Source organism: Hyla sarda, chromosome 4 (assembly GCF_029499605.1).
Source record: "Hyla sarda isolate aHylSar1 chromosome 4, aHylSar1.hap1, whole genome shotgun sequence".
NCBI lineage: Eukaryota > Metazoa > Chordata > Amphibia > Anura > Hylidae > Hyla > Hyla sarda.
In genome coordinates, this window is record NC_079192.1 from 145,638,098 (window position 1) to 145,709,950 (window position 71,853).

Sequence of the window (71,853 nt, forward strand, 5' to 3'; positions counted from 1 at the left end):
TCTTTCTTACCTTCTGGGGCATGTCCAGACTTCTGCTCCACTGCCCACGCTCCGCAGTTCTCCCCTCTGTAGGAAGCTCTTTCTTACCTTCTGGGGCATGTCCAGATTGGAAGATTTCTTCTCACCTGGTATAGCTGCTCTGGCCTGAATACTCTCCTTCTTACCTTCTGTGGCCTGTTCAGGCTGGGCAGATGCCCATATTTCCTCTCACCTTTCCGCTTGGTCTTGTTCATTTCCACGGCGACATCCACGTATCCTTTCAGTGCCTCGACATCGAGCACGGGAATCGAACCCACGACCCTTGCATTGCAAGGTGGCGACTCTAACCACTGGGCTATATGAGGAACTGTATGCAGGGCAGTGAAACCATGGCCATGTGCTGTCCTTGCACTAGGCCTGCAAGGCATTCGCTCTTGTGGTCAGTTACGATGCCATAATACAAAATGATACAAAATAAAAACGGTCAAGAGGCGCCACGGCCAAACCAGCTCCACGCCGGAAAACCCAACGTTTTAGGTTTTCTTACCATTTAGGCCCAAGTGACAAAGAAATAAATAAATAAAAATATTTAAATAACAAACTTCCAAAAGGGCAAGGGCTAGAACTCACGACCACAAGGTTGAAAGACGGCACGGCTAAGGCAGCGCCACATGTGAGCTAGGTAAAGGTACTCCTCCAGACAGGTGTGTGGGGTTTTCTCCTTGTTTAGGCCCAAGTGAAAGGATAAAAACACCAAAAAAAAAAATGGTCGAGAAGCGGCGGAAAACCCAGCGTTTTAGGTTTTCTTACCATTTAGGCCCAAGTGACAAAAAAATAAATAAATAAATCTAAATATTTAAATAACAAACTTCCAAAATGGAAAGGGCTAGAACTCGCGACCACAAGGTTGGAAGACGGCACGGCTGAGGCAGCGCCACGTGTGAGCTCGGTAAAGGCTTGCTTCCAGACAGGTGTGTGGGGTTTTCTCCTTGTTTAGGCCCAAGTGAAAGGATAAAAACACCAAAAAATAAAAAATAAATGGTCGAGAAGTGGCAGAAAACCCAGCGTTTTAGGTTTTCTTACCATTTAGGCCCAAGTGACAAAAAAATAAATAAATAAATAAATCAAAATATTTAAATAACAAACTTCCAAAATGGAAAGGGCTAGAACTCGCGACCACAAGGTTGGAAGACGGCACGGCTGAGGCAGCGCCACGTGTGAGCTCGGTAAAGGGCTCCTCCAGACAGGTGTGTGGGGTTTTCTCCTCGTTTAGGCCCAAGTGAAAGGATAAAAACACCAAAAAAAAATTAATAAATGCTCGAGAAGCCGCATAAGAATCTTCCAAAGCAACCAAGGATAGAACTCAGGACCACGTGATTGGGAAGCGGCAGGAAAGAGGCAGGGCAACGGGGGAGCTGGGAAAACATCTGCCTCCGGAGAGGTGTGTGGGGTTTTCTCATCATTTAGGACAACGTGAAAGGAAAAAAACAACAAAAAACGGTCGAGAGGCGCCACAGCGGAAAACCCAGGCTTTTTTTTGGGTTGAGGCAGCATTTAGGCCCAAGTGACAAAAAAATAAATAAATCAAAATATTTAAATAACAAACTTCCAAAAGGGAAAGGGCTAGAACTCGCGACCACAAGGTTGGAAGACGGCACGGCTGAGGCAGCGCCACGCGTGAGCTCGGTAAAGGTGCTCCTCCAGACAGGTGTGTGGGGTATTCTCCTTGTTTAGGCCCAAGTGAAAGGATAAAAACACCCAAAAATAAAAAATAAATGGTCGAGAAGCGGCGGAAAACCCAGCGTTTTAGGTTTTCTTACCATTTAGGCCCAAGTGACAAAAAAATAAATAAATAAATCCAAATATTTAAATAACAAACTTCCAAAATGGAAAAGGCTAGAACTCGCGACCACAAGGTTGGAAGACGGCACGGCTGAGGCAGCGCCACGTGTGAGATCGGTAAAGGGCTCATCCAGACAGGTGTGTGGGGTTTTCTCCTCGTTTAGGCCCAAGTGAAAGGATAAAAACACCAAAAAAAATAATAAAAATGCTCGAGAAGCCGCATAAGAATCCTCCAAAGGAACCAAGGCTAGAACTCATGACCACGTGATTGGGAAGCGGCAGGAAAGAGGCAGGGCAACGGGGGAGCTGGGAAAACATCTGCCTCCGGAGAGGTGTGTGGGGTTTTCTCATCATTTAGGACAACGTGAAAGGAAAAAAACAACAAAAAACGGTCGAGAGGCGCCACGGCGGAAAACCCAGTCTTTTTTTGGGTTGAGGCAGCATCACGGGGGAATTGGGAAGAGTAGGGGGAAGCTGTCACCAAATGCTCAGATAGCCCAGTGGTTAGCATTGCCACCTTGGAATGCTCAGGTCATGGGTTCGATTCCCCTGATGGCACTGAGGCAAAAGCTGGATGTGGAGATTGCTTCCGGAGTTAAAGGACCCAAGGAGTTTGGCAGCGGAGGACCTATGAAGATTGGTGACTGAGTTCGGCAGTGGAGGAGCTGGGAAGATTGGACAGAGGACCTGAAGAGTTGGGCAGTGGAGGACGTGTGGAGATCGGTGACTGAGCTGACAGGTGACCTGGTATGAGCGTTAATGGAGACGGCAAGGCTGGTGATTGAGGGAGAGGCTGTAGAGGCTGTAGAGGCTGTGGAGGCTGTGGAGGCTGTGAAGGACCTGGGGAGATTGGGAAAGCCATGGGAGCTAAAGTGGGGAAGGAATCCTGAGTACAATGGCAGTGATGGTGGAGAGCATGTTGCTGCTTTTTCATAATAAAATAATATATATATTTTTACCATCAGCCACTACCACGACGACCAACCTACTTCTAGCCCAGTTGCAGCACCCCGCCCATTGTCTCCAGTTAAGCTGCTGGCCACAACACATCAACCTCCTCTTCCTAACTTCAGCTCCACTTCCCACGCCCTGCAGTTCTCCCCTCTGTAGGAAGCTGCTCCGACTGCTCTTTCTTACCTTCTGGGGCATGTCCAGACTTCTGCTCCACTGCCCACGCTCCGCAGTTCTCCCCTCTGTAGGAAGCTCTTTCTTACCTTCTGGGGCATGTCCAGATTGGAAGATTTCTTCTCACCTGGTATAGCTGCTCTGGCCTGAATACTCTCCTTCTTACCTTCTGTGGCCTGTTCAGGCTGGGCAGATGCCCATATTTCCTCTCACCTTTCCGCTTGGTCTTGTTCATTTCCACGGCGACATCCACGTATCCTTTCAGTGCCTCGACATCGAGCACGGGAATCGAACCCACGACCCTTGCATTGCAAGGTGGCGACTCTAACCACTGGGCTATATGAGGAACTGTATGCAAGGCAGTGAAACCATGGCCATGTGCTGTCCTTGCACTAGGCCTGCAAGGCATTCGCTCTTGTGGTCAGTTACGATGCCATAATACAAAATGATACAAAATAAAAACGGTCAAGAGGCGCCACGGCCAAACCAGCTCCACGCCGGAAAACCCAACGTTTTAGGTTTTCTTACCATTTAGGCCCAAGTGACAAAGAAATAAATAAATAAAAATATTTAAATAACAAACTTCCAAAAGGGCAAGGGCTAGAACTCACGACCACAAGGTTGGAAGACGGCACGGCTAAGGCAGCGCCACATGTGAGCTAGGTAAAGGTACTCCTCCAGACAGGTGTGTGGGGTTTTCTCCTTGTTTAGGCCCAAGTGAAAGGATAAAAACACCAAAAAAAAAAAATGGTAGAGAAGCGGCGGAAAACCCAGCGTTTTAGGTTTTCTTACCATTTAGGCCCAAGTGACAAAAAAATAAATAAATAAATCTAAATATTTAAATAACAAACTTCCAAAATGGAAAGGGCTAGAACTCGCGACCACAAGGTTGGAAGACGGCACGGCTGAGGCAGCGCCACGTGTGAGCTCGGTAAAGGCTTGCTTCCAGACAGGTGTGTGGGGTTTTCTCCTTGTTTAGGCCCAAGTGAAAGGATAAAAACACCAAAAAATAAAAAATAAATGGTCGAGAAGTGGCAGAAAACCCAGCGTTTTAGGTTTTCTTACCATTTAGGCCCAAGTGACAAAAAAATAAATAAATAAATAAATCAAAATATTTAAATAACAAACTTCCAAAATGGAAAGGGCTAGAACTCGCGACCACAAGGTTGGAAGACGGCACGGCTGAGGCAGCGCCACGTGTGAGCTCGGTAAAGGGCTCCTCCAGACAGGTGTGTGGGGTTTTCTCCTCGTTTAGGCCCAAGTGAAAGGATAAAAACACCAAAAAAAAATTAATAAATGCTCGAGAAGCCGCATAAGAATCTTCCAAAGCAACCAAGGCTAGAACTCAGGACCACGTGATTGGGAAGCGGCAGGAAAGAGGCAGGGCAACGGGGGAGCTGGGAAAACATCTGCCTCTGGAGAGGTGTGTGGGGTTTTCTCATCATTTAGGACAACGTGAAAGGAAAAAAACAACAAAAAACGGTCGAGAGGCGCCACAGCGGAAAACCCAGGCTTTTTTTTTGGGTTGAGGCAGCATTTAGGCCCAAGTGACAAAAAAATAAATAAATCAAAATATTTAAATAACAAACTTCCAAAAGGGAAAGGGCTAGAACTCGCGACCACAAGGTTGGAAGACGGCACGGCTGAGGCAGCGCCACGCGTGAGCTCGGTAAAGGTGCTCCTCCAGACAGGTGTGTGGGGTATTCTCCTTGTTTAGGCCCAAGTGAAAGGATAAAAACACCAAAAAATAAAAAATAAATGGTCGAGAAGTGGCAGAAAACCCAGCGTTTTAGGTTTTCTTACCATTTAGGCCCAAGTGACAAAAAAATAAATAAATAAATAAATCAAAATATTTAAATAACAAACTTCCAAAATGGAAAGGGCTAGAACTCGCGACCACAAGGTTGGAAGACGGCACGGCTGAGGCAGCGCCACGTGTGAGCTCGGTAAAGGGCTCCTCCAGACAGGTGTGTGGGGTTTTCTCCTCGTTTAGGCCCAAGTGAAAGGATAAAAACACCAAAAAAAATAATAAAAATGCTCGAGAAGCCGCATAAGAATCTTCCAAAGCAACCAAGGCTAGAACTCAGGACCACGTGATTGGGAAGCGGCAGGAAAGAGGCAGGGCAACGGGGGAGCTGGGAAAACATCTGCCTCTGGAGAGGTGTGTGGGGTTTTCTCATCATTTAGGACAACGTGAAAGGAAAAAAACAACAAAAAACGGTCGAGAGGCGCCACAGCGGAAAACCCAGGCTTTTTTTTTGGGTTGAGGCAGCATTTAGGCCCAAGTGACAAAAAAATAAATAAATCAAAATATTTAAATAACAAACTTCCAAAAGGGAAAGGGCTAGAACTCGCGACCACAAGGTTGGAAGACGGCACGGCTGAGGCAGCGCCACGCGTGAGCTCGGTAAAGGTGCTCCTCCAGACAGGTGTGTGGGGTATTCTCCTTGTTTAGGCCCAAGTGAAAGGATAAAAACACCCAAAAATAAAAAATAAATGGTCGAGAAGCGGCGGAAAACCCAGCGTTTTAGGTTTTCTTACCATTTAGGCCCAAGTGACAAAAAAATAAATAAATAAATCCAAATATTTAAATAACAAACTTCCAAAATGGAAAAGGCTAGAACTCGCGACCACAAGGTTGGAAGACGGCACGGCTGAGGCAGCGCCACGTGTGAGATCGGTAAAGGGCTCCTCCAGACAGGTGTGTGGGGTTTTCTCCTCGTTTAGGCCCAAGTGAAAGGATAAAAACACCAAAAAAAATAATAAAAATGCTCGAGAAGCCGCATAAGAATCCTCCAAAGGAACCAAGGCTAGAACTCATGACCACGTGATTGGGAAGCGGCATGAAAGAGGCAGGGCAACGGGGGAGCTGGGAAAACATCTGCCTCCGGAGAGGTGTGTGGGGTTTTCTCATCATTTAGGACAACGTGAAAGGAAAAAAACAACAAAAAACGGTCGAGAGGCGCCACGGCGGAAAACCCAGTCTTTTTTTGGGTTGAGGCAGCATCACGGGGGAATTGGGAAGAGTAGGGGGAAGCTGTCACCAAATGCTCAGATAGCCCAGTGGTTAGCATTGCCACCTTGGAATGCTCAGGTCATGGGTTCGATTCCCCTGATGGCACTGAGGCAAAAGCTGGATGTGGAGATTGCTTCTGGAGTTAAAGGACCCAAGGAGTTTGGCAGCGGAGGACCTATGAAGATTGGTGACTGAGTTCGGCAGTGGAGGAGCTGGGAAGATTGGACAGAGGACCTGAAGAGTTGGGCAGTGGAGGACGTGTGGAGATCGGTGACTGAGCTGACAGGTGACCTGGTATGAGCGTTAATGGAGACGGCAAGGCTGGTGATTGAGGGAGAGGCTGTGGAGGCTGTGAAGGACCTGGGGAGATTGGGAAAGCCATGGGAGCTAAAGTGGGGAAGGAATCCTGAGTACAATGGCAGTGATGGTGGAGAGCATGTTGCTGCTTTTTCATAATAAAATAATATATATATTTTTACCATCAGCCACTACCACGACGACCAACCTACTTCTAGCCCAGTTGCAGCACCCCGCCCATTGTCTCCAGTTAAGCTGCTGGCCACAACACATCAACCTCCTCTTCCTAACTTCAGCTCCACTTCCCACGCCCTGCAGTTCTCCCCTCTGTAGGAAGCTGCTCCGACTGCTTTTTCTTACCTTCTGGAGCATGTCCAGACTTCTGCTCCACTGCCCACGCTCCGCAGTTCTCCCCTCTGTAGGAAGCTCTTTCTTACCTTCTGGGGCATGTCCAGATTGGAAGATTTCTTCTCACCTGGTATAGCTGCTCTGGCCTGAATACTCTCCTTCTTACCTTCTGTGGCCTGTTCAGGCTGGGCAGATGCCCATATTTCCTCTCACCTTTCCGCTTGGTCTTGTTCATTTCCACGGCGACATCCACGTATCCTTTCAGTGCCTCGACATCGAGCACGGGAATCGAACCCACGACCCTTGCATTGCAAGGTGGCGACTCTAACCACTGGGCTATATGAGGAACTGTATGCAAGGCAGTGAAACCATGGCCATGTGCTGTCCTTGCACTAGGCCTGCAAGGCATTCGCTCTTGTGGTCAGTTACGATGCCATAATACAAAATGATACAAAATAAAAACGGTCAAGAGGCGCCACGGCCAAACCAGCTCCACGCCGGAAAACCCAACGTTTTAGGTTTTCTTACCATTTAGGCCCAAGTGACAAAGAAATAAATAAATAAAAATATTTAAATAACAAACTTCCAAAAGGGCAAGGGCTAGAACTCACGACCACAAGGTTGAAAGACGGCACGGCTAAGGCAGCGCCACATGTGAGCTAGGTAAAGGTACTCCTCCAGACAGGTGTGTGGGGTTTTCTCCTTGTTTAGGCCCAAGTGAAAGGATAAAAACACCAAAAAAAAAAAATGGTCGAGAAGCGGCGGAAAACCCAGCGTTTTAGGTTTTCTTACCATTTAGGCCCAAGTGACAAAAAAATAAATAAATAAATCTAAATATTTAAATAACAAACTTCCAAAATGGAAAGGGCTAGAACTCGCGACCACAAGGTTGGAAGACGGCACGGCTGAGGCAGCGCCACGTGTGAGCTCGGTAAAGGCTTGCTTCCAGACAGGTGTGTGGGGTTTTCTCCTTGTTTAGGCCCAAGTGAAAGGATAAAAACACCAAAAAATAAAAAATAAATGGTCGAGAAGTGGCAGAAAACCCAGCGTTTTAGGTTTTCTTACCATTTAGGCCCAAGTGACAAAAAAATAAATAAATAAATAAATCAAAATATTTAAATAACAAACTTCCAAAATGGAAAGGGCTAGAACTCGCGACCACAAGGTTGGAAGACGGCACGGCTGAGGCAGCGCCACGTGTGAGCTCGGTAAAGGGCTCCTCCAGACAGGTGTGTGGGGTTTTCTCCTCGTTTAGGCCCAAGTGAAAGGATAAAAACACCAAAAAAAAATTAATAAATGCTCGAGAAGCCGCATAAGAATCTTCCAAAGCAACCAAGGATAGAACTCAGGACCACGTGATTGGGAAGCGGCAGGAAAGAGGCAGGGCAACGGGGGAGCTGGGAAAACATCTGCCTCCGGAGAGGTGTGTGGGGTTTTCTCATCATTTAGGACAACGTGAAAGGAAAAAAACAACAAAAAACGGTCGAGAGGCGCCACAGCGGAAAACCCAGGCTTTTTTTTGGGTTGAGGCAGCATTTAGGCCCAAGTGACAAAAAAATAAATAAATCAAAATATTTAAATAACAAACTTCCAAAAGGGAAAGGGCTAGAACTCGCGACCACAAGGTTGGAAGACGGCACGGCTGAGGCAGCGCCACGCGTGAGCTCGGTAAAGGTGCTCCTCCAGACAGGTGTGTGGGGTATTCTCCTTGTTTAGGCCCAAGTGAAAGGATAAAAACACCCAAAAATAAAAAATAAATGGTCGAGAAGCGGCGGAAAACCCAGCGTTTTAGGTTTTCTTACCATTTAGGCCCAAGTGACAAAAAAATAAATAAATAAATCCAAATATTTAAATAACAAACTTCCAAAATGGAAAAGGCTAGAACTCGCGACCACAAGGTTGGAAGACGGCACGGCTGAGGCAGCGCCACGTGTGAGATCGGTAAAGGGCTCCTCCAGACAGGTGTGTGGGGTTTTCTCCTCGTTTAGGCCCAAGTGAAAGGATAAAAACACCAAAAAAAATAATAAAAATGCTCGAGAAGCCGCATAAGAATCCTCCAAAGGAACCAAGGCTAGAACTCATGACCACGTGATTGGGAAGCGGCAGGAAAGAGGCAGGGCAACGGGGGAGCTGGGAAAACATCTGCCTCCGGAGAGGTGTGTGGGGTTTTCTCATCATTTAGGACAACGTGAAAGGAAAAAAACAACAAAAAACGGTCGAGAGGCGCCACGGCGGAAAACCCAGTCTTTTTTTGGGTTGAGGCAGCATCACGGGGGAATTGGGAAGAGTAGGGGGAAGCTGTCACCAAATGCTCAGATAGCCCAGTGGTTAGCATTGCCACCTTGGAATGCTCAGGTCATGGGTTCGATTCTCCTGATGGCACTGAGGCAAAAGCTGGATGTGGAGATTGCTTCCGGAGTTAAAGGACCCAAGGAGTTTGGCAGCGGAGGACCTATGAAGATTGGTGACTGAGTTCGGCAGTGGAGGAGCTGGGAAGATTGGACAGAGGACCTGAAGAGTTGGGCAGTGGAGGACGTGTGGAGATCGGTGACTGAGCTGACAGGTGACCTGGTATGAGCGTTAATGGAGACGGCAAGGCTGGTGATTGAGGGAGAGGCTGTGGAGGCTGTGAAGGACCTGGGGAGATTGGGAAAGCCATGGGAGCTAAAGTGGGGAAGGAATCCTGAGTACAATGGCAGTGATGGTGGAGAGCATGTTGCTGCTTTTTCATAATAAAATAATATATATATTTTTACCATCAGCCACTACCACGACGACCAACCTACTTCTAGCCCAGTTGCAGCACCCCGCCCATTGTCTCCAGTTAAGCTGCTGGCCACAACACATCAACCTCCTCTTCCTAACTTCAGCTCCACTTCCCACGCCCTGCAGTTCTCCCCTCTGTAGGAAGCTGCTCCGACTGCTCTTTCTTACCTTCTGGGGCATGTCCAGATTGGAAGATTTCTTCTCACCTGGTATAGCTGCTCTGGCCTGAATACTCTCCTTCTTACCTTCTGTGGCCTGTTCAGGCTGGGCAGATGCCCATATTTCCTCTCACCTTTCCGCTTGGTCTTGTTCATTTCCACGGCGACATCCACGTATCCTTTCAGTGCCTCGACATCGAGCACGGGAATCGAACCCACGACCCTTGCATTGCAAGGTGGCGACTCTAACCACTGGGCTATATGAGGAACTGTATGCAAGGCAGTGAAACCATGGCCATGTGCTGTCCTTGCACTAGGCCTGCAAGGCATTCGCTCTTGTGGTCAGTTACGATGCCATAATACAAAATGATACAAAATAAAAACGGTCAAGAGGCGCCACGGCCAAACCAGCTCCACGCCGGAAAACCCAACGTTTTAGGTTTTCTTACCATTTAGGCCCAAGTGACAAAGAAATAAATAAATAAAAATATTTAAATAACAAACTTCCAAAAGGGCAAGGGCTAGAACTCACGACCACAAGGTTGAAAGACGGCACGGCTAAGGCAGCGCCACATGTGAGCTAGGTAAAGGTACTCCTCCAGACAGGTGTGTGGGGTTTTCTCCTTGTTTAGGCCCAAGTGAAAGGATAAAAACACCAAAAAAAAAAAAATGGTAGAGAAGCGGCGGAAAACCCAGCGTTTTAGGTTTTCTTACCATTTAGGCCCAAGTGACAAAAAAATAAATAAATAAATCTAAATATTTAAATAACAAACTTCCAAAATGGAAAGGGCTAGAACTCGCGACCACAAGGTTGGAAGACGGCACGGCTGAGGCAGCGCCACGTGTGAGCTCGGTAAAGGCTTGCTTCCAGACAGGTGTGTGGGGTTTTCTCCTTGTTTAGGCCCAAGTGAAAGGATAAAAACACCAAAAAATAAAAAATAAATGGTCGAGAAGTGGCAGAAAACCCAGCGTTTTAGGTTTTCTTACCATTTAGGCCCAAGTGACAAAAAAATAAATAAATAAATAAATCAAAATATTTAAATAACAAACTTCCAAAATGGAAAGGGCTAGAACTCGCGACCACAAGGTTGGAAGACGGCACGGCTGAGGCAGCGCCACGTGTGAGCTCGGTAAAGGGCTCCTCCAGACAGGTGTGTGGGGTTTTCTCCTCGTTTAGGCCCAAGTGAAAGGATAAAAACACCAAAAAAAAATTAATAAATGCTCGAGAAGCCGCATAAGAATCTTCCAAAGCAACCAAGGCTAGAACTCAGGACCACGTGATTGGGAAGCGGCAGGAAAGAGGCAGGGCAACGGGGGAGCTGGGAAAACATCTGCCTCTGGAGAGGTGTGTGGGGTTTTCTCATCATTTAGGACAACGTGAAAGGAAAAAAACAACAAAAAACGGTCGAGAGGCGCCACAGCGGAAAACCCAGGCTTTTTTTTTGGGTTGAGGCAGCATTTAGGCCCAAGTGACAAAAAAATAAATAAATCAAAATATTTAAATAACAAACTTCCAAAAGGGAAAGGGCTAGAACTCGCGACCACAAGGTTGGAAGACGGCACGGCTGAGGCAGCGCCACGCGTGAGCTCGGTAAAGGTGCTCCTCCAGACAGGTGTGTGGGGTATTCTCCTTGTTTAGGCCCAAGTGAAAGGATAAAAACACCCAAAAATAAAAAATAAATGGTCGAGAAGCGGCGGAAAACCCAGCGTTTTAGGTTTTCTTACCATTTAGGCCCAAGTGACAAAAAAATAAATAAATAAATCCAAATATTTAAATAACAAACTTCCAAAATGGAAAAGGCTAGAACTCGCGACCACAAGGTTGGAAGACGGCACGGCTGAGGCAGCGCCACGTGTGAGATCGGTAAAGGGCTCCTCCAGACAGGTGTGTGGGGTTTTCTCCTCGTTTAGGCCCAAGTGAAAGGATAAAAACACCAAAAAAAATAATAAAAATGCTCGAGAAGCCGCATAAGAATCCTCCAAAGGAACCAAGGCTAGAACTCATGACCACGTGATTGGGAAGCGGCATGAAAGAGGCAGGGCAACGGGGGAGCTGGGAAAACATCTGCCTCCGGAGAGGTGTGTGGGGTTTTCTCATCATTTAGGACAACGTGAAAGGAAAAAAACAACAAAAAACGGTCGAGAGGCGCCACGGCGGAAAACCCAGTCTTTTTTTGGGTTGAGGCAGCATCACGGGGGAATTGGGAAGAGTAGGGGGAAGCTGTCACCAAATGCTCAGATAGCCCAGTGGTTAGCATTGCCACCTTGGAATGCTCAGGTCATGGGTTCGATTCCCCTGATGGCACTGAGGCAAAAGCTGGATGTGGAGATTGCTTCTGGAGTTAAAGGACCCAAGGAGTTTGGCAGCGGAGGACCTATGAAGATTGGTGACTGAGTTCGGCAGTGGAGGAGCTGGGAAGATTGGACAGAGGACCTGAAGAGTTGGGCAGTGGAGGACGTGTGGAGATCGGTGACTGAGCTGACAGGTGACCTGGTATGAGCGTTAATGGAGACGGCAAGGCTGGTGATTGAGGGAGAGGCTGTGGAGGCTGTGAAGGACCTGGGGAGATTGGGAAAGCCATGGGAGCTAAAGTGGGGAAGGAATCCTGAGTACAATGGCAGTGATGGTGGAGAGCATGTTGCTGCTTTTTCATAATAAATAATATATATATTTTTACCATCAGCCACTACCACGACGACCAACCTACTTCTAGCCCAGTTGCAGCACCCCGCCCATTGTCTCCAGTTAAGCTGCTGGCCACAACACATCAACCTCCTCTTCCTAACTTCAGCTCCACTTCCCACGCCCTGCAGTTCTCCCCTCTGTAGGAAGCTGCTCCGACTGCTTTTTCTTACCTTCTGGGGCATGTCCAGATTGGAAGATTTCTTCTCACCTGGTATAGCTGCTCTGGCCTGAATACTCTCCTTCTTACCTTCTGTGGCCTGTTCAGGCTGGGCAGATGCCCATATTTCCTCTCACCTTTCCGCTTGGTCTTGTTCATTTCCACGGCGACATCCACGTATCCTTTCAGTGCCTCGACATCGAGCACGGGAATCGAACCCACGACCCTTGCATTGCAAGGTGGCGACTCTAACCACTGGGCTATATGAGGAACTGTATGCAAGGCAGTGAAACCATGGCCATGTGCTGTCCTTGCACTAGGCCTGCAAGGCATTCGCTCTTGTGGTCAGTTACGATGCCATAATACAAAATGATACAAAATAAAAACGGTCAAGAGGCGCCACGGCCAAACCAGCTCCACGCCGGAAAACCCAACGTTTTAGGTTTTCTTACCATTTAGGCCCAAGTGACAAAGAAATAAATAAATAAAAATATTTAAATAACAAACTTCCAAAAGGGCAAGGGCTAGAACTCACGACCACAAGGTTGAAAGACGGCACGGCTAAGGCAGCGCCACATGTGAGCTAGGTAAAGGTACTCCTCCAGACAGGTGTGTGGGGTTTTCTCCTTGTTTAGGCCCAAGTGAAAGGATAAAAACACCAAAAAAAAAAAATGGTCGAGAAGCGGCGGAAAACCCAGCGTTTTAGGTTTTCTTACCATTTAGGCCCAAGTGACAAAAAAATAAATAAATAAATCTAAATATTTAAATAACAAACTTCCAAAATGGAAAGGGCTAGAACTCGCGACCACAAGGTTGGAAGACGGCACGGCTGAGGCAGCGCCACGTGTGAGCTCGGTAAAGGCTTGCTTCCAGACAGGTGTGTGGGGTTTTCTCCTTGTTTAGGCCCAAGTGAAAGGATAAAAACACCAAAAAATAAAAAATAAATGGTCGAGAAGTGGCAGAAAACCCAGCGTTTTAGGTTTTCTTACCATTTAGGCCCAAGTGACAAAAAAATAAATAAATAAATAAATCAAAATATTTAAATAACAAACTTCCAAAATGGAAAGGGCTAGAACTCGCGACCACAAGGTTGGAAGACGGCACGGCTGAGGCAGCGCCACGTGTGAGCTCGGTAAAGGGCTCCTCCAGACAGGTGTGTGGGGTTTTCTCCTCGTTTAGGCCCAAGTGAAAGGATAAAAACACCAAAAAAAAATTAATAAATGCTCGAGAAGCCGCATAAGAATCTTCCAAAGCAACCAAGGATAGAACTCAGGACCACGTGATTGGGAAGCGGCAGGAAAGAGGCAGGGCAACGGGGGAGCTGGGAAAACATCTGCCTCCGGAGAGGTGTGTGGGGTTTTCTCATCATTTAGGACAACGTGAAAGGAAAAAAACAACAAAAAACGGTCGAGAGGCGCCACAGCGGAAAACCCAGGCTTTTTTTTGGGTTGAGGCAGCATTTAGGCCCAAGTGACAAAAAAATAAATAAATCAAAATATTTAAATAACAAACTTCCATAAGGGAAAGGGCTAGAACTCGCGACCACAAGGTTGGAAGACGGCACGGCTGAGGCAGCGCCACGCGTGAGCTCGGTAAAGGTGCTCCTCCAGACAGGTGTGTGGGGTATTCTCCTTGTTTAGGCCCAAGTGAAAGGATAAAAACACCCAAAAATAAAAAATAAATGGTCGAGAAGCGGCGGAAAACCCAGCGTTTTAGGTTTTCTTACCATTTAGGCCCAAGTGACAAAAAAATAAATAAATAAATCCAAATATTTAAATAACAAACTTCCAAAATGGAAAAGGCTAGAACTCGCGACCACAAGGTTGGAAGACGGCACGGCTGAGGCAGCGCCACGTGTGAGATCGGTAAAGGGCTCCTCCAGACAGGTGTGTGGGGTTTTCTCCTCGTTTAGGCCCAAGTGAAAGGATAAAAACACCAAAAAAAATAATAAAAATGCTCGAGAAGCCGCATAAGAATCCTCCAAAGGAACCAAGGCTAGAACTCATGACCACGTGATTGGGAAGCGGCAGGAAAGAGGCAGGGCAACGGGGGAGCTGGGAAAACATCTGCCTCCGGAGAGGTGTGTGGGGTTTTCTCATCATTTAGGACAACGTGAAAGGAAAAAAACAACAAAAAACGGTCGAGAGGCGCCACGGCGGAAAACCCAGTCTTTTTTTGGGTTGAGGCAGCATCACGGGGGAATTGGGAAGAGTAGGGGGAAGCTGTCACCAAATGCTCAGATAGCCCAGTGGTTAGCATTGCCACCTTGGAATGCTCAGGTCATGGGTTCGATTCTCCTGATGGCACTGAGGCAAAAGCTGGATGTGGAGATTGCTTCCGGAGTTAAAGGACCCAAGGAGTTTGGCAGCGGAGGACCTATGAAGATTGGTGACTGAGTTCGGCAGTGGAGGAGCTGGGAAGATTGGACAGAGGACCTGAAGAGTTGGGCAGTGGAGGACGTGTGGAGATCGGTGACTGAGCTGACAGGTGACCTGGTATGAGCGTTAATGGAGACGGCAAGGCTGGTGATTGAGGGAGAGGCTGTGGAGGCTGTGAAGGACCTGGGGAGATTGGGAAAGCCATGGGAGCTAAAGTGGGGAAGGAATCCTGAGTACAATGGCAGTGATGGTGGAGAGCATGTTGCTGCTTTTTCATAATAAAATAATATATATATTTTTACCATCAGCCACTACCACGACGACCAACCTACTTCTAGCCCAGTTGCAGCACCCCGCCCATTGTCTCCAGTTAAGCTGCTGGCCACAACACATCAACCTCCTCTTCCTAACTTCAGCTCCACTTCCCACGCCCTGCAGTTCTCCCCTCTGTAGGAAGCTGCTCCGACTGCTCTTTCTTACCTTCTGGGGCATGTCCAGATTGGAAGATTTCTTCTCACCTGGTATAGCTGCTCTGGCCTGAATACTCTCCTTCTTACCTTCTGTGGCCTGTTCAGGCTGGGCAGATGCCCATATTTCCTCTCACCTTTCCGCTTGGTCTTGTTCATTTCCACGGCGACATCCACGTATCCTTTCAGTGCCTCGACATCGAGCACGGGAATCGAACCCACGACCCTTGCATTGCAAGGTGGCGACTCTAACCACTGGGCTATATGAGGAACTGTATGCAAGGCAGTGAAACCATGGCCATGTGCTGTCCTTGCACTAGGCCTGCAAGGCATTCGCTCTTGTGGTCAGTTACGATGCCATAATACAAAATGATACAAAATAAAAACGGTCAAGAGGCGCCACGGCCAAACCAGCTCCACGCCGGAAAACCCAACGTTTTAGGTTTTCTTACCATTTAGGCCCAAGTGACAAAGAAATAAATAAATAAAAATATTTAAATAACAAACTTCCAAAAGGGCAAGGGCTAGAACTCACGACCACAAGGTTGAAAGACGGCACGGCTAAGGCAGCGCCACATGTGAGCTAGGTAAAGGTACTCCTCCAGACAGGTGTGTGGGGTTTTCTCCTTGTTTAGGCCCAAGTGAAAGGATAAAAACACCAAAAAAAAAAATGGTCGAGAAGCGGCGGAAAACCCAGCGTTTTAGGTTTTCTTACCATTTAGGCCCAAGTGACAAAAAAATAAATAAATAAATCTAAATATTTAAATAACAAACTTCCAAAATGGAAAGGGCTAGAACTCGCGACCACAAGGTTGGAAGACGGCACGGCTGAGGCAGCGCCACGTGTGAGCTCGGTAAAGGCTTGCTTCCAGACAGGTGTGTGGGGTTTTCTCCTTGTTTAGGCCCAAGTGAAAGGATAAAAACACCAAAAAATAAAAAATAAATGGTCGAGAAGTGGCAGAAAACCCAGCGTTTTAGGTTTTCTTACCATTTAGGCCCAAGTGACAAAAAAATAAATAAATAAATAAATCAAAATATTTAAATAACAAACTTCCAAAATGGAAAGGGCTAGAACTCGCGACCACAAGGTTGGAAGACGGCACGGCTGAGGCAGCGCCACGTGTGAGCTCGGTAAAGGGCTCCTCCAGACAGGTGTGTGGGGTTTTCTCCTCGTTTAGGCCCAAGTGAAAGGATAAAAACACCAAAAAAAAATTAATAAATGCTCGAGAAGCCGCATAAGAATCTTCCAAAGCAACCAAGGCTAGAACTCAGGACCACGTGATTGGGAAGCGGCAGGAAAGAGGCAGGGCAACGGGGGAGCTGGGAAAACATCTGCCTCTGGAGAGGTGTGTGGGGTTTTCTCATCATTTAGGACAACGTGAAAGGAAAAAAACAACAAAAAACGGTCGAGAGGCGCCACGGCGGAAAACCCAGTCTTTTTTTGGGTTGAGGCAGCATCACGGGGGAATTGGGAAGAGTAGGGGGAAGCTGTCACCAAATGCTCAGATAGCCCAGTGGTTAGCATTGCCACCTTGGAATGCTCAGGTCATGGGTTCGATTCCCCTGATGGCACTGAGGCAAAAGCTGGATGTGGAGATTGCTTCCGGAGTTAAAGGACCCAAGGAGTTTGGCAGCGGAGGACCTATGAAGATTGGTGACTGAGTTCGGCAGTGGAGGAGCTGGGAAGATTGGACAGAGGACCTGAAGAGTTGGGCAGTGGAGGACGTGTGGAGATCGGTGACTGAGCTGACAGGTGACCTGGTATGAGCGTTAATGGAGACGGCAAGGCTGGTGATTGAGGGAGAGGCTGTGGAGGCTGTGAAGGACCTGGGGAGATTGGGAAAGCCATGGGAGCTAAAGTGGGGAAGGAATCCTGAGTACAATGGCAGTGATGGTGGAGAGCATGTTGCTGCTTTTTCATAATAAAATAATATATATATTTTTACCATCAGCCACTACCACGACGACCAACCTACTTCTAGCCCAGTTGCAGCACCCCGCCCATTGTCTCCAGTTAAGCTGCTGGCCACAACACATCAACCTCCTCTTCCTAACTTCAGCTCCACTTCCCACGCCCTGCAGTTCTCCCCTCTGTAGGAAGCTGCTCCGACTGCTCTTTCTTACCTTCTGGGGCATGTCCAGACTTCTGCTCCACTGCCCACGCTCCGCAGTTCTCCCCTCTGTAGGAAGCTCTTTCTTACCTTCTGGGGCATGTCCAGATTGGAAGATTTCTTCTCACCTGGTATAGCTGCTCTGGCCTGAATACTCTCCTTCTTACCTTCTGTGGCCTGTTCAGGCTGGGCAGATGCCCATATTTCCTCTCACCTTTCCGCTTGGTCTTGTTCATTTCCACGGCGACATCCACGTATCCTTTCAGTGCCTCGACATCGAGCACGGGAATCGAACCCACGACCCTTGCATTGCAAGGTGGCGACTCTAACCACTGGGCTATATGAGGAACTGTATGCAAGGCAGTGAAACCATGGCCATGTGCTGTCCTTGCACTAGGCCTGCAAGGCATTCGCTCTTGTGGTCAGTTACGATGCCATAATACAAAATGATACAAAATAAAAACGGTCAAGAGGCGCCACGGCCAAACCAGCTCCACGCCGGAAAACCCAACGTTTGAGCTCGGTAAAGGCTTGCTTCCAGACAGGTGTGTGGGGTTTTCTCCTTGTTTAGGCCCAAGTGAAAGGATAAAAACACCAAAAAATAAAAAATAAATGGTCGAGAAGTGGCAGAAAACCCAGCGTTTTAGGTTTTCTTACCATTTAGGCCCAAGTGACAAAAAAATAAATAAATAAATAAATCAAAATATTTAAATAACAAACTTCCAAAATGGAAAGGGCTAGAACTCGCGACCACAAGGTTGGAAGACGGCACGGCTGAGGCAGCGCCACGTGTGAGCTCGGTAAAGGGCTCCTCCAGACAGGTGTGTGGGGTTTTCTCCTCGTTTAGGCCCAAGTGAAAGGATAAAAACACCAAAAAAAAATTAATAAATGCTCGAGAAGCCGCATAAGAATCTTCCAAAGCAACCAAGGCTAGAACTCAGGACCACGTGATTGGGAAGCGGCAGGAAAGAGGCAGGGCAACGGGGGAGCTGGGAAAACATCTGCCTCTGGAGAGGTGTGTGGGGTTTTCTCATCATTTAGGACAACGTGAAAGGAAAAAAACAACAAAAAACGGTCGAGAGGCGCCACAGCGGAAAACCCAGGCTTTTTTTTGGGTTGAGGCAGCATTTAGGCCCAAGTGACAAAAAAATAAATAAATCAAAATATTTAAATAACAAACTTCCAAAAGGGAAAGGGCTAGAACTCGCGACCACAAGGTTGGAAGACGGCACGGCTGAGGCAGCGCCACGCGTGAGCTCGGTAAAGGTGCTCCTCCAGACAGTTGTGTGGGGTATTCTCCTTGTTTAGGCCCAAGTGAAAGGATAAAAACACCCAAAAATAAAAAATAAATGGTCGAGAAGCGGCGGAAAACCCAGCGTTTTAGGTTTTCTTACCATTTAGGCCCAAGTGACAAAAAAATAAATAAATAAATCCAAATATTTAAATAACAAACTTCCAAAATGGAAAAGGCTAGAACTCGCGACCACAAGGTTGGAAGACGGCACGGCTGAGGCAGCGCCACGTGTGAGATCGGTAAAGGGCTCCTCCAGACAGGTGTGTGGGGTTTTCTCCTCGTTTAGGCCCAAGTGAAAGGATAAAAACACCAAAAAAAATAATAAAAATGCTCGAGAAGCCGCATAAGAATCCTCCAAAGGAACCAAGGCTAGAACTCATGACCACGTGATTGGGAAGCGGCAGGAAAGAGGCAGGGCAACGGGGGAGCTGGGAAAACATCTGCCTCCGGAGAGGTGTGTGGGGTTTTCTCATCATTTAGGACAACGTGAAAGGAAAAAAACAACAAAAAACGGTCGAGAGGCGCCACGGCGGAAAACCCAGTCTTTTTTTGGGTTGAGGCAGCATCACGGGGGAATTGGGAAGAGTAGGGGGAAGCTGTCACCAAATGCTCAGATAGCCCAGTGGTTAGCATTGCCACCTTGGAATGCTCAGGTCATGGGTTCGATTCCCCTGATGGCACTGAGGCAAAAGCTGGATGTGGAGATTGCTTCCGGAGTTAAAGGACCCAAGGAGTTTGGCAGCGGAGGACCTATGAAGATTGGTGACTGAGTTCGGCAGTGGAGGAGCTGGGAAGATTGGACAGAGGACCTGAAGAGTTGGGCAGTGGAGGACGTGTGGAGATCGGTGACTGAGCTGACAGGTGACCTGGTATGAGCGTTAATGGAGACGGCAAGGCTGGTGATTGAGGGAGAGGCTGTGGAGGCTGTGAAGGACCTGGGGAGATTGGGAAAGCCATGGGAGCTAAAGTGGGGAAGGAATCCTGAGTACAATGGCAGTGATGGTGGAGAGCATGTTGCTGCTTTTTCATAATAAAATAATATATATATTTTTACCATCAGCCACTACCACGACGACCAACCTACTTCTAGCCCAGTTGCAGCACCCCGCCCATTGTCTCCAGTTAAGCTGCTGGCCACAACACATCAACCTCCTCTTCCTAACTTCAGCTCCACTTCCCACGCCCTGCAGTTCTCCCCTCTGTAGGAAGCTGCTCCGACTGCTCTTTCTTACCTTCTGGGGCATGTCCAGACTTCTGCTCCACTGCCCACGCTCCGCAGTTCTCCCCTCTGTAGGAAGCTCTTTCTTACCTTCTGGGGCATGTCCAGATTGGAAGATTTCTTCTCACCTGGTATAGCTGCTCTGGCCTGAATACTCTCCTTCTTACCTTCTGTGGCCTGTTCAGGCTGGGCAGATGCCCATATTTCCTCTCACCTTTCCGCTTGGTCTTGTTCATTTCCACGGCGACATCCACGTATCCTTTCAGTGCCTCGACATCGAGCACGGGAATCGAACCCACGACCCTTGCATTGCAAGGTGGCGACTCTAACCACTGGGCTATATGAGAAGCGGCGGAAAACCCAGCGTTTTAGGTTTTCTTACCATTTAGGCCCAAGTGACAAAAAAATAAATAAATAAATCTAAATATTTAAATAACAAACTTCCAAAATGGAAAGGGCTAGAACTCGCGACCACAAGGTTGGAAGACGGCACGGCTGAGGCAGCGCCACGTGTGAGCTCGGTAAAGGCTTGCTTCCAGACAGGTGTGTGGGGTTTTCTCCTTGTTTAGGCCCAAGTGAAAGGATAAAAACACCAAAAAATAAAAAATAAATGGTCGAGAAGTGGCAGAAAACCCAGCGTTTTAGGTTTTCTTACCATTTAGGCCCAAGTGACAAAAAAATAAATAAATAAATAAATCAAAATATTTAAATAACAAACTTCCAAAATGGAAAGGGCTAGAACTCGCGACCACAAGGTTGGAAGACGGCACGGCTGAGGCAGCGCCACGTGTGAGCTCGGTAAAGGGCTCCTCCAGACAGGTGTGTGGGGTTTTCTCCTCGTTTAGGCCCAAGTGAAAGGATAAAAACACCAAAAAAAAATTAATAAATGCTCGAGAAGCCGCATAAGAATCTTCCAAAGCAACCAAGGCTAGAACTCAGGACCACGTGATTGGGAAGCGGCAGGAAAGAGGCAGGGCAACGGGGGAGCTGGGAAAACATCTGCCTCCGGAGAGGTGTGTGGGGTTTTCTCATCATTTAGGACAACGTGAAAGGAAAAAAACAACAAAAAACGGTCGAGAGGCGCCACAGCGGAAAACCCAGGCTTTTTTTTGGGTTGAGGCCGCATTTAGGCCCAAGTGACAAAAAAATAAATAAATCAAAATATTTAAATAACAAACTTCCAAAAGGGAAAGGGCTAGAACTCGCGACCACAAGGTTGGAAGACGGCACGGCTGAGGCAGCGCCACGCGTGAGCTCGGTAAAGGTGCTCCTCCAGACAGGTGTGTGGGGTATTCTCCTTGTTTAGGCCCAAGTGAAAGGATAAAAACACCCAAAAATAAAAAATAAATGGTCGAGAAGCGGCGGAAAACCCAGCGTTTTAGGTTTTCTTACCATTTAGGCCCAAGTGACAAAAAAATAAATAAATAAATCCAAATATTTAAATAACAAACTTCCAAAATGGAAAAGGCTAGAACTCGCGACCACAAGGTTGGAAGACGGCACGGCTGAGGCAGCGCCACGTGTGAGATCGGTAAAGGGCTCCTCCAGACAGGTGTGTGGGGTTTTCTCCTCGTTTAGGCCCAAGTGAAAGGATAAAAACACCAAAAAAAATAATAAAAATGCTCGAGAAGCCGCATAAGAATCCTCCAAAGGAACCAAGGCTAGAACTCATGACCACGTGATTGGGAAGCGGCAGGAAAGAGGCAGGGCAACGGGGGAGCTGGGAAAACATCTGCCTCCGGAGAGGTGTGTGGGGTTTTCTCATCATTTAGGACAACGTGAAAGGAAAAAAACAACAAAAAACGGTCGAGAGGCGCCACGGCGGAAAACCCAGTCTTTTTTTGGGTTGAGGCAGCATCACGGGGGAATTGGGAAGAGTAGGGGGAAGCTGTCACCAAATGCTCAGATAGCCCAGTGGTTAGCATTGCCACCTTGGAATGCTCAGGTCATGGGTTCGATTCCCCTGATGGCACTGAGGCAAAAGCTGGATGTGGAGATTGCTTCCGGAGTTAAAGGACCCAAGGAGTTTGGCAGCGGAGGACCTATGAAGATTGGTGACTGAGTTCGGCAGTGGAGGAGCTGGGAAGATTGGACAGAGGACCTGAAGAGTTGGGCAGTGGAGGACGTGTGGAGATCGGTGACTGAGCTGACAGGTGACCTGGTATGAGCGTTAATGGAGACGGCAAGGCTGGTGATTGAGGGAGAGGCTGTGGAGGCTGTGGAGGCTGTGAAGGACCTGGGGAGATTGGGAAAGCCATGGGAGCTAAAGTGGGGAAGGAATCCTGAGTACAATGGCAGTGATGGTGGAGAGCATGTTGCTGCTTTTTCATAATAAAATAATATATATATTTTTACCATCAGCCACTACCACGACGACCAACCTACTTCTAGCCCAGTTGCAGCACCCCGCCCATTGTCTCCAGTTAAGCTGCTGGCCACAACACATCAACCTCCTCTTCCTAACTTCAGCTCCACTTCCCACGCCCTGCAGTTCTCCCCTCTGTAGGAAGCTCTTTCTTACCTTCTGGGGCATGTCCAGATTGGAAGATTTCTTCTCACCTGGTTTAGCTGCTCTGGCCTGAATACTCTCTTTCTTACCTTCTGTGGCCTGTTCAGATGCCCATATTTCCTCTCACCTTTCCGCTTGGTCTTGTTCATTTCCACGGCGACATCCACGTATCCTTTCAGTGCCTCGACATCGAGCACGGGAATCGAACCCACGACCCTTGCATTGCAAGGTGGCGACTCTAACCACTGGGCTATATGAGGAACTGTATGCAAGGCAGTGAAACCATGGCCATGTGCTGTCCTTGCACTAGGCCTGCAAGGCATTCGCTCTTGTGGTCAGTTACGATGCCATAATACAAAATGATACAAAATAAAAACGGTCAAGAGGCGCCACGGCCAAACCAGCTCCACGCCGGAAAACCCAACGTTTTAGGTTTTCTTACCATTTAGGCCCAAGTGACAAAGAAATAAATAAATAAAAATATTTAAATAACAAACTTCCAAAAGGGCAAGGGCTAGAACTCACGACCACAAGGTTGAAAGACGGCACGGCTAAGGCAGCGCCACATGTGAGCTAGGTAAAGGTACTCCTCCAGACAGGTGTGTGGGGTTTTCTCCTTGTTTAGGCCCAAGTGAAAGGATAAAAACACCAAAAAAAAAAATGGTCGAGAAGCGGCGGAAAACCCAGCGTTTTAGGTTTTCTTACCATTTAGGCCCAAGTGACAAAAAAATAAATAAATAAATCTAAATATTTAAATAACAAACTTCCAAAATGGAAAGGGCTAGAACTCGCGACCACAAGGTTGGAAGACGGCACGGCTGAGGCAGCGCCACGTGTGAGCTCGGTAAAGGCTTGCTTCCAGACAGGTGTGTGGGGTTTTCTCCTTGTTTAGGCCCAAGTGAAAGGATAAAAACACCAAAAAATAAAAAATAAATGGTCGAGAAGTGGCAGAAAACCCAGCGTTTTAGGTTTTCTTACCATTTAGGCCCAAGTGACAAAAAAATAAATAAATAAATAAATCAAAATATTTAAATAACAAACTTCCAAAATGGAAAGGGCTAGAACTCGCGACCACAAGGTTGGAAGACGGCACGGCTGAGGCAGCGCCACGTGTGAGCTCGGTAAAGGGCTCCTCCAGACAGGTGTGTGGGGTTTTCTCCTCGTTTAGGCCCAAGTGAAAGGATAAAAACACCAAAAAAAAATTAATAAATGCTCGAGAAGCCGCATAAGAATTATATATATATTGGGCAAAATTATATATATATTTTTACCATCAGCCACTACCACGACGACCAACCTACTTCTAGCCCAGTTGCAGCACCCCGCCCATTGTCTCCAGTTAAGCTGCTGGCCACAACACATCAACCTCCTCTTCCTAACTTCAGCTCCACTTCCCACGCCCTGCAGTTCTCCCCTCTGTAGGAAGCTGCTCCGACTGCTCTTTCTTACCTTCTGGGGCATGTCCAGACTTCTGCTCCACTGCCCACGCTCCGCAGTTCTCCCCTCTGTAGGAAGCTCTTTCTTACCTTCTGGGGCATGTCCAGATTGGAAGATTTCTTCTCACCTGGTATAGCTGCTCTGGCCTGAATACTCTCCTTCTTACCTTCTGTGGCCTGTTCAGGCTGGGCAGATGCCCATATTTCCTCTCACCTTTCCGCTTGGTCTTGTTCATTTCCACGGCGACATCCACGTATCCTTTCAGTGCCTCGACATCGAGCACGGGAATCGAACCCACGACCCTTGCATTGCAAGGTGGCGACTCTAACCACTGGGCTATATGAGGAACTGTATGCAAGGCAGTGAAACCATGGCCATGTGCTGTCCTTGCACTAGGCCTGCAAGGCATTCGCTCTTGTGGTCAGTTACGATGCCATAATACAAAATGATACAAAATAAAAACGGTCAAGAGGCGCCACGGCCAAACCAGCTCCACGCCGGAAAACCCAACGTTTTAGGTTTTCTTACCATTTAGGCCCAAGTGACAAAGAAATAAATAAATAAAAATATTTAAATAACAAACTTCCAAAAGGGCAAGGGCTAGAACTCACGACCACAAGGTTGAAAGACGGCACGGCTAAGGCAGCGCCACATGTGAGCTAGGTAAAGGTACTCCTCCAGACAGGTGTGTGGGGTTTTCTCCTTGTTTAGGCCCAAGTGAAAGGATAAAAACACCAAAAAAAAAAATGGTCGAGAAGCGGCGGAAAACCCAGCGTTTTAGGTTTTCTTACCATTTAGGCCCAAGTGACAAAAAAATAAATAAATAAATCTAAATATTTAAATAACAAACTTCCAAAATGGAAAGGGCTAGAACTCGCGACCACAAGGTTGGAAGACGGCACGGCTGAGGCAGCGCCACGTGTGAGCTCGGTAAAGGCTTGCTTCCAGACAGGTGTGTGGGGTTTTCTCCTTGTTTAGGCCCAAGTGAAAGGATAAAAACACCAAAAAATAAAAAATAAATGGTCGAGAAGTGGCAGAAAACCCAGCGTTTTAGGTTTTCTTACCATTTAGGCCCAAGTGACAAAAAAATAAATAAATAAATAAATCAAAATATTTAAATAACAAACTTCCAAAATGGAAAGGGCTAGAACTCGCGACCACAAGGTTGGAAGACGGCACGGCTGAGGCAGCGCCACGTGTGAGCTCGGTAAAGGGCTCCTCCAGACAGGTGTGTGGGGTTTTCTCCTCGTTTAGGCCCAAGTGAAAGGATAAAAACACCAAAAAAAAATTAATAAATGCTCGAGAAGCCGCATAAGAATCTTCCAAAGCAACCAAGGCTAGAACTCAGGACCACGTGATTGGGAAGCGGCAGGAAAGAGGCAGGGCAACGGGGGAGCTGGGAAAACATCTGCCTCTGGAGAGGTGTGTGGGGTTTTCTCATCATTTAGGACAACGTGAAAGGAAAAAAACAACAAAAAACGGTCGAGAGGCGCCACAGCGGAAAACCCAGGCTTTTTTTTGGGTTGAGGCAGCATTTAGGCCCAAGTGACAAAAAAATAAATAAATCAAAATATTTAAATAACAAACTTCCAAAAGGGAAAGGGCTAGAACTCGCGACCACAAGGTTGGAAGACGGCACGGCTGAGGCAGCGCCACGCGTGAGCTCGGTAAAGGTGCTCCTCCAGACAGGTGTGTGGGGTATTCTCCTTGTTTAGGCCCAAGTGAAAGGATAAAAACACCCAAAAATAAAAAATAAATGGTCGAGAAGCGGCGGAAAACCCAGCGTTTTAGGTTTTCTTACCATTTAGGCCCAAGTGACAAAAAAATAAATAAATAAATCCAAATATTTAAATAACAAACTTCCAAAATGGAAAAGGCTAGAACTCGCGACCACAAGGTTGGAAGACGGCACGGCTGAGGCAGCGCCACGTGTGAGATCGGTAAAGGGCTCCTCCAGACAGGTGTGTGGGGTTTTCTCCTCGTTTAGGCCCAAGTGAAAGGATAAAAACACCAAAAAAAATAATAAAAATGCTCGAGAAGCCGCATAAGAATCCTCCAAAGGAACCAAGGCTAGAACTCATGACCACGTGATTGGGAAGCGGCAGGAAAGAGGCAGGGCAACGGGGGAGCTGGGAAAACATCTGCCTCCGGAGAGGTGTGTGGGGTTTTCTCATCATTTAGGACAACGTGAAAGGAAAAAAACAACAAAAAACGGTCGAGAGGCGCCACGGCGGAAAACCCAGTCTTTTTTTGGGTTGAGGCAGCATCACGGGGGAATTGGGAAGAGTAGGGGGAAGCTGTCACCAAATGCTCAGATAGCCCAGTGGTTAGCATTGCCACCTTGGAATGCTCAGGTCATGGGTTCGATTCCCCTGATGGCACTGAGGCAAAAGCTGGATGTGGAGATTGCTTCCGGAGTTAAAGGACCCAAGGAGTTTGGCAGCGGAGGACCTATGAAGATTGGTGACTGAGTTCGGCAGTGGAGGAGCTGGGAAGATTGGACAGAGGACCTGAAGAGTTGGGCAGTGGAGGACGTGTGGAGATCGGTGACTGAGCTGACAGGTGACCTGGTATGAGCGTTAATGGAGACGGCAAGGCTGGTGATTGAGGGAGAGGCTGTGGAGGCTGTGAAGGACCTGGGGAGATTGGGAAAGCCATGGGAGCTAAAGTGGGGAAGGAATCCTGAGTACAATGGCAGTGATGGTGGAGAGCATGTTGCTGCTTTTTCATAATAAAATCATATATATATTTTTACCATCAGCCACTACCACGACGACCAACCTACTTCTAGCCCAGTTGCAGCACCCCGCCCATTGTCTCCAGTTAAGCTGCTGGCCACAACACATCAACCTCCTCTTCCTAACTTCAGCTCCACTTCCCACGCCCTGCAGTTCTCCCCTCTGTAGGAAGCTGCTCCGACTGCTCTTTCTTACCTTCTGGGGCATGTCCAGACTTCTGCTCCACTGCCCACGCTCCGCAGTTCTCCCCTCTGTAGGAAGCTCTTTCTTACCTTCTGGGGCATGTCCAGATTGGAAGATTTCTTCTCACCTGGTATAGCTGCTCTGGCCTGAATACTCTCCTTCTTACCTTCTGTGGCCTGTTCAGGCTGGGCAGATGCCCATATTTCCTCTCACCTTTCCGCTTGGTCTTGTTCATTTCCACGGCGACATCCACGTATCCTTTCAGTGCCTCGACATCGAGCACGGGAATCGAACCCACGACCCTTGCATTGCAAGGTGGCGACTCTAACCACTGGGCTATATGAGGAACTGTATGCAAGGCAGTGAAACCATGGCCATGTGCTGTCCTTGCACTAGGCCTGCAAGGCATTCGCTCTTGTGGTCAGTTACGATGCCATAATACAAAATGATACAAAATAAAAACGGTCAAGAGGCGCCACGGCCAAACCAGCTCCACGCCGGAAAACCCAACGTTTTAGGTTTTCTTACCATTTAGGCCCAAGTGACAAAGAAATAAATAAATAAAAATATTTAAATAACAAACTTCCAAAAGGGCAAGGGCTAGAACTCACGACCACAAGGTTGAAAGACGGCACGGCTAAGGCAGCGCCACATGTGAGCTAGGTAAAGGTACTCCTCCAGACAGGTGTGTGGGGTTTTCTCCTTGTTTAGGCCCAAGTGAAAGGATAAAAACACCAAAAAAAAAAATGGTCGAGAAGCGGCGGAAAACCCAGCGTTTTAGGTTTTCTTACCATTTAGGCCCAAGTGACAAAAAAATAAATAAATAAATCTAAATATTTAAATAACAAACTTCCAAAATGGAAAGGGCTAGAACTCGCGACCACAAGGTTGGAAGACGGCACGGCTGAGGCAGCGCCACGTGTGAGCTCGGTAAAGGCTTGCTTCCAGACAGGTGTGTGGGGTTTTCTCCTTGTTTAGGCCCAAGTGAAAGGATAAAAACACCAAAAAATAAAAAAGGCGCCACGGCCAAACCAGCTCCACGCCGGAAAACCCAACGTTTGAGCTCGGTAAAGGCTTGCTTCCAGACAGGTGTGTGGGGTTTTCTCCTTGTTTAGGCCCAAGTGAAAGGATAAAAACACCAAAAAATAAAAAATAAATGGTCGAGAAGTGGCAGAAAACCCAGCGTTTTAGGTTTTCTTACCATTTAGGCCCAAGTGACAAAAAAATAAATAAATAAATAAATCAAAATATTTAAATAACAAACTTCCAAAATGGAAAGGGCTAGAACTCGCGACCACAAGGTTGGAAGACGGCACGGCTGAGGCAGCGCCACGTGTGAGCTCGGTAAAGGGCTCCTCCAGACAGGTGTGTGGGGTTTTCTCCTCGTTTAGGCCCAAGTGAAAGGATAAAAACACCAAAAAAAAATTAATAAATGCTCGAGAAGCCGCATAAGAATCTTCCAAAGCAACCAAGGCTAGAACTCAGGACCACGTGATTGGGAAGCGGCAGGAAAGAGGCAGGGCAACGGGGGAGCTGGGAAAACATCTGCCTCTGGAGAGGTGTGTGGGGTTTTCTCATCATTTAGGACAACGTGAAAGGAAAAAAACAACAAAAAACGGTCGAGAGGCGCCACAGCGGAAAACCCAGGCTTTTTTTTGGGTTGAGGCAGCATTTAGGCCCAAGTGACAAAAAAATAAATAAATCAAAATATTTAAATAACAAACTTCCAAAAGGGAAAGGGCTAGAACTCGCGACCACAAGGTTGGAAGACGGCACGGCTGAGGCAGCGCCACGCGTGAGCTCGGTAAAGGTGCTCCTCCAGACAGGTGTGTGGGGTATTCTCCTTGTTTAGGCCCAAGTGAAAGGATAAAAACACCCAAAAATAAAAAATAAATGGTCGAGAAGCGGCGGAAAACCCAGCGTTTTAGGTTTTCTTACCATTTAGGCCCAAGTGACAAAAAAATAAATAAATAAATCCAAATATTTAAATAACAAACTTCCAAAATGGAAAAGGCTAGAACTCGCGACCACAAGGTTGGAAGACGGCACGGCTGAGGCAGCGCCACGTGTGAGATCGGTAAAGGGCTCCTCCAGACAGGTGTGTGGGGTTTTCTCCTCGTTTAGGCCCAAGTGAAAGGATAAAAACACCAAAAAAAAATTAATAAATGCTCGAGAAGCCGCATAAGAATCTTCCAAAGCAACCAAGGCTAGAACTCAGGACCACGTGATTGGGAAGCGGCAGGAAAGAGGCAGGGCAACGGGGGAGCTGGGAAAACATCTGCCTCTGGAGAGGTGTGTGGGGTTTTCTCATCATTTAGGACAACGTGAAAGGAAAAAAACAACAAAAAACGGTCGAGAGGCGCCACAGCGGAAAACCCAGGCTTTTTTTTGGGTTGAGGCAGCATTTAGGCCCAAGTGACAAAAAAATAAATAAATCAAAATATTTAAATAACAAACTTCCAAAAGGGAAAGGGCTAGAACTCGCGACCACAAGGTTGGAAGACGGCACGGCTGAGGCAGCGCCACGCGTGAGCTCGGTAAAGGTGCTCCTCCAGACAGGTGTGTGGGGTATTCTCCTTGTTTAGGCCCAAGTGAAAGGATAAAAACACCCAAAAATAAAAAATAAATGGTCGAGAAGCGGCGGAAAACCCAGCGTTTTAGGTTTTCTTACCATTTAGGCCCAAGTGACAAAAAAATAAATAAATAAATCCAAATATTTAAATAACAAACTTCCAAAATGGAAAAGGCTAGAACTCGCGACCACAAGGTTGGAAGACGGCACGGCTGAGGCAGCGCCACGTGTGAGATCGGTAAAGGGCTCCTCCAGACAGGTGTGTGGGGTTTTCTCCTCGTTTAGGCCCAAGTGAAAGGATAAAAACACCAAAAAAAATAATAAAAATGCTCGAGAAGCCGCATAAGAATCCTCCAAAGGAACCAAGGCTAGAACTCATGACCACGTGATTGGGAAGCGGCAGGAAAGAGGCAGGGCAACGGGGGAGCTGGGAAAACATCTGCCTCCGGAGAGGTGTGTGGGGTTTTCTCATCATTTAGGACAACGTGAAAGGAAAAAAACAACAAAAAACGGTCGAGAGGCGCCACGGCGGAAAACCCAGTCTTTTTTTGGGATGAGGCAGCATCACGGGGGAATTGGGAAGAGTAGGGGGAAGCTGTCACCAAATGCTCAGATAGCCCAGTGGTTAGCATTGCCACCTTGGAATGCTCAGGTCATGGGTTCGATTCCCCTGATGGCACTGAGGCAAAAGCTGGATGTGGAGATTGCTTCCGGAGTTAAAGGACCCAAGGAGTTTGGCAGCGGAGGACCTATGAAGATTGGTGACTGAGTTCGGCAGTGGAGGAGCTGGGAAGATTGGACAGAGGACCTGAAGAGTTGGGCAGTGGAGGACGTGTGGAGATCGGTGACTGAGCTGACAGGTGACCTGGTATGAGCGTTAATGGAGACGGCAAGGCTGGTGATTGAGGGAGAGGCTGTGGAGGCTGTGAAGGACCTGGGGAGATTGGGAAAGCCATGGGAGCTAAAGTGGGGAAGGAATCCTGAGTACAATGGCAGTGATGGTGGAGAGCATGTTGCTGCTTTTTCATAATAAAATCATATATATATTTTTACCATCAGCCACTACCACGACGACCAACCTACTTCTAGCCCAGTTGCAGCACCCCGCCCATTGTCTCCAGTTAAGCTGCTGGCCACAACACATCAACCTCCTCTTCCTAACTTCAGCTCCACTTCCCACGCCCTGCAGTTCTCCCCTCTGTAGGAAGCTGCTCCGACTGCTCTTTCTTACCTTCTGGGGCATGTCCAGACTTCTGCTCCACTGCCCACGCTCCGCAGTTCTCCCCTCTGTAGGAAGCTCTTTCTTACCTTCTGGGGCATGTCCAGATTGGAAGATTTCTTCTCACCTGGTATAGCTGCTCTGGCCTGAATACTCTCCTTCTTACCTTCTGTGGCCTGTTCAGGCTGGGCAGATGCCCATATTTCCTCTCACCTTTCCGCTTGGTCTTGTTCATTTCCACGGCGACATCCACGTATCCTTTCAGTGCCTCGACATCGAGCACGGGAATCGAACCCACGACCCTTGCATTGCAAGGTGGCGACTCTAACCACTGGGCTATATGAGGAACTGTATGCAAGGCAGTGAAACCATGGCCATGTGCTGTCCTTGCACTAGGCCTGCAAGGCATTCGCTCTTGTGGTCAGTTACGATGCCATAATACAAAATGATACAAAATAAAAACGGTCAAGAGGCGCCACGGCCAAACCAGCTCCACGCCGGAAAACCCAACGTTTTAGGTTTTCTTACCATTTAGGCCCAAGTGACAAAGAAATAAATAAATAAAAATATTTAAATAACAAACTTCCAAAAGGGCAAGGGCTAGAACTCACGACCACAAGGTTGAAAGACGGCACGGCTAAGGCAGCGCCACATGTGAGCTAGGTAAAGGTACTCCTCCAGACAGGTGTGTGGGGTTTTCTCCTTGTTTAGGCCCAAGTGAAAGGATAAAAACACCAAAAAAAAAAATGGTCGAGAAGCGGCGGAAAACCCAGCGTTTTAGGTTTTCTTACCATTTAGGCCCAAGTGACAAAAAAATAAATAAATAAATCTAAATATTTAAATAACAAACTTCCAAAATGGAAAGGGCTAGAACTCGCGACCACAAGGTTGGAAGACGGCACGGCTGAGGCAGCGCCACGTGTGAGCTCGGTAAAGGCTTGCTTCCAGACAGGTGTGTGGGGTTTTCTCCTTGTTTAGGCCCAAGTGAAAGGATAAAAACACCAAAAAATAAAAAAGGCGCCACGGCCAAACCAGCTCCACGCCGGAAAACCCAACGTTTGAGCTCGGTAAAGGCTTGCTTCCAGACAGGTGTGTGGGGTTTTCTCCTTGTTTAGGCCCAAGTGAAAGGATAAAAACACCAAAAAATAAAAAATAAATGGTCGAGAAGTGGCAGAAAACCCAGCGTTTTAGGTTTTCTTACCATTTAGGCCCAAGTGACAAAAAAATAAATAAATAAATAAATCAAAATATTTAAATAACAAACTTCCAAAATGGAAAGGGCTAGAACTCGCGACCACAAGGTTGGAAGACGGCACGGCTGAGGCAGCGCCACGTGTGAGCTCGGTAAAGGGCTCCTCCAGACAGGTGTGTGGGGTTTTCTCCTCGTTTAGGCCCAAGTGAAAGGATAAAAACACCAAAAAAAAATTAATAAATGCTCGAGAAGCCGCATAAGAATCTTCCAAAGCAACCAAGGCTAGAACTCAGGACCACGTGATTGGGAAGCGGCAGGAAAGAGGCAGGGCAACGGGGGAGCTGGGAAAACATCTGCCTCTGGAGAGGTGTGTGGGGTTTTCTCATCATTTAGGACAACGTGAAAGGAAAAAAACAACAAAAAACGGTCGAGAGGCGCCACAGCGGAAAACCCAGGCTTTTTTTTGGGTTGAGGCAGCATTTAGGCCCAAGTGACAAAAAAATAAATAAATCAAAATATTTAAATAACAAACTTCCAAAAGGGAAAGGGCTAGAACTCGCGACCACAAGGTTGGAAGACGGCACGGCTGAGGCAGCGCCACGCGTGAGCTCGGTAAAGGTGCTCCTCCAGACAGGTGTGTGGGGTATTCTCCTTGTTTAGGCCCAAGTGAAAGGATAAAAACACCCAAAAATAAAAAATAAATGGTCGAGAAGCGGCGGAAAACCCAGCGTTTTAGGTTTTCTTACCATTTAGGCCCAAGTGACAAAAAAATAAATAAATAAATCCAAATATTTAAATAACAAACTTCCAAAATGGAAAAGGCTAGAACTCGCGACCACAAGGTTGGAAGACGGCACGGCTGAGGCAGCGCCACGTGTGAGATCGGTAAAGGGCTCCTCCAGACAGGTGTGTGGGGTTTTCTCCTCGTTTAGGCCCAAGTGAAAGGATAAAAACACCAAAAAAAATAATAAAAATGCTCGAGAAGCCGCATAAGAATCCTCCAAAGGAACCAAGGCTAGAACTCATGACCACGTGATTGGGAAGCGGCAGGAAAGAGGCAGGGCAACGGGGGAGCTGGGAAAACATCTGCCTCCGGAGAGGTGTGTGGGGTTTTCTCATCATTTAGGACAACGTGAAAGGAAAAAAACAACAAAAAACGGTCGAGAGGCGCCACGGCGGAAAACCCAGTCTTTTTTTGGGTTGAGGCAGCATCACGGGGGAATTGGGAAGAGTAGGGGGAAGCTGTCACCAAATGCTCAGATAGCCCAGTGGTTAGCATTGCCACCTTGGAATGCTCAGGTCATGGGTTCGATTCCCCTGATGGCACTGAGGCAAAAGCTGGATGTGGAGATTGCTTCCGGAGTTAAAGGACCCAAGGAGTTTGGCAGCGGAGGACCTATGAAGATTGGTGACTGAGTTCGGCAGTGGAGGAGCTGGGAAGATTGGACAGAGGACCTGAAGAGTTGGGCAGTGGAGGACGTGTGGAGATCGGTGACTGAGCTGACAGGTGACCTGGTATGAGCGTTAATGGAGACGGCAAGGCTGGTGATTGAGGGAGAGGCTGTGGAGGCTGTGGAGGCTGTGAAGGACCTGGGGAGATTGGGAAAGCCATGGGAGCTAAAGTGGGGAAGGAATCCTGAGTACAATGGCAGTGATGGTGGAGAGCATGTTGCTGCTTTTTCATAATAAAATAATATATATATTTTTACCATCAGCCACTACCACGACGACCAACCTACTTCTAGCCCAGTTGCAGCACCCCGCCCATTGTCTCCAGTTAAGCTGCTGGCCACAACACATCAACCTCCTCTTCCTAACTTCAGCTCCACTTCCCACGCCCTGCAGTTCTCCCCTCTGTAGGAAGCTCTTTCTTACCTTCTGGGGCATGTCCAGATTGGAAGATTTCTTCTCACCTGGTTTAGCTGCTCTTGCCTGAATACTCTCTTTCTTACCTTCTGTGGCCTGTTCAGATGCCCATATTTCCTCTCACCTTTCCGCTTGGTCTTGTTCATTTCCACGGCAACATCCACGTATCCTTTCAGTGCCTCGACATCGAGCACGGGAATCGAACCCACGACCCTTGCATTGCAAGGTGGCGACTCTAACCACTGGGCTATATGAGGAACTGTATGCAAGGCAGTGAAACCATGGCCATGTGCTGTCCTTGCACTAGGCCTGCAAGGCATTCGCTCTTGTGGTCAGTTACGATGCCATAATACAAAATGATACAAAATAAAAACGGTCAAGAGGCGCCACGGCCAAACCAGCTCCACGCCGGAAAACCCAACGTTTTAGGTTTTCTTACCATTTAGGCCCAAGTGACAAAGAAATAAATAAATAAAAATATTTAAATAACAAACTTCCAAAAGGGCAAGGGCTAGAACTCACGACCACAAGGTTGAAAGACGGCACAGCTAAGGCAGCGCCACATGTGAGCTAGGTAAAGGTACTCCTCCAGACAGGTGTGTGGGGTTTTCTCCTTGTTTAGGCCCAAGTGAAAGGATAAAAACACCAAAAAAAAAAAATGGTCGAGAAGCGGCGGAAAACCCAGCGTTTTAGGTTTTCTTACCATTTAGGCCCAAGTGACAAAAAAATAAATAAATAAATCTAAATATTTAAATAACAAACTTCCAAAATGGAAAGGGCTAGAACTCGCGACCACAAGGTTGGAAGACGGCACGGCTGAGGCAGCGCCACGTGTGAGCTCGGTAAAGGCTTGCTTCCAGACAGGTGTGTGGGGTTTTCTCCTTGTTTAGGCCCAAGTGAAAGGATAAAAACACCAAAAAATAAAAAATAAATGGTCGAGAAGTGGCAGAAAACCCAGCGTTTTAGGTTTTCTTACCATTTAGGCCCAAGTGACAAAAAAATAAATAAATAAATCCAAATATTTAAATAACAAACTTCCAAAATGGAAAAGGCTAGAACTCGCGACCACAAGGTTGGAAGACGGCACGGCTGAGGCAGCGCCACGTGTGAGATCGGTAAAGGGCTCCTCCAGACAGGTGTGTGGGGTTTTCTCCTCGTTTAGGCCCAAGTGAAAGGATAAAAACACCAAAAAAAATAATAAAAATGCTCGAGAAGCCGCATAAGAATCCTCCAAAGGAACCAAGGCTAGAACTCATGACCACGTGATTGGGAAGCGGCAGGAAAGAGGCAGGGCAACGGGGGAGCTGGGAAAACATCTGCCTCCGGAGAGGTGTGTGGGGTTTTCTCATCATTTAGGACAACGTGAAAGGAAAAAAACAACAAAAAACGGTCGAGAGGCGCCACGGCGGAAAACCCAGTCTTTTTTTGGGTTGAGGCAGCATCACGGGGGAATTGGGAAGAGTAGGGGGAAGCTGTCACCAAATGCTCAGATAGCCCAGTGGTTAGCATTGCCACCTTGGAATGCTCAGGTCATGGGTTCGATTCCCCTGATGGCACTGAGGCAAAAGCTGGATGTGGAGATTGCTTCCGGAGTTAAAGGACCCAAGGAGTTTGGCAGCGGAGGACCTATGAAGATTGGTGACTGAGTTCGGCAGTGGAGGAGCTGGGAAGATTGGACAGAGGACCTGAAGAGTTGGGCAGTGGAGGACGTGTGGAGATCGGTGACTGAGCTGACAGGTGACCTGGTATGAGCGTTAATGGAGACGGCAAGGCTGGTGATTGAGGGAGAGGCTGTGGAGGCTGTGAAGGACCTGGGGAGATTGGGAAAGCCATGGGAGCTAAAGTGGGGAAGGAATCCTGAGTACAATGGCAGTGATGGTGGAGAGCATGTTGCTGCTTTTTCATAATAAAATAATATATATATTTTTACCATCAGCCACTACCACGACGACCAACCTACTTCTAGCCCAGTTGCAGCACCCCGCCCATTGTCTCCAGTTAAGCTGCTGGCCACAACACATCAACCTCCTCTTCCTAACTTCAGCTCCACTTCCCACGCCCTGCAGTTCTCCCCTCTGTAGGAAGCTGCTCCGACTGCTCTTTCTTACCTTCTGGGGCATGTCCAGACTTCTGCTCCACTGCCCACGCTCCGCAGTTCTCCCCTCTGTAGGAAGCTCTTTCTTACCTTCTGGGGCATGTCCAGATTGGAAGATTTCTTCTCACCTGGTATAGCTGCTCTGGCCTGAATACTCTCCTTCTTACCTTCTGTGGCCTGTTCAGGCTGGGCAGATGCCCATATTTCCTCTCACCTTTCCGCTTGGTCTTGTTCATTTCCACGGCGACATCCACGTATCCTTTCAGTGCCTCGACATCGAGCACGGGAATCGAACCCACGACCCTTGCATTGCAAGGTGGCGACTCTAACCACTGGGCTATATGAGGAACTGTATGCAAGGCAGTGAAACCGTGGCCATGTGCTGTCCTTGCACTAGGCCTGCAAGGCATTCGCTCTTGTGGTCAGTTACGATGCCATAATACAAAATGATACAAAATAAAAACGGTCAAGAGGCGCCACGGCCAAACCAGCTCCACGCCGGAAAACCCAACGTTTTAGGTTTTCTTACCATTTAGGCCCAAGTGACAAAAAAATAAATAAATAAAAATATTTAAATAACAAACTTCCAAAAGGGCAAGGGCTAGAACTCACGACCACAAGGTTGAAAGACGGCACGGCTAAGGCAGCGCCACATGTGAGCTAGGTAAAGGTACTCCTCCAGACAGGTGTGTGGGGTTTTCTCCTTGTTTAGGCCCAAGTGAAAGGATAAAAACACCAAAAAAAAAAAATGGTAGAGAAGCGGCGGAAAACCCAGCGTTTTAGGTTTTCTTACCATTTAGGCCCAAGTGACAAAAAAATAAATAAATAAATCCAAATATTTAAATAACAAACTTCCAAAATGGAAAAGGCTAGAACTCGCGACCACAAGGTTGGAAGACGGCACGGCTGAGGCAGCGCCACGTGTGAGATCGGTAAAGGGCTCCTCCAGACAGGTGTGTGGGGTTTTCTCCTCGTTTAGGCCCAAGTGAAAGGATAAAAACACCAAAAAAAATAATAAAAATGCTCGAGAAGCCGCATAAGAATCCTCCAAAGGAACCAAGGCTAGAACTCATGACCACGTGATTGGGAAGCGGCATGAAAGAGGCAGGGCAACGGGGGAGCTGGGAAAACATCTGCCTCCGGAGAGGTGTGTGGGGTTTTCTCATCATTTAGGACAACGTGAAAGGAAAAAAACAACAAAAAACGGTCGAGAGGCGCCACGGCGGAAAACCCAGTCTTTTTTTGGGTTGAGGCAGCATCACGGGGGAATTGGGAAGAGTAGGGGGAAGCTGTCACCAAATGCTCAGATAGCCCAGTGGTTAGCATTGCCACCTTGGAATGCTCAGGTCATGGGTTCGATTCCCCTGATGGCACTGAGGCAAAAGCTGGATGTGGAGATTGCTTCTGGAGTTAAAGGACCCAAGGAGTTTGGCAGCGGAGGACCTATGAAGATTGGTGACTGAGTTCGGCAGTGGAGGAGCTGGGAAGATTGGACAGAGGACCTGAAGAGTTGGGCAGTGGAGGACGTGTGGAGATCGGTGACTGAGCTGACAGGTGACCTGGTATGAGCGTTAATGGAGACGGCAAGGCTGGTGATTGAGGGAGAGGCTGTGGAGGCTGTGAAGGACCTGGGGAGATTGGGAAAGCCATGGGAGCTAAAGTGGGGAAGGAATCCTGAGTACAATGGCAGTGATGGTGGAGAGCATGTTGCTGCTTTTTCATAATAAAATAATATATATATTTTTACCATCAGCCACTACCACGACGACCAACCTACTTCTAGCCCAGTTGCAGCACCCCGCCCATTGTCTCCAGTTAAGCTGCTGGCCACAACACATCAACCTCCTCTTCCTAACTTCAGCTCCACTTCCCACGCCCTGCAGTTCTCCCCTCTGTAGGAAGCTGCTCCGACTGCTTTTTCTTACCTTCTGGGGCATGTCCAGACTTCTGCTCCACTGCCCACGCTCCGCAGTTCTCCCCTCTGTAGGAAGCTCTTTCTTACCTTCTGGGGCATGTCCAGATTGGAAGATTTCTTCTCACCTGGTATAGCTGCTCTGGCCTGAATACTCTCCTTCTTACCTTCTGTGGCCTGTTCAGGCTGGGCAGATGCCCATATTTCCTCTCACCTTTCCGCTTGGTCTTGTTCATTTCCACGGCGACATCCACGTATCCTTTCAGTGCCTCGACATCGAGCACGGGAATCGAACCCACGACCCTTGCATTGCAAGGTGGCGACTCTAACCACTGGGCTATATGAGGAACTGTATGCAAGGCAGTGAAACCATGGCCATGTGCTGTCCTTGCACTAGGCCTGCAAGGCATTCGCTCTTGTGGTCAGTTACGATGCCATAATACAAAATGATACAAAATAAAAACGGTCAAGAGGCGCCACGGCCAAACCAGCTCCACGCCGGAAAACCCAACGTTTTAGGTTTTCTTACCATTTAGGCCCAAGTGACAAAGAAATAAATAAATAAAAATATTTAAATAACAAACTTCCAAAAGGGCAAGGGCTAGAACTCACGACCACAAGGTTGAAAGACGGCACGGCTAAGGCAGCGCCACATGTGAGCTAGGTAAAGGTACTCCTCCAGACAGGTGTGTGGGGTTTTCTCCTTGTTTAGGCCCAAGTGAAAGGATAAAAACACCAAAAAAAAAAAATGGTCGAGAAGCGGCGGAAAACCCAGCGTTTTAGGTTTTCTTACCATTTAGGCCCAAGTGACAAAAAAATAAATAAATAAATCTAAATATTTAAATAACAAACTTCCAAAATGGAAAGGGCTAGAACTCGCGACCACAAGGTTGGAAGACGGCACGGCTGAGGCAGCGCCACGTGTGAGCTCGGTAAAGGCTTGCTTCCAGACAGGTGTGTGGGGTTTTCTCCTTGTTTAGGCCCAAGTGAAAGGATAAAAACACCAAAAAATAAAAAATAAATGGTCGAGAAGTGGCAGAAAACCCAGCGTTTTAGGTTTTCTTACCATTTAGGCCCAAGTGACAAAAAAATAAATAAATAAATAAATCAAAATATTTAAATAACAAACTTCCAAAATGGAAAGGGCTAGAACTCGCGACCACAAGGTTGGAAGACGGCACGGCTGAGGCAGCGCCACGTGTGAGCTCGGTAAAGGGCTCCTCCAGACAGGTGTGTGGGGTTTTCTCCTCGTTTAGGCCCAAGTGAAAGGATAAAAACACCAAAAAAAAATTAATAAATGCTCGAGAAGCCGCATAAGAATCTTCCAAAGCAACCAAGGCTAGAACTCAGGACCACGTGATTGGGAAGCGGCAGGAAAGAGGCAGGGCAACGGGGGAGCTGGGAAAACATCTGCCTCCGGAGAGGTGTGTGGGGTTTTCTCATCATTTAGGACAACGTGAAAGGAAAAAAACAACAAAAAACGGTCGAGAGGCGCCACAGCGGAAAACCCAGGCTTTTTTTTGGGTTGAGGCAGCATTTAGGCCCAAGTGACAAAAAAATAAATAAATCAAAATATTTAAATAACAAACTTCCAAAAGGGAAAGGGCTAGAACTCGCGACCACAAGGTTGGAAGACGGCACGGCTGAGGCAGCGCCACGCGTGAGCTCGGTAAAGGTGCTCCTCCAGACAGGTGTGTGGGGTATTCTCCTTGTTTAGGCCCAAGTGAAAGGATAAAAACACCCAAAAATAAAAAATAAATGGTCGAGAAGCGGCGGAAAACCCAGCGTTTTAGGTTTTCTTACCATTTAGGCCCAAGTGACAAAAAAATAAATAAATAAATCCAAATATTTAAATAACAAACTTCCAAAATGGAAAAGGCTAGAACTCGCGACCACAAGGTTGGAAGACGGCACGGCTGAGGCAGCGCCACGTGTGAGATCGGTAAAGGGCTCCTCCAGACAGGTGTGTGGGGTTTTCTCCTCGTTTAGGCCCAAGTGAAAGGATAAAAACACCAAAAAAAATAATAAAAATGCTCGAGAAGCCGCATAAGAATCCTCCAAAGGAACCAAGGCTAGAACTCATGACCACGTGATTGGGAAGCGGCAGGAAAGAGGCAGGGCAACGGGGGAGCTGGGAAAACATCTGCCTCCGGAGAGGTGTGTGGGGTTTTCTCATCATTTAGGACAACGTGAAAGGAAAAAAACAACAAAAAACGGTCGAGAGGCGCCACGGCGGAAAACCCAGTCTTTTTTTGGGTTGAGGCAGCATCACGGGGGAATTGGGAAGAGTAGGGGGAAGCTGTCACCAAATGCTCAGATAGCCCAGTGGTTAGCATTGCCACCTTGGAATGCTCAGGTCATGGGTTCGATTCTCCTGATGGCACTGAGGCAAAAGCTGGATGTGGAGATTGCTTCCGGAGTTAAAGGACCCAAGGAGTTTGGCAGCGGAGGACCTATGAAGATTGGTGACTGAGTTCGGCAGTGGAGGAGCTGGGAAGATTGGACAGAGGACCTGAAGAGTTGGGCAGTGGAGGACGTGTGGAGATCGGTGACTGAGCTGACAGGTGACCTGGTATGAGCGTTAATGGAGACGGCAAGGCTGGTGATTGAGGGAGAGGCTGTGGAGGCTGTGAAGGACCTGGGGAGATTGGGAAAGCCATGGGAGCTAAAGTGGGGAAGGAATCCTGAGTACAATGGCAGTGATGGTGGAGAGCATGTTGCTGCTTTTTCATAATAAAATAATATATATATTTTTACCATCAGCCACTACCACGACGACCAACCTACTTCTAGCCCAGTTGCAGCACCCCGCCCATTGTCTCCAGTTAAGCTGCTGGCCACAACACATCAACCTCCTCTTCCTAACTTCAGCTCCACTTCCCACGCCCTGCAGTTCTCCCCTCTGTAGGAAGCTGCTCCGACTGCTCTTTCTTACCTTCTGGGGCATGTCCAGACTTCTGCTCCACTGCCCACGCTCCGCAGTTCTCCCCTCTGTAGGAAGCTCTTTCTTACCTTCTGGGGCATGTCCAGATTGGAAGATTTCTTCTCACCTGGTATAGCTGCTCTGGCCTGAATACTCTCCTTCTTACCTTCTGTGGCCTGTTCAGGCTGGGCAGATGCCCATATTTCCTCTCACCTTTCCGCTTGGTCTTGTTCATTTCCACGGCGACATCCACGTATCCTTTCAGTGCCTCGACATCGAGCACGGGAATCGAACCCACGACCCTTGCATTGCAAGGTGGCGACTCTAACCACTGGGCTATATGAGGAACTGTATGCAAGGCAGTGAAACCATGGCCATGTGCTGTACTTGCACTAGGCCTGCAAGGCATTCGCTCTTGTGGTCAGTTACGATGCCATAATACAAAATGATACAAAATAAAAACGGTCAAGAGGCGCCACGGCCAAACCAGCTCCACGCCGGAAAACCCAACGTTTTAGGTTTTCTTACCATTTAGGCCCAAGTGACAAAGAAATAAATAAATAAAAATATTTAAATAACAAACTTCCAAAAGGGCAAGGGCTAGAACTCACGACCACAAGGTTGAAAGACGGCACGGCTAAGGCAGCGCCACATGTGAGCTAGGTAAAGGTACTCCTCCAGACAGGTGTGTGGGGTTTTCTCCTTGTTTAGGCCCAAGTGAAAGGATAAAAACACCAAAAAAAAAAATGGTCGAGAAGCGGCGGAAAACCCAGCGTTTTAGGTTTTCTTACCATTTAGGCCCAAGTGACAAAAAAATAAATAAATAAATCTAAATATTTAAATAACAAACTTCCAAAATGGAAAGGGCTAGAACTCGCGACCACAAGGTTGGAAGACGGCACGGCTGAGGCAGCGCCACGTGTGAGCTCGGTAAAGGCTTGCTTCCAGACAGGTGTGTGGGGTTTTCTCCTTGTTTAGGCCCAAGTGAAAGGATAAAAACACCAAAAAATAAAAAATAAATGGTCGAGAAGTGGCAGAAAACCCAGCGTTTTAGGTTTTCTTACCATTTAGGCCCAAGTGACAAAAAAATAAATAAATAAATAAATCAAAATATTTAAATAACAAACTTCCAAAATGGAAAGGGCTAGAACTCGCGACCACAAGGTTGGAAGACGGCACGGCTGAGGCAGCGCCACGTGTGAGCTCGGTAAAGGGCTCCTCCAGACAGGTGTGTGGGGTTTTCTCCTCGTTTAGGCCCAAGTGAAAGGATAAAAACACCAAAAAAAAATTAATAAATGCTCGAGAAGCCGCATAAGAATCTTCCAAAGCAACCAAGGCTAGAACTCAGGACCACGTGATTGGGAAGCGGCAGGAAAGAGGCAGGGCAACGGGGGAGCTGGGAAAACATCTGCCTCTGGAGAGGTGTGTGGGGTTTTCTCATCATTTAGGACAACGTGAAAGGAAAAAAACAACAAAAAACGGTCGAGAGGCGCCACAGCGGAAAACCCAGGCTTTTTTTTGGGTTGAGGCAGCATTTAGGCCCAAGTGACAAAAAAATAAATAAATCAAAATATTTAAATAACAAACTTCCAAAAGGGAAAGGGCTAGAACTCGCGACCACAAGGTTGGAAGACGGCACGGCTGAGGCAGCGCCACGCGTGAGCTCGGTAAAGGTGCTCCTCCAGACAGGTGTGTGGGGTATTCTCCTTGTTTAGGCCCAAGTGAAAGGATAAAAACACCCAAAAATAAAAAATAAATGGTCGAGAAGCGGCGGAAAACCCAGCGTTTTAGGTTTTCTTACCATTTAGGCCCAAGTGACAAAAAAATAAATAAATAAATCCAAATATTTAAATAACAAACTTCCAAAATGGAAAAGGCTAGAACTCGCGACCACAAGGTTGGAAGACGGCACGGCTGAGGCAGCGCCACGTGTGAGATCGGTAAAGGGCTCCTCCAGACAGGTGTGTGGGGTTTTCTCCTCGTTTAGGCCCAAGTGAAAGGATAAAAACACCAAAAAAAATAATAAAAATGCTCGAGAAGCCGCATAAGAATCCTCCAAAGGAACCAAGGCTAGAACTCATGACCACGTGATTGGGAAGCGGCAGGAAAGAGGCAGGGCAACGGGGGAGCTGGGAAAACATCTGCCTCCGGAGAGGTGTGTGGGGTTTTCTCATCATTTAGCACAACGTGAAAGGAAAAAAACAACAAAAAACGGTCGAGAGGCGCCACGGCGGAAAACCCAGTCTTTTTTTGGGTTGAGGCAGCATCACGGGGGAATTGGGAAGAGTAGGGGGAAGCTGTCACCAAATGCTCAGATAGCCCAGTGGTTAGCATTGCCACCTTGGAATGCTCAGGTCATGGGTTCGATTCCCCTGATGGCACTGAGGCAAAAGCTGGATGTGGAGATTGCTTCCGGAGTTAAAGGACCCAAGGAGTTTGGCAGCGGAGGACCTATGAAGATTGGTGACAGAGTTCGGCAGTGGAGGAGCTGGGAAGATTGGACAGAGGACCTGAAGAGTTGGGCAGTGGAGGACGTGTGGAGATCGGTGACTGAGCTGACAGGTGACCTGGTATGAGCGTTAATGGAGACGGCAAGGCTGGTGATTGAGGGAGAGGCTGTGGAGGCTGTGGAGGCTGTGAAGGACCTGGGGAGATTGGGAAAGCCATGGGAGCTAAAGTGGGGAAGGAATCCTGAGTACAATGGCAGTGATGGTGGAGAGCATGTTGCTGCTTTTTCATAATAAAATAATATATATATTTTTACCATCAGCCACTACCACGACGACCAACCTACTTCTAGCCCAGTTGCAGCACCCCGCCCATTGTCTCCAGTTAAGCTGCTGGCCACAACACATCAACCTCCTCTTCCTAACTTCAGCTCCACTTCCCACGCCCTGCAGTTCTCCCCTCTGTAGGAAGCTGCTCCGACTGCTTTTTCTTACCTTCTGGGGCATGTCCAGACTTCTGCTCCACTGCCCACGCTCCGCAGTTCTCCCCTCTGTAGGAAGCTCTTTCTTACCTTCTGGGGCATGTCCAGATTGGAAGATTTCTTCTCACCTGGTATAGCTGCTCTGGCCTGAATACTCTCCTTCTTACCTTCTGTGGCCTGTTCAGGCTGGGCAGATGCCCATATTTCCTCTCACCTTTCCGCTTGGTCTTGTTCATTTCCACGGCGACATCCACGTATCCTTTCAGTGCCTCGACATCGAGCACGGGAATCGAACCCACGACCCTTGCATTGCAAGGTGGCGACTCTAACCACTGGGCTATATGAGGAACTGTATGCAAGGCAGTGAAACCATGGCCATGTGCTGTCCTTGCACTAGGCCTGCAAGGCATTCGCTCTTGTGGTCAGTTACGATGCCATAATACAAAATGATACAAAATAAAAACGGTCAAGAGGCGCCACGGCCAAACCAGCTCCACGCCGGAAAACCCAACGTTTTAGGTTTTCTTACCATTTAGGCCCAAGTGACAAAGAAATAAATAAATAAAAATATTTAAATAACAAACTTCCAAAAGGGCAAGGGCTAGAACTCACGACCACAAGGTTGAAAGACGGCACGGCTAAGGCAGCGCCACATGTGAGCTAGGTAAAGGTACTCCTCCAGACAGGTGTGTGGGGTTTTCTCCTTGTTTAGGCCCAAGTGAAAGGATAAAAACACCAAAAAAAAAAAATGGTCGAGAAGCGGCGGAAAACCCAGCGTTTTAGGTTTTCTTACCATTTAGGCCCAAGTGACAAAAAAATAAATAAATAAATCTAAATATTTAAATAACAAACTTCCAAAATGGAAAGGGCTAGAACTCGCGACCACAAGGTTGGAAGACGGCACGGCTGAGGCAGCGCCACGTGTGAGCTCGGTAAAGGCTTGCTTCCAGACAGGTGTGTGGGGTTTTCTCCTTGTTTAGGCCCAAGTGAAAGGATAAAAACACCAAAAAATAAAAAATAAATGGTCGAGAAGTGGCAGAAAACCCAGCGTTTTAGGTTTTCTTACCATTTAGGCCCAAGTGACAAAAAAATAAATAAATAAATAAATCAAAATATTTAAATAACAAACTTCCAAAATGGAAAGGGCTAGAACTCGCGACCACAAGGTTGGAAGACGGCACGGCTGAGGCAGCGCCACGTGTGAGCTCGGTAAAGGGCTCCTCCAGACAGGTGTGTGGGGTTTTCTCCTCGTTTAGGCCCAAGTGAAAGGATAAAAACACCAAAAAAAAATTAATAAATGCTCGAGAAGCCGCATAAGAATCTTCCAAAGCAACCAAGGCTAGAACTCAGGACCACGTGATTGGGAAGCGGCAGGAAAGAGGCAGGGCAACGGGGGAGCTGGGAAAACATCTGCCTCTGGAGAGGTGTGTGGGGTTTTCTCATCATTTAGGACAACGTGAAAGGAAAAAAACAACAAAAAACGGTCGAGAGGCGCCACAGCGGAAAACCCAGGCTTTTTTTTGGGTTGAGGCAGCATTTAGGCCCAAGTGACAAAAAAATAAATAAATCAAAATATTTAAATAACAAACTTCCAAAAGGGAAAGGGCTAGAACTCGCGACCACAAGGTTGGAAGACGGCACGGCTGAGGCAGCGCCACGCGTGAGCTCGGTAAAGGTGCTCCTCCAGACAGTTGTGTGGGGTATTCTCCTTGTTTAGGCCCAAGTGAAAGGATAAAAACACCCAAAAATAAAAAATAAATGGTCGAGAAGCGGCGGAAAACCCAGCGTTTTAGGTTTTCTTACCATTTAGGCCCAAGTGACAAAAAAATAAATAAATAAATCCAAATATTTAAATAACAAACTTCCAAAATGGAAAAGGCTAGAACTCGCGACCACAAGGTTGGAAGACGGCACGGCTGAGGCAGCGCCACGTGTGAGATCGGTAAAGGGCTCCTCCAGACAGGTGTGTGGGGTTTTCTCCTCGTTTAGGCCCAAGTGAAAGGATAAAAACACCAAAAAAAATAATAAAAATGCTCGAGAAGCCGCATAAGAATCCTCCAAAGGAACCAAGGCTAGAACTCATGACCACGTGATTGGGAAGCGGCAGGAAAGAGGCAGGGCAACGGGGGAGCTGGGAAAACATCTGCCTCCGGAGAGGTGTGTGGGGTTTTCTCATCATTTAGGACAACGTGAAAGGAAAAAAACAACAAAAAACGGTCGAGAGGCGCCACGGCGGAAAACCCAGTCTTTTTTTGGGTTGAGGCAGCATCACGGGGGAATTGGGAAGAGTAGGGGGAAGCTGTCACCAAATGCTCAGATAGCCCAGTGGTTAGCATTGCCACCTTGGAATGCTCAGGTCATGGGTTCGATTCCCCTGATGGCACTGAGGCAAAAGCTGGATGTGGAGATTGCTTCCGGAGTTAAAGGACCCAAGGAGTTTGGCAGCGGAGGACCTATGAAGAGTGGTGACTGAGTTCGGCAGTGGAGGAGCTGGGAAGATTGGACAGAGGACCTGAAGAGTTGGGCAGTGGAGGACGTGTGGAGATCGGTGACTGAGCTGACAGGTGACCTGGTATGAGCGTTAATGGAGACGGCAAGGCTGGTGATTGAGGGAGAGGCTGTGGAGGCTGTGAAGGACCTGGGGAGATTGGGAAAGCCATGGGAGCTAAAGTGGGGAAGGAATCCTGAGTACAATGGCAGTGATGGTGGAGAGCATGTTGCTGCTTTTTCATAATAAAATAATATATATATTTTTACCATCAGCCACTACCACGACGACCAACCTACTTCTAGCCCAGTTGCAGCACCCCGCCCATTGTCTCCAGTTAAGCTGCTGGCCACAACACATCAACCTCCTCTTCCTAACTTCAGCTCCACTTCCCACGCCCTGCAGTTCTCCCCTCTGTAGGAAGCTGCTCCGACTGCTCTTTCTTACCTTCTGGGGCATGTCCAGACTTCTGCTCCACTGCCCACGCTCCGCAGTTCTCCCCTCTGTAGGAAGCTCTTTCTTACCTTCTGGGGCATGTCCAGATTGGAAGATTTCTTCTCACCTGGTATAGCTGCTCTGGCCTGAATACTCTCCTTCTTACCTTCTGTGGCCTGTTCAGGCTGGGCAGATGCCCATATTTCCTCTCACCTTTCCGCTTGGTCTTGTTCATTTCCACGGCGACATCCACGTATCCTTTCAGTGCCTCGACATCGAGCACGGGAATCGAACCCACGACCCTTGCATTGCAAGGTGGCGACTCTAACCACTGGGCTATATGAGGAACTGTATGCAAGGCAGTGAAACCATGGCCATGTGCTGTCCTTGCACTAGGCCTGCAAGGCATTCGCTCTTGTGGTCAGTTACGATGCCATAATACAAAATGATACAAAATAAAAACGGTCAAGAGGCGCCACGGCCAAACCAGCTCCACGCCGGAAAACCCAACGTTTGAGCTCGGTAAAGGCTTGCTTCCAGACAGGTGTGTGGGGTTTTCTCCTTGTTTAGGCCCAAGTGAAAGGATAAAAACACCAAAAAATAAAAAATAAATGGTCGAGAAGTGGCAGAAAACCCAGCGTTTTAGGTTTTCTTACCATTTAGGCCCAAGTGACAAAAAAATAAATAAATAAATAAATCAAAATATTTAAATAACAAACTTCCAAAATGGAAAGGGCTAGAACTCGCGACCACAAGGTTGGAAGACGGCACGGCTGAGGCAGCGCCACGTGTGAGCTCGGTAAAGGGCTCCTCCAGACAGGTGTGTGGGGTTTTCTCCTCGTTTAGGCCCAAGTGAAAGGATAAAAACACCAAAAAAAAATTAATAAATGCTCGAGAAGCCGCATAAGAATCTTCCAAAGCAACCAAGGCTAGAACTCAGGACCACGTGATTGGGAAGCGGCAGGAAAGAGGCAGGGCAACGGGGGAGCTGGGAAAACATCTGCCTCTGGAGAGGTGTGTGGGGTTTTCTCATCATTTAGGACAACGTGAAAGGAAAAAAACAACAAAAAACGGTCGAGAGGCGCCACAGCGGAAAACCCAGGCTTTTTTTTGGGTTGAGGCAGCATTTAGGCCCAAGTGACAAAAAAATAAATAAATCAAAATATTTAAATAACAAACTTCCAAGAGGGAAAGGGCTAGAACTCGCGACCACAAGGTTGGAAGACGGCACGGCTGAGGCAGCGCCACGCGTGAGCTCGGTAAAGGTGCTCCTCCAGACAGGTGTGTGGGGTATTCTCCTTGTTTAGGCCCAAGTGAAAGGATAAAAACACCCAAAAATAAAAAATAAATGGTCGAGAAGCGGCGGAAAACCCAGCGTTTTAGGTTTTCTTACCATTTAGGCCCAAGTGACAAAAAAATAAATAAATAAATCCAAATATTTAAATAACAAACTTCCAAAATGGAAAAGGCTAGAACTCGCGACCACAAGGTTGGAAGACGGCACGGCTGAGGCAGCGCCACGTGTGAGATCGGTAAAGGGCTCCTCCAGACAGGTGTGTGGGGTTTTCTCCTCGTTTAGGCCCAAGTGAAAGGATAAAAACACCAAAAAAAATAATAAAAATGCTCGAGAAGCCGCATAAGAATCCTCCAAAGGAACCAAGGCTAGAACTCATGACCACGTGATTGGGAAGCGGCAGGAAAGAGGCAGGGCAACGGGGGAGCTGGGAAAACATCTGCCTCCGGAGAGGTGTGTGGGGTTTTCTCATCATTTAGGACAACGTGAAAGGAAAAAAACAACAAAAAACGGTCGAGAGGCGCCACGGCGGAAAACCCAGTCTTTTTTTGGGTTGAGGCAGCATCACGGGGGAATTGGGAAGAGTAGGGGGAAGCTGTCACCAAATGCTCAGATAGCCCAGTGGTTAGCATTGCCACCTTGGAATGCTCAGGTCATGGGTTCGATTCCCCTGATGGCACTGAGGCAAAAGCTGGATGTGGAGATTGCTTCCGGAGTTAAAGGACCCAAGGAGTTTGGCAGCGGAGGACCTATGAAGATTGGTGACTGAGTTCGGCAGTGGAGGAGCTGGGAAGATTGGACAGAGGACCTGAAGAGTTGGGCAGTGGAGGACGTGTGGAGATCGGTGACTGAGCTGACAGGTGACCTGGTCTTCTGCTCCACTGCCCACGCTCCGCAGTTCTCCCCTCTGTAGGAAGCTCTTTCTTACCTTCTGGGGCATGTCCAGATTGGAAGATTTCTTCTCACCTGGTATAGCTGCTCTGGCCTGAATACTCTCCTTCTTACCTTCTGTGGCCTGTTCAGGCTGGGCAGATGCCCATATTTCCTCTCACCTTTCCGCTTGGTCTTGTTCATTTCCACGGCGACATCCACGTATCCTTTCAGTGCCTCGACATCGAGCACGGGAATCGAACCCACGACCCTTGCATTGCAAGGTGGCGACTCTAACCACTGGGCTATATGAGGAACTGTATGCAAGGCAGTGAAACCATGGCCATGTGCTGTCCTTGCACTAGGCCTGCAAGGCATTCGCTCTTGTGGTCAGTTACGATGCCATAATACAAAATGATACAAAATAAAAACGGTCAAGAGGCGCCACGGCCAAACCAGCTCCACGCCGGAAAACCCAACGTTTTAGGTTTTCTTACCATTTAGGCCCAAGTGACAAAGAAATAAATAAATAAAAATATTTAAATAACAAACTTCCAAAAGGGCAAGGGCTAGAACTCACGACCACAAGGTTGAAAGACGGCACGGCTAAGGCAGCGCCACATGTGAGCTAGGTAAAGGTACTCCTCCAGACAGGTGTGTGGGGTTTTCTCCTTGTTTAGGCCCAAGTGAAAGGATAAAAACACCAAAAAAAAAAAATGGTCGAGAAGCGGCGGAAAACCCAGCGTTTTAGGTTTTCTTACCATTTAGGCCCAAGTGACAAAAAAATAAATAAATAAATCTAAATATTTAAATAACAAACTTCCAAAATGGAAAGGGCTAGAACTCGCGACCACAAGGTTGGAAGACGGCACGGCTGAGGCAGCGCCACGTGTGAGCTCGGTAAAGGCTTGCTTCCAGACAGGTGTGTGGGGTTTTCTCCTTGTTTAGGCCCAAGTGAAAGGATAAAAACACCAAAAAATAAAAAATAAATGGTCGAGAAGTGGCAGAAAACCCAGCGTTTTAGGTTTTCTTACCATTTAGGCCCAAGTGACAAAAAAATAAATAAATAAATAAATCAAAATATTTAAATAACAAACTTCCAAAATGGAAAGGGCTAGAACTCGCGACCACAAGGTTGGAAGACGGCACGGCTGAGGCAGCGCCACGTGTGAGCTCGGTAAAGGGCTCCTCCAGACAGGTGTGTGGGGTTTTCTCCTCGTTTAGGCCCAAGTGAAAGGATAAAAACACCAAAAAAAAATTAATAAATGCTCGAGAAGCCGCATAAGAATCTTCCAAAGCAACCAAGGCTAGAACTCAGGACCACGTGATTGGGAAGCGGCAGGAAAGAGGCAGGGCAACGGGGGAGCTGGGAAAACATCTGCCTCCGGAGAGGTGTGTGGGGTTTTCTCATCATTTAGGACAACGTGAAAGGAAAAAAACAACAAAAAACGGTCGAGAGGCGCCACAGCGGAAAACCCAGGCTTTTTTTTGGGTTGAGGCAGCATTTAGGCCCAAGTGACAAAAAAATAAATAAATCAAAATATTTAAATAACAAACTTCCAAAAGGGAAAGGGCTAGAACTCGCGACCACAAGGTTGGAAGACGGCACGGCTGAGGCAGCGCCACGCGTGAGCTCGGTAAAGGTGCTCCTCCAGACAGGTGTGTGGGGTATTCTCCTTGTTTAGGCCCAAGTGAAAGGATAAAAACACCCAAAAATAAAAAATAAATGGTCGAGAAGCGGCGGAAAACCCAGCGTTTTAGGTTTTCTTACCATTTAGGCCCAAGTGACAAAAAAATAAATAAATAAATCCAAATATTTAAATAACAAACTTCCAAAATGGAAAAGGCTAGAACTCGCGACCACAAGGTTGGAAGACGGCACGGCTGAGGCAGCGCCACGTGTGAGATCGGTAAAGGGCTCCTCCAGACAGGTGTGTGGGGTTTTCTCCTCGTTTAGGCCCAAGTGAAAGGATAAAAACACCAAAAAAAATAATAAAAATGCTCGAGAAGCCGCATAAGAATCCTCCAAAGGAACCAAGGCTAGAACTCATGACCACGTGATTGGGAAGCGGCAGGAAAGAGGCAGGGCAACGGGGGAGCTGGGAAAACATCTGCCTCCGGAGAGGTGTGTGGGGTTTTCTCATCATTTAGGACAACGTGAAAGGAAAAAAACAACAAAAAACGGTCGAGAGGCGCCACGGCGGAAAACCCAGTCTTTTTTTGGGTTGAGGCAGCATCACGGGGGAATTGGGAAGAGTAGGGGGAAGCTGTCACCAAATGCTCAGATAGCCCAGTGGTTAGCATTGCCACCTTGGAATGCTCAGGTCATGGGTTCGATTCCCCTGATGGCACTGAGGCAAAAGCTGGATGTGGAGATTGCTTCCGGAGTTAAAGGACCCAAGGAGTTTGGCAGCGGAGGACCTATGAAGATTGGTGACTGAGTTCGGCAGTGGAGGAGCTGGGAAGATTGGACAGAGGACCTGAAGAGTTGGGCAGTGGAGGACGTGTGGAGATCGGTGACTGAGCTGACAGGTGACCTGGTATGAGCGTTAATGGAGACGGCAAGGCTGGTGATTGAGGGAGAGGCTGTGGAGGCTGTGAAGGACCTGGGGAGATTGGGAAAGCCATGGGAGCTAAAGTGGGGAAGGAATCCTGAGTACAATGGCAGTGATGGTGGAGAGCATGTTGCTGCTTTTTCATAATAAAATAATATATATATTTTTACCATCAGCCACTACCACGACGACCAACCTACTTCTAGCCCAGTTGCAGCACCCCGCCCATTGTCTCCAGTTAAGCTGCTGGCCACAACACATCAACCTCCTCTTCCTAACTTCAGCTCCACTTCCCACGCCCTGCAGTTCTCCCCTCTGTAGGAAGCTGCTCCGACTGCTCTTTCTTACCTTCTGGGGCATGTCCAGACTTCTGCTCCACTGCCCACGCTCCGCAGTTCTCCCCTCTGTAGGAAGCTCTTTCTTACCTTCTGGGGCATGTCCAGATTGGAAGATTTCTTCTCACCTGGTATAGCTGCTCTGGCCTGAATACTCTCCTTCTTACCTTCTGTGGCCTGTTCAGGCTGGGCAGATGCCCATATTTCCTCTCACCTTTCCGCTTGGTCTTGTTCATTTCCACGGCGACATCCACGTATCCTTTCAGTGCCTCGACATCGAGCACGGGAATCGAACCCACGACCCTTGCATTGCAAGGTGGCGACTCTAACCACTGGGCTATATGAGAAGCGGCGGAAAACCCAGCGTTTTAGGTTTTCTTACCATTTAGGCCCAAGTGACAAAAAAATAAATAAATAAATCTAAATATTTAAATAACAAACTTCCAAAATGGAAAGGGCTAGAACTCGCGACCACAAGGTTGGAAGACGGCACGGCTGAGGCAGCGCCACGTGTGAGCTCGGTAAAGGCTTGCTTCCAGACAGGTGTGTGGGGTTTTCTCCTTGTTTAGGCCCAAGTGAAAGGATAAAAACACCAAAAAATAAAAAATAAATGGTCGAGAAGTGGCAGAAAACCCAGCGTTTTAGGTTTTCTTACCATTTAGGCCCAAGTGACAAAAAAATAAATAAATAAATAAATCAAAATATTTAAATAACAAACTTCCAAAATGGAAAGGGCTAGAACTCGCGACCACAAGGTTGGAAGACGGCACGGCTGAGGCAGCGCCACGTGTGAGCTCGGTAAAGGGCTCCTCCAGACAGGTGTGTGGGGTTTTCTCCTCGTTTAGGCCCAAGTGAAAGGATAAAAACACCAAAAAAAAATTAATAAATGCTCGAGAAGCCGCATAAGAATCTTCCAAAGCAACCAAGGCTAGAACTCAGGACCACGTGATTGGGAAGCGGCAGGAAAGAGGCAGGGCAACGGGGGAGCTGGGAAAACATCTGCCTCCGGAGAGGTGTGTGGGGTTTTCTCATCATTTAGGACAACGTGAAAGGAAAAAAACAACAAAAAACGGTCGAGAGGCGCCACAGCGGAAAACCCAGGCTTTTTTTTGGGTTGAGGCCGCATTTAGGCCCAAGTGACAAAAAAATAAATAAATCAAAATATTTAAATAACAAACTTCCAAAAGGGAAAGGGCTAGAACTCGCGACCACAAGGTTGGAAGACGGCACGGCTGAGGCAGCGCCACGCGTGAGCTCGGTAAAGGTGCTCCTCCAGACAGGTGTGTGGGGTATTCTCCTTGTTTAGGCCCAAGTGAAAGGATAAAAACACCCAAAAATAAAAAATAAATGGTCGAGAAGCGGCGGAAAACCCAGCGTTTTAGGTTTTCTTACCATTTAGGCCCAAGTGACAAAAAAATAAATAAATAAATCCAAATATTTAAATAACAAACTTCCAAAATGGAAAAGGCTAGAACTCGCGACCACAAGGTTGGAAGACGGCACGGCTGAGGCAGCGCCACGTGTGAGATCGGTAAAGGGCTCCTCCAGACAGGTGTGTGGGGTTTTCTCCTCGTTTAGGCCCAAGTGAAAGGATAAAAACACCAAAAAAAATAATAAAAATGCTCGAGAAGCCGCATAAGAATCCTCCAAAGGAACCAAGGCTAGAACTCATGACCACGTGATTGGGAAGCGGCAGGAAAGAGGCAGGGCAACGGGGGAGCTGGGAAAACATCTGCCTCCGGAGAGGTGTGTGGGGTTTTCTCATCATTTAGGACAACGTGAAAGGAAAAAAACAACAAAAAACGGTCGAGAGGCGCCACGGCGGAAAACCCAGTCTTTTTTTGGGTTGAGGCAGCATCACGGGGGAATTGGGAAGAGTAGGGGGAAGCTGTCACCAAATGCTCAGATAGCCCAGTGGTTAGCATTGCCACCTTGGAATGCTCAGGTCATGGGTTCGATTCCCCTGATGGCACTGAGGCAAAAGCTGGATGTGGAGATTGCTTCCGGAGTTAAAGGACCCAAGGAGTTTGGCAGCGGAGGACCTATGAAGATTGGTGACTGAGTTCGGCAGTGGAGGAGCTGGGAAGATTGGACAGAGGACCTGAAGAGTTGGGCAGTGGAGGACGTGTGGAGATCGGTGACTGAGCTGACAGGTGACCTGGTATGAGCGTTAATGGAGACGGCAAGGCTGGTGATTGAGGGAGAGGCTGTGGAGGCTGTGGAGGCTGTGAAGGACCTGGGGAGATTGGGAAAGCCATGGGAGCTAAAGTGGGGAAGGAATCCTGAGTACAATGGCAGTGATGGTGGAGAGCATGTTGCTGCTTTTTCATAATAAAATAATATATATATTTTTACCATCAGCCACTACCACGACGACCAACCTACTTCTAGCCCAGTTGCAGCACCCCGCCCATTGTCTCCAGTTAAGCTGCTGGCCACAACACATCAACCTCCTCTTCCTAACTTCAGCTCCACTTCCCACGCCCTGCAGTTCTCCCCTCTGTAGGAAGCTCTTTCTTACCTTCTGGGGCATGTCCAGATTGGAAGATTTCTTCTCACCTGGTTTAGCTGCTCTGGCCTGAATACTCTCTTTCTTACCTTCTGTGGCCTGTTCAGATGCCCATATTTCCTCTCACCTTTCCGCTTGGTCTTGTTCATTTCCACGGCGACATCCACGTATCCTTTCAGTGCCTCGACATCGAGCACGGGAATCGAACCCACGACCCTTGCATTGCAAGGTGGCGACTCTAACCACTGGGCTATATGAGGAACTGTATGCAAGGCAGTGAAACCATGGCCATGTGCTGTCCTTGCACTAGGCCTGCAAGGCATTCGCTCTTGTGGTCAGTTACGATGCCATAATACAAAATGATACAAAATAAAAACGGTCAAGAGGCGCCACGGCCAAACCAGCTCCACGCCGGAAAACCCAACGTTTTAGGTTTTCTTACCATTTAGGCCCAAGTGACAAAGAAATAAATAAATAAAAATATTTAAATAACAAACTTCCAAAAGGGCAAGGGCTAGAACTCACGACCACAAGGTTGAAAGACGGCACGGCTAAGGCAGCGCCACATGTGAGCTAGGTAAAGGTACTCCTCCAGACAGGTGTGTGGGGTTTTCTCCTTGTTTAGGCCCAAGTGAAAGGATAAAAACACCAAAAAAAAAAATGGTCGAGAAGCGGCGGAAAACCCAGCGTTTTAGGTTTTCTTACCATTTAGGCCCAAGTGACAAAAAAATAAATAAATAAATCTAAATATTTAAATAACAAACTTCCAAAATGGAAAGGGCTAGAACTCGCGACCACAAGGTTGGAAGACGGCACGGCTGAGGCAGCGCCACGTGTGAGCTCGGTAAAGGCTTGCTTCCAGACAGGTGTGTGGGGTTTTCTCCTTGTTTAGGCCCAAGTGAAAGGATAAAAACACCAAAAAATAAAAAATAAATGGTCGAGAAGTGGCAGAAAACCCAGCGTTTTAGGTTTTCTTACCATTTAGGCCCAAGTGACAAAAAAATAAATAAATAAATAAATCAAAATATTTAAATAACAAACTTCCAAAATGGAAAGGGCTAGAACTCGCGACCACAAGGTTGGAAGACGGCACGGCTGAGGCAGCGCCACGTGTGAGCTCGGTAAAGGGCTCCTCCAGACAGGTGTGTGGGGTTTTCTCCTCGTTTAGGCCCAAGTGAAAGGATAAAAACACCAAAAAAAAATTAATAAATGCTCGAGAAGCCGCATAAGAATCTTCCAAAGCAACCAAGGCTAGAACTCAGGACCACGTGATTGGGAAGCGGCAGGAAAGAGGCAGGGCAACGGGGGAGCTGGGAAAACATCTGCCTCCGGAGAGGTGTGTGGGGTTTTCTCATCATTTAGGACAACGTGAAAGGAAAAAAACAACAAAAAACGGTCGAGAGGCGCCACAGCGGAAAACCCAGGCTTTTTTTTGGGTTGAGGCCGCATTTAGGCCCAAGTGACAAAAAAATAAATAAATCAAAATATTTAAATAACAAACTTCCAAAAGGGAAAGGGCTAGAACTCGCGACCACAAGGTTGGAAGACGGCACGGCTGAGGCAGCGCCACGCGTGAGCTCGGTAAAGGTGCTCCTCCAGACAGGTGTGTGGGGTATTCTCCTTGTTTAGGCCCAAGTGAAAGGATAAAAACACCCAAAAATAAAAAATAAATGGTCGAGAAGCGGCGGAAAACCCAGCGTTTTAGGTTTTCTTACCATTTAGGCCCAAGTGACAAAAAAATAAATAAATAAATCCAAATATTTAAATAACAAACTTCCAAAATGGAAAAGGCTAGAACTCGCGACCACAAGGTTGGAAGACGGCACGGCTGAGGCAGCGCCACGTGTGAGATCGGTAAAGGGCTCCTCCAGACAGGTGTGTGGGGTTTTCTCCTCGTTTAGGCCCAAGTGAAAGGATAAAAACACCAAAAAAAATAATAAAAATGCTCGAGAAGCCGCATAAGAATCCTCCAAAGGAACCAAGGCTAGAACTCATGACCACGTGATTGGGAAGCGGCAGGAAAGAGGCAGGGCAACGGGGGAGCTGGGAAAACATCTGCCTCCGGAGAGGTGTGTGGGGTTTTCTCATCATTTAGGACAACGTGAAAGGAAAAAAACAACAAAAAACGGTCGAGAGGCGCCACGGCGGAAAACCCAGTCTTTTTTTGGGTTGAGGCAGCATCACGGGGGAATTGGGAAGAGTAGGGGGAAGCTGTCACCAAATGCTCAGATAGCCCAGTGGTTAGCATTGCCACCTTGGAATGCTCAGGTCATGGGTTCGATTCCCCTGATGGCACTGAGGCAAAAGCTGGATGTGGAGATTGCTTCCGGAGTTAAAGGACCCAAGGAGTTTGGCAGCGGAGGACCTATGAAGATTGGTGACTGAGTTCGGCAGTGGAGGAGCTGGGAAGATTGGACAGAGGACCTGAAGAGTTGGGCAGTGGAGGACGTGTGGAGATCGGTGACTGAGCTGACAGGTGACCTGGTATGAGCGTTAATGGAGACGGCAAGGCTGGTGATTGAGGGAGAGGCTGTGGAGGCTGTGAAGGACCTGGGGAGATTGGGAAAGCCATGGGAGCTAAAGTGGGGAAGGAATCCTGAGTACAATGGCAGTGATGGTGGAGAGCATGTTGCTGCTTTTTCATAATAAAATTATATATATATTTTTACCATCAGCCACTACCACGACGACCAACCTACTTCTAGCCCAGTTGCAGCACCCCGCCCATTGTCTCCAGTTAAGCTGCTGGCCACAACACATGAACCTCCTCTTCCTAACTTCAGCTCCACTTCCCACGCCCTGCAGTTCTCCCCTCTGTAGGAAGCTGCTCCGACTGCTCTTTCTTACCTTCTGGGGCATGTCCAGACTTCTGCTCCACTGCCCACGCTCCGCAGTTCTCCCCTCTGTAGGAAGCTCTTTCTTACCTTCTGGGGCATGTCCAGATTGGAAGATTTCTTCTCACCTGGTATAGCTGCTCTGGCCTGAATACTCTCCTTCTTACCTTCTGTGGCCTGTTCAGGCTGGGCAGATGCCCATATTTCCTCTCACCTTTCCGCTTGGTCTTGTTCATTTCCACGGCGACATCCACGTATCCTTTCAGTGCCTCGACATCGAGCACGGGAATCGAACCCACGACCCTTGCATTGCAAGGTGGCGACTCTAACCACTGGGCTATATGAGGAACTGTATGCAAGGCAGTGAAACCATGGCCATGTGCTGTCCTTGCACTAGGCCTGCAAGGCATTCGCTCTTGTGGTCAGTTACGATGCCATAATACAAAATGATACAAAATAAAAACGGTCAAGAGGCGCCACGGCCAAACCAGCTCCACGCCGGAAAACCCAACGTTTTAGGTTTTCTTACCATTTAGGCCCAAGTGACAAAGAAATAAATAAATAAAAATATTTAAATAACAAACTTCCAAAAGGGCAAGGGCTAGAACTCACGACCACAAGGTTGAAAGACGGCACGGCTAAGGCAGCGCCACATGTGAGCTAGGTAAAGGTACTCCTCCAGACAGGTGTGTGGGGTTTTCTCCTTGTTTAGGCCCAAGTGAAAGGATAAAAACACCAAAAAAAAAAATGGTCGAGAAGCGGCGGAAAACCCAGCGTTTTAGGTTTTCTTACCATTTAGGCCCAAGTGACAAAAAAATAAATAAATAAATCTAAATATTTAAATAACAAACTTCCAAAATGGAAAGGGCTAGAACTCGCGACCACAAGGTTGGAAGACGGCACGGCTGAGGCAGCGCCACGTGTGAGCTCGGTAAAGGCTTGCTTCCAGACAGGTGTGTGGGGTTTTCTCCTTGTTTAGGCCCAAGTGAAAGGATAAAAACACCAAAAAATAAAAAATAAATGGTCGAGAAGTGGCAGAAAACCCAGCGTTTTAGGTTTTCTTACCATTTAGGCCCAAGTGACAAAAAAATAAATAAATAAATAAATCAAAATATTTAAATAACAAACTTCCAAAATGGAAAGGGCTAGAACTCGCGACCACAAGGTTGGAAGACGGCACGGCTGAGGCAGCGCCACGTGTGAGCTAGGTAAAGGGCTCCTCCAGACAGGTGTGTGGGGTTTTCTCCTCGTTTAGGCCCAAGTGAAAGGATAAAAACACCAAAAAAAAATTAATAAATGCTCGAGAAGCCGCATAAGAATCTTCCAAAGCAACCAAGGCTAGAACTCAGGACCACGTGATTGGGAAGCGGCAGGAAAGAGGCAGGGCAACGGGGGAGCTGGGAAAACATCTGCCTCTGGAGAGGTGTGTGGGGTTTTCTCATCATTTAGGACAACGTGAAAGGAAAAAAACAACAAAAAACGGTCGAGAGGCGCCACAGCGGAAAACCCAGGCTTTTTTTTGGGTTGAGGCAGCATTTAGGCCCAAGTGACAAAAAAATAAATAAATCAAAATATTTAAATAACAAACTTCCAAAAGGGAAAGGGCTAGAACTCGCGACCACAAGGTTGGAAGACGGCACGGCTGAGGCAGCGCCACGCGTGAGCTCGGTAAAGGTGCTCCTCCAGACAGGTGTGTGGGGTATTCTCCTTGTTTAGGCCCAAGTGAAAGGATAAAAACACCCAAAAATAAAAAATAAATGGTCGAGAAGCGGCGGAAAACCCAGCGTTTTAGGTTTTCTTACCATTTAGGCCCAAGTGACAAAAAAATAAATAAATAAATCCAAATATTTAAATAACAAACTTCCAAAATGGAAAAGGCTAGAACTCGCGACCACAAGGTTGGAAGACGGCACGGCTGAGGCAGCGCCACGTGTGAGATCGGTAAAGGGCTCCTCCAGACAGGTGTGTGGGGTTTTCTCCTCGTTTAGGCCCAAGTGAAAGGATAAAAACACCAAAAAAAAATTAATAAATGCTCGAGAAGCCGCATAAGAATCTTCCAAAGCAACCAAGGCTAGAACTCAGGACCACGTGATTGGGAAGCGGCAGGAAAGAGGCAGGGCAACGGGGGAGCTGGGAAAACATCTGCCTCCGGAGAGGTGTGTGGGGTTTTCTCATCATTTAGGACAACGTGAAAGGAAAAAAACAACAAAAAACGGTCGAGAGGCGCCACAGCGGAAAACCCAGGCTTTTTTTTGGGTTGAGGCAGCATTTAGGCCCAAGTGACAAAAAAATAAATAAATCAAAATATTTAAATAACAAACTTCCAAAAGGGAAAGGGCTAGAACTCGCGACCACAAGGTTGGAAGACGGCACGGCTGAGGCAGCGCCACGCGTGAGCTCGGTAAAGGTGCTCCTCCAGACAGGTGTGTGGGGTATTCTCCTTGTTTAGGCCCAAGTGAAAGGATAAAAACACCCAAAAATAAAAAATAAATGGTCGAGAAGCGGCGGAAAACCCAGCGTTTTAGGTTTTCTTACCATTTAGGCCCAAGTGACAAAAAAATAAATAAATAAATCCAAATATTTAAATAACAAACTTCCAAAATGGAAAAGGCTAGAACTCGCGACCACAAGGTTGGAAGACGGCACGGCTGAGGCAGCGCCACGTGTGAGATGGGTAAAGGGCTCCTCCAGACAGGTGTGTGGGGTTTTCTCCTCGTTTAGGCCCAAGTGAAAGGATAAAAACACCAAAAAAAATAATAAAAATGCTCGAGAAGCCGCATAAGAATCCTCCAAAGGAACCAAGGCTAGAACTCATGACCACGTGATTGGGAAGCGGCAGGAAAGAGGCAGGGCAACGGGGGAGCTGGGAAAACATCTGCCTCCGGAGAGGTGTGTGGGGTTTTCTCATCATTTAGGACAACGTGAAAGGAAAAAAACAACAAAAAACGGTCGAGAGGCGCCACGGCGGAAAACCCAGTCTTTTTTTGGGTTGAGGCAGCATCACGGGGGAATTGGGAAGAGTAGGGGGAAGCTGTCACCAAATGCTCAGATAGCCCAGTGGTTAGCATTGCCACCTTGGAATGCTCAGGTCATGGGTTCGATTCCCCTGATGGCACTGAGGCAAAAGCTGGATGTGGAGATTGCTTCCGGAGTTAAAGGACCCAAGGAGTTTGGCAGCGGAGGACCTATGAAGATTGGTGACTGAGTTCGGCAGTGGAGGAGCTGGGAAGATTGGACAGAGGACCTGAAGAGTTGGGCAGTGGAGGACGTGTGGAGATCGGTGACTGAGCTGACAGGTGACCTGGTATGAGCGTTAATGGAGACGGCAAGGCTGGTGATTGAGGGAGAGGCTGTGGAGGCTGTGGAGGCTGTGGAGGCTGTGAAGGACCTGGGGAGATTGGGAAAGCCATGGGAGCTAAAGTGGGGAAGGAATCCTGAGTACAATGGCAGTGATGGTGGAGAGCATGTTGCTGCTTTTTCATAATAAAATAATATATATATTTTTACCATCAGCCACTACCACGACGACCAACCTACTTCTAGCCCAGTTGCAGCACCCCGCCCATTGTCTCCAGTTAAGCTGCTGGCCACAACACATCAACCTCCTCTTCCTAACTTCAGCTCCACTTCCCACGCCCTGCAGTTCTCCCCTCTGTAGGAAGCTCTTTCTTACCTTCTGGGGCATGTCCAGATTGGAAGATTTCTTCTCACCTGGTTTAGCTGCTCTGGCCTGAATACTCTCTTTCTTACCTTCTGTGGCCTGTTCAGATGCCCATATTTCCTCTCACCTTTCCGCTTGGTCTTGTTCATTTCCACGGCGACATCCACGTATCCTTTCAGTGCCTCGACATCGAGCACGGGAATCGAACCCACGACCCTTGCATTGCAAGGTGGCGACTCTAACCACTGGGCTATATGAGGAACTGTATGCAAGGCAGTGAAACCATGGCCATGTGCTGTCCTTGCACTAGGCCTGCAAGGCATTCGCTCTTGTGGTCAGTTACGATGCCATAATACAAAATGATACAAAATAAAAACGGTCAAGAGGCGCCACGGCCAAACCAGCTCCACGCCGGAAAACCCAACGTTTTAGGTTTTCTTACCATTTAGGCCCAAGTGACAAAGAAATAAATAAATAAAAATATTTAAATAACAAACTTCCAAAAGGGCAAGGGCTAGAACTCACGACCACAAGGTTGAAAGACGGCACGGCTAAGGCAGCGCCACATGTGAGCTAGGTAAAGGTACTCCTCCAGACAGGTGTGTGGGGTTTTCTCCTTGTTTAGGCCCAAGTGAAAGGATAAAAACACCAAAAAAAAAAATGGTCGAGAAGCGGCGGAAAACCCAGCGTTTTAGGTTTTCTTACCATTTAGGCCCAAGTGACAAAAAAATAAATAAATAAATCTAAATATTTAAATAACAAACTTCCAAAATGGAAAGGGCTAGAACTCGCGACCACAAGGTTGGAAGACGGCACGGCTGAGGCAGCGCCACGTGTGAGCTCGGTAAAGGCTTGCTTCCAGACAGGTGTGTGGGGTTTTCTCCTTGTTTAGGCCCAAGTGAAAGGATAAAAACACCAAAAAATAAAAAATAAATGGTCGAGAAGTGGCAGAAAACCCAGCGTTTTAGGTTTTCTTACCATTTAGGCCCAAGTGACAAAAAAATAAATAAATAAATAAATCAAAATATTTAAATAACAAACTTCCAAAATGGAAAGGGCTAGAACTCGCGACCACAAGGTTGGAAGACGGCACGGCTGAGGCAGCGCCACGTGTGAGCTCGGTAAAGGGCTCCTCCAGACAGGTGTGTGGGGTTTTCTCCTCGTTTAGGCCCAAGTGAAAGGATAAAAACACCAAAAAAAAATTAATAAATGCTCGAGAAGCCGCATAAGAATCTTCCAAAGCAACCAAGGCTAGAACTCAGGACCACGTGATTGGGAAGCGGCAGGAAAGAGGCAGGGCAACGGGGGAGCTGGGAAAACATCTGCCTCTGGAGAGGTGTGTGGGGTTTTCTCATCATTTAGGACAACGTGAAAGGAAAAAAACAACAAAAAACGGTCGAGAGGCGCCACAGCGGAAAACCCAGGCTTTTTTTTGGGTTGAGGCAGCATTTAGGCCCAAGTGACAAAAAAATAAATAAATCAAAATATTTAAATAACAAACTTCCAAAAGGGAAAGGGCTAGAACTCGCGACCACAAGGTTGGAAGACGGCACGGCTGAGGCAGCGCCACGCGTGAGCTCGGTAAAGGTGCTCCTCCAGACAGGTGTGTGGGGTATTCTCCTTGTTTAGGCCCAAGTGAAAGGATAAAAACACCCAAAAATAAAAAATAAATGGTCGAGAAGCGGCGGAAAACCCAGCGTTTTAGGTTTTCTTACCATTTAGGCCCAAGTGACAAAAAAATAAATAAATAAATCCAAATATTTAAATAACAAACTTCCAAAATGGAAAAGGCTAGAACTCGCGACCACAAGGTTGGAAGACGGCACGGCTGAGGCAGCGCCACGTGTGAGATCGGTAAAGGGCTCCTCCAGACAGGTGTGTGGGGTTTTCTCCTCGTTTAGGCCCAAGTGAAAGGATAAAAACACCAAAAAAAATAATAAAAATGCTCGAGAAGCCGCATAAGAATCCTCCAAAGGAACCAAGGCTAGAACTCATGACCACGTGATTGGGAAGCGGCAGGAAAGAGGCAGGGCAACGGGGGAGCTGGGAAAACATCTGCCTCCGGAGAGGTGTGTGGGGTTTTCTCATCATTTAGGACAACGTGAAAGGAAAAAAACAACAAAAAACGGTCGAGAGGCGCCACGGCGGAAAACCCAGTCTTTTTTTGGGTTGAGGCAGCATCACGGGGGAATTGGGAAGAGTAGGGGGAAGCTGTCACCAAATGCTCAGATAGCCCAGTGGTTAGCATTGCCACCTTGGAATGCTCAGGTCATGGGTTCGATTCCCCTGATGGCACTGAGGCAAAAGCTGGATGTGGAGATTGCTTCCGGAGTTAAAGGACCCAAGGAGTTTGGCAGCGGAGGACCTATGAAGATTGGTGACTGAGTTCGGCAGTGGAGGAGCTGGGAAGATTGGACAGAGGACCTGAAGAGTTGGGCAGTGGAGGACGTGTGGAGATCGGTGACTGAGCTGACAGGTGACCTGGTCTTCTGCTCCACTGCCCACGCTCCGCAGTTCTCCCCTCTGTAGGAAGCTCTTTCTTACCTTCTGGGGCATGTCCAGATTGGAAGATTTCTTCTCACCTGGTATAGCTGCTCTGGCCTGAATACTCTCCTTCTTACCTTCTGTGGCCTGTTCAGGCTGGGCAGATGCCCATATTTCCTCTCACCTTTCCGCTTGGTCTTGTTCATTTCCACGGCGACATCCACGTATCCTTTCAGTGCCTCGACATCGAGCACGGGAATCGAACCCACGACCCTTGCATTGCAAGGTGGCGACTCTAACCACTGGGCTATATGAGGAACTGTATGCAAGGCAGTGAAACCATGGCCATGTGCTGTCCTTGCACTAGGCCTGCAAGGCATTCGCTCTTGTGGTCAGTTACGATGCCATAATACAAAATGATACAAAATAAAAACGGTCAAGAGGCGCCACGGCCAAACCAGCTCCACGCCGGAAAACCCAACGTTTTAGGTTTTCTTACCATTTAGGCCCAAGTGACAAAGAAATAAATAAATAAAAATATTTAAATAACAAACTTCCAAAAGGGCAAGGGCTAGAACTCACGACCACAAGGTTGAAAGACGGCACGGCTAAGGCAGGACCTATGAAGATTGGTGACTGAGTTCGGCAGTGGAGGAGCTGGGAAGATTGGACAGAGGACCTGAAGAGTTGGGCAGTGGAGGACGTGTGGAGATCGGTGACTGAGCTGACAGGTGACCTGGTATGAGCGTTAATGGAGACGGCAAGGCTGGTGATTGAGGGAGAGGCTGTGGAGGCTGTGAAGGACCTGGGGAGATTGGGAAAGCCATGGGAGCTAAAGTGGGGAAGGAATCCTGAGTACAATGGCAGTGATGGTGGAGAGCATGTTGCTGCTTTTTCATAATAAAATAATATATATATTTTTACCATCAGCCACTACCACGACGACCAACCTACTTCTAGCCCAGTTGCAGCACCCCGCCCATTGTCTCCAGTTAAGCTGCTGGCCACAACACATCAACCTCCTCTTCCTAACTTCAGCTCCACTTCCCACGCCCTGCAGTTCTCCCCTCTGTAGGAAGCTGCTCCGACTGCTCTTTCTTACCTTCTGGGGCATGTCCAGACTTCTGCTCCACTGCCCACGCTCCGCAGTTCTCCCCTCTGTAGGAAGCTCTTTCTTACCTTCTGGGGCATGTCCAGATTGGAAGATTTCTTCTCACCTGGTATAGCTGCTCTGGCCTGAATACTCTCCTTCTTACCTTCTGTGGCCTGTTCAGGCTGGGCAGATGCCCATATTTCCTCTCACCTTTCCGCTTGGTCTTGTTCATTTCCACGGCGACATCCACGTATCCTTTCAGTGCCTCGACATCGAGCACGGGAATCGAACCCACGACCCTTGCATTGCAAGGTGGCGACTCTAACCACTGGGCTATATGAGGAACTGTATGCAAGGCAGTGAAACCATGGCCATGTGCTGTCCTTGCACTAGGCCTGCAAGGCATTCGCTCTTGTGGTCAGTTACGATGCCATAATACAAAATGATACAAAATAAAAACGGTCAAGAGGCGCCACGGCCAAACCAGCTCCACGCCGGAAAACCCAACGTTTTAGGTTTTCTTACCATTTAGGCCCAAGTGACAAAGAAATAAATAAATAAAAATATTTAAATAACAAACTTCCAAAAGGGCAAGGGCTAGAACTCACGACCACAAGGTTGAAAGACGGCACGGCTAAGGCAGCGCCACATGTGAGCTAGGTAAAGGTACTCCTCCAGACAGGTGTGTGGGGTTTTCTCCTTGTTTAGGCCCAAGTGAAAGGATAAAAACACCAAAAAAAAAAAATGGTCGAGAAGCGGCGGAAAACCCAGCGTTTTAGGTTTTCTTACCATTTAGGCCCAAGTGACAAAAAAATAAATAAATAAATCTAAATATTTAAATAACAAACTTCCAAAATGGAAAGGGCTAGAACTCGCGACCACAAGGTTGGAAGACGGCACGGCTGAGGCAGCGCCACGTGTGAGCTCGGTAAAGGCTTGCTTCCAGACAGGTGTGTGGGGTTTTCTCCTTGTTTAGGCCCAAGTGAAAGGATAAAAACACCAAAAAATAAAAAATAAATGGTCGAGAAGTGGCAGAAAACCCAGCGTTTTAGGTTTTCTTACCATTTAGGCCCAAGTGACAAAAAAATAAATAAATAAATAAATCAAAATATTTAAATAACAAACTTCCAAAATGGAAAGGGCTAGAACTCGCGACCACAAGGTTGGAAGACGGCACGGCTGAGGCAGCGCCACGTGTGAGCTCGGTAAAGGGCTCCTCCAGACAGGTGTGTGGGGTTTTCTCCTCGTTTAGGCCCAAGTGAAAGGATAAAAACACCAAAAAAAAATTAATAAATGCTCGAGAAGCCGCATAAGAATCTTCCAAAGCAACCAAGGCTAGAACTCAGGACCACGTGATTGGGAAGCGGCAGGAAAGAGGCAGGGCAACGGGGGAGCTGGGAAAACATCTGCCTCCGGAGAGGTGTGTGGGGTTTTCTCATCATTTAGGACAACGTGAAAGGAAAAAAACAACAAAAAACGGTCGAGAGGCGCCACAGCGGAAAACCCAGGCTTTTTTTTGGGTTGAGGCAGCATTTAGGCCCAAGTGACAAAAAAATAAATAAATCAAAATATTTAAATAACAAACTTCCAAAAGGGAAAGGGCTAGAACTCGCGACCACAAGGTTGGAAGACGGCACGGCTGAGGCAGCGCCACGCGTGAGCTCGGTAAAGGTGCTCCTCCAGACAGGTGTGTGGGGTATTCTCCTTGTTTAGGCCCAAGTGAAAGGATAAAAACACCCAAAAATAAAAAATAAATGGTCGAGAAGCGGCGGAAAACCCAGCGTTTTAGGTTTTCTTACCATTTAGGCCCAAGTGACAAAAAAATAAATAAATAAATCCAAATATTTAAATAACAAACTTCCAAAATGGAAAAGGCTAGAACTCGCGACCACAAGGTTGGAAGACGGCACGGCTGAGGCAGCGCCACGTGTGAGATCGGTAAAGGGCTCCTCCAGACAGGTGTGTGGGGTTTTCTCCTCGTTTAGGCCCAAGTGAAAGGATAAAAACACCAAAAAAAATAATAAAAATGCTCGAGAAGCCGCATAAGAATCCTCCAAAGGAACCAAGGCTAGAACTCATGACCACGTGATTGGGAAGCGGCAGGAAAGAGGCAGGGCAACGGGGGAGCTGGGAAAACATCTGCCTCCGGAGAGGTGTGTGGGGTTTTCTCATCATTTAGGACAACGTGAAAGGAAAAAAACAACAAAAAACGGTCGAGAGGCGCCACGGCGGAAAACCCAGTCTTTTTTTGGGTTGAGGCAGCATCACGGGGGAATTGGGAAGAGTAGGGGGAAGCTGTCACCAAATGCTCAGATAGCCCAGTGGTTAGCATTGCCACCTTGGAATGCTCAGGTCATGGGTTCGATTCCCCTGATGGCACTGAGGCAAAAGCTGGATGTGGAGATTGCTTCCGGAGTTAAAGGACCCAAGGAGTTTGGCAGCGGAGGACCTATGAAGATTGGTGACTGAGTTCGGCAGTGGAGGAGCTGGGAAGATTGGACAGAGGACCTGAAGAGTTGGGCAGTGGAGGACGTGTGGAGATCGGTGACTGAGCTGACAGGTGACCTGGTATGAGCGTTAATGGAGACGGCAAGGCTGGTGATTGAGGGAGAGGCTGTGGAGGCTGTGAAGGACCTGGGGAGATTGGGAAAGCCATGGGAGCTAAAGTGGGGAAGGAATCCTGAGTACAATGGCAGTGATGGTGGAGAGCATGTTGCTGCTTTTTCATAATAAAATAATATATATATTTTTACCATCAGCCACTACCACGACGACCAACCTACTTCTAGCCCAGTTGCAGCACCCCGCCCATTGTCTCCAGTTAAGCTGCTGGCCACAACACATCAACCTCCTCTTCCTAACTTCAGCTCCACTTCCCACGCCCTGCAGTTCTCCCCTCTGTAGGAAGCTCTTTCTTACCTTCTGGGGCATGTCCAGATTGGAAGATTTCTTCTCACCTGGTTTAGCTGCTCTGGCCTGAATACTCTCTTTCTTACCTTCTGTGGCCTGTTCAGATGCCCATATTTCCTCTCACCTTTCCGCTTGGTCTTGTTCATTTCCACGGCGACATCCACGTATCCTTTCAGTGCCTCGACATCGAGCACGGGAATCGAACCCACGACCCTTGCATTGCAAGGTGGCGACTCTAACCACTGGGCTATATGAGGAACTGTATGCAAGGCAGTGAAACCATGGCCATGTGCTGTCCTTGCACTAGGCCTGCAAGGCATTCGCTCTTGTGGTCAGTTACGATGCCATAATACAAAATGATACAAAATAAAAACGGTCAAGAGGCGCCACGGCCAAACCAGCTCCACGCCGGAAAACCCAACGTTTTAGGTTTTCTTACCATTTAGGCCCAAGTGACAAAGAAATAAATAAATAAAAATATTTAAATAACAAACTTCCAAAAGGGCAAGGGCTAGAACTCACGACCACAAGGTTGAAAGACGGCACGGCTAAGGCAGCGCCACATGTGAGCTAGGTAAAGGTACTCCTCCAGACAGGTGTGTGGGGTTTTCTCCTTGTTTAGGCCCAAGTGAAAGGATAAAAACACCAAAAAAAAAAATGGTCGAGAAGCGGCGGAAAACCCAGCGTTTTAGGTTTTCTTACCATTTAGGCCCAAGTGACAAAAAAATAAATAAATAAATCTAAATATTTAAATAACAAACTTCCAAAATGGAAAGGGCTAGAACTCGCGACCACAAGGTTGGAAGACGGCACGGCTGAGGCAGCGCCACGTGTGAGCTCGGTAAAGGCTTGCTTCCAGACAGGTGTGTGGGGTTTTCTCCTTGTTTAGGCCCAAGTGAAAGGATAAAAACACCAAAAAATAAAAAATAAATGGTCGAGAAGTGGCAGAAAACCCAGCGTTTTAGGTTTTCTTACCATTTAGGCCCAAGTGACAAAAAAATAAATAAATAAATAAATCAAAATATTTAAATAACAAACTTCCAAAATGGAAAGGGCTAGAACTCGCGACCACAAGGTTGGAAGACGGCACGGCTGAGGCAGCGCCACGTGTGAGCTCGGTAAAGGGCTCCTCCAGACAGGTGTGTGGGGTTTTCTCCTCGTTTAGGCCCAAGTGAAAGGATAAAAACACCAAAAAAAAATTAATAAATGCTCGAGAAGCCGCATAAGAATCTTCCAAAGCAACCAAGGCTAGAACTCAGGACCACGTGATTGGGAAGCGGCAGGAAAGAGGCAGGGCAACGGGGGAGCTGGGAAAACATCTGCCTCCGGAGAGGTGTGTGGGGTTTTCTCATCATTTAGGACAACGTGAAAGGAAAAAAACAACAAAAAACGGTCGAGAGGCGCCACAGCGGAAAACCCAGGCTTTTTTTTGGGTTGAGGCCGCATTTAGGCCCAAGTGACAAAAAAATAAATAAATCAAAATATTTAAATAACAAACTTCCAAAAGGGAAAGGGCTAGAACTCGCGACCACAAGGTTGGAAGACGGCACGGCTGAGGCAGCGCCACGCGTGAGCTCGGTAAAGGTGCTCCTCCAGACAGGTGTGTGGGGTATTCTCCTTGTTTAGGCCCAAGTGAAAGGATAAAAACACCCAAAAATAAAAAATAAATGGTCGAGAAGCGGCGGAAAACCCAGCGTTTTAGGTTTTCTTACCATTTAGGCCCAAGTGACAAAAAAATAAATAAATAAATCCAAATATTTAAATAACAAACTTCCAAAATGGAAAAGGCTAGAACTCGCGACCACAAGGTTGGAAGACGGCACGGCTGAGGCAGCGCCACGTGTGAGATCGGTAAAGGGCTCCTCCAGACAGGTGTGTGGGGTTTTCTCCTCGTTTAGGCCCAAGTGAAAGGATAAAAACACCAAAAAAAATAATAAAAATGCTCGAGAAGCCGCATAAGAATCCTCCAAAGGAACCAAGGCTAGAACTCATGACCACGTGATTGGGAAGCGGCAGGAAAGAGGCAGGGCAACGGGGGAGCTGGGAAAACATCTGCCTCCGGAGAGGTGTGTGGGGTTTTCTCATCATTTAGGACAACGTGAAAGGAAAAAAACAACAAAAAACGGTCGAGAGGCGCCACGGCGGAAAACCCAGTCTTTTTTTGGGTTGAGGCAGCATCACGGGGGAATTGGGAAGAGTAGGGGGAAGCTGTCACCAAATGCTCAGATAGCCCAGTGGTTAGCATTGCCACCTTGGAATGCTCAGGTCATGGGTTCGATTCCCCTGATGGCACTGAGGCAAAAGCTGGATGTGGAGATTGCTTCCGGAGTTAAAGGACCCAAGGAGTTTGGCAGCGGAGGACCTATGAAGATTGGTGACTGAGTTCGGCAGTGGAGGAGCTGGGAAGATTGGACAGAGGACCTGAAGAGTTGGGCAGTGGAGGACGTGTGGAGATCGGTGACTGAGCTGACAGGTGACCTGGTCTTCTGCTCCACTGCCCACGCTCCGCAGTTCTCCCCTCTGTAGGAAGCTCTTTCTTACCTTCTGGGGCATGTCCAGATTGGAAGATTTCTTCTCACCTGGTATAGCTGCTCTGGCCTGAATACTCTCCTTCTTACCTTCTGTGGCCTGTTCAGGCTGGGCAGATGCCCATATTTCCTCTCACCTTTCCGCTTGGTCTTGTTCATTTCCACGGCGACATCCATGTATCCTTTCAGTGCCTCGACATCGAGCACGGGAATCGAACCCACGACCCTTGCATTGCAAGGTGGCGACTCTAACCACTGGGCTATATGAGGAACTGTATGCAAGGCAGTGAAACCATGGCCATGTGCTGTCCTTGCACTAGGCCTGCAAGGCATTCGCTCTTGTGGTCAGTTACGATGCCATAATACAAAATGATACAAAATAAAAACGGTCAAGAGGCGCCACGGCCAAACCAGCTCCACGCCGGAAAACCCAACGTTTTAGGTTTTCTTACCATTTAGGCCCAAGTGACAAAGAAATAAATAAATAAAAATATTTAAATAACAAACTTCCAAAAGGGCAAGGGCTAGAACTCACGACCACAAGGTTGAAAGACGGCACGGCTAAGGCAGGACCTATGAAGATTGGTGACTGAGTTCGGCAGTGGAGGAGCTGGGAAGATTGGACAGAGGACCTGAAGAGTTGGGCAGTGGAGGACGTGTGGAGATCGGTGACTGAGCTGACAGGTGACCTGGTATGAGCGTTAATGGAGACGGCAAGGCTGGTGATTGAGGGAGAGGCTGTGGAGGCTGTGAAGGACCTGGGGAGATTGGGAAAGCCATGGGAGCTAAAGTGGGGAAGGAATCCTGAGTACAATGGCAGTGATGGTGGAGAGCATGTTGCTGCTTTTTCATAATAAAATAATATATATATTTTTACCATCAGCCACTACCACGACGACCAACCTACTTCTAGCCCAGTTGCAGCACCCCGCCCATTGTCTCCAGTTAAGCTGCTGGCCACAACACATCAACCTCCTCTTCCTAACTTCAGCTCCACTTCCCACGCCCTGCAGTTCTCCCCTCTGTAGGAAGCTGCTCCGACTGCTCTTTCTTACCTTCTGGGGCATGTCCAGACTTCTGCTCCACTGCCCACGCTCCGCAGTTCTCCCCTCTGTAGGAAGCTCTTTCTTACCTTCTGGGGCATGTCCAGATTGGAAGATTTCTTCTCACCTGGTATAGCTGCTCTGGCCTGAATACTCTCCTTCTTACCTTCTGTGGCCTGTTCAGGCTGGGCAGATGCCCATATTTCCTCTCACCTTTCCGCTTGGTCTTGTTCATTTCCACGGCGACATCCACGTATCCTTTCAGTGCCTCGACATCGAGCACGGGAATCGAACCCACGACCCTTGCATTGCAAGGTGGCGACTCTAACCACTGGGCTATATGAGGAACTGTATGCAAGGCAGTGAAACCATGGCCATGTGCTGTCCTTGCACTAGGCCTGCAAGGCATTCGCTCTTGTGGTCAGTTACGATGCCATAATACAAAATGATACAAAATAAAAACGGTCAAGAGGCGCCACGGCCAAACCAGCTCCACGCCGGAAAACCCAACGTTTTAGGTTTTCTTACCATTTAGGCCCAAGTGACAAAGAAATAAATAAATAAAAATATTTAAATAACAAACTTCCAAAAGGGCAAGGGCTAGAACTCACGACCACAAGGTTGAAAGACGGCACGGCTAAGGCAGCGCCACATGTGAGCTAGGTAAAGGTACTCCTCCAGACAGGTGTGTGGGGTTTTCTCCTTGTTTAGGCCCAAGTGAAAGGATAAAAACACCAAAAAAAAAAAATGGTCGAGAAGCGGCGGAAAACCCAGCGTTTTAGGTTTTCTTACCATTTAGGCCCAAGTGACAAAAAAATAAATAAATAAATCTAAATATTTAAATAACAAACTTCCAAAATGGAAAGGGCTAGAACTCGCGACCACAAGGTTGGAAGACGGCACGGCTGAGGCAGCGCCACGTGTGAGCTCGGTAAAGGCTTGCTTCCAGACAGGTGTGTGGGGTTTTCTCCTTGTTTAGGCCCAAGTGAAAGGATAAAAACACCAAAAAATAAAAAATAAATGGTCGAGAAGTGGCAGAAAACCCAGCGTTTTAGGTTTTCTTACCATTTAGGCCCAAGTGACAAAAAAATAAATAAATAAATAAATCAAAATATTTAAATAACAAACTTCCAAAATGGAAAGGGCTAGAACTCGCGACCACAAGGTTGGAAGACGGCACGGCTGAGGCAGCGCCACGTGTGAGCTCGGTAAAGGGCTCCTCCAGACAGGTGTGTGGGGTTTTCTCCTCGTTTAGGCCCAAGTGAAAGGATAAAAACACCAAAAAAAAATTAATAAATGCTCGAGAAGCCGCATAAGAATCTTCCAAAGCAACCAAGGCTAGAACTCAGGACCACGTGATTGGGAAGCGGCAGGAAAGAGGCAGGGCAACGGGGGA